The sequence below is a fragment of the Rhagoletis zephyria genome, unplaced genomic scaffold (assembly GCF_001687245.7).
Source record: "Rhagoletis zephyria isolate East Lansing unplaced genomic scaffold, Rhagoletis_zephyria_1.1 Rzeph_scaffold_00001, whole genome shotgun sequence".
Taxonomy (NCBI): Eukaryota; Metazoa; Arthropoda; class Insecta; order Diptera; family Tephritidae; genus Rhagoletis; species Rhagoletis zephyria.
Genome location: NW_016157085.1, coordinates 1,914,836 through 1,986,924, shown reverse-complemented (window position 1 = coordinate 1,986,924; position 72,089 = coordinate 1,914,836). Strand labels below are relative to the sequence as shown.

General features: G+C 35.9%; 5 protein-coding genes and 3 non-coding genes across 8 annotated transcripts; 4 read left to right on the top strand and 4 right to left on the bottom strand.

Moving 5' to 3' along the window:
• Positions 1–31,272: 31,272 nt before the first annotated feature.
• On the bottom strand, positions 31,273–33,726 carry LOC108362411 (probable trafficking protein particle complex subunit 13 homolog). The gene is made up of 6 exons (XM_017615405.1): positions 33,583–33,726; positions 33,348–33,533; positions 33,071–33,272; positions 32,695–33,007; positions 32,009–32,137; positions 31,273–31,942 (listed from the first exon to the last, which is right to left on the bottom strand). The coding sequence occupies exons 1-6, from the start codon at positions 33,620–33,622 to the stop codon at positions 31,496–31,498; spliced, it is 1,317 nt and encodes a 438-aa protein (XP_017470894.1). The 5' UTR covers positions 33,623–33,726; the 3' UTR covers positions 31,273–31,495.
• Positions 33,727–34,224: 498 nt separating this feature from the next.
• On the top strand, positions 34,225–35,209 carry LOC108362483 (anaphase-promoting complex subunit 10-like). Its single transcript, XM_017615514.1, has 3 exons — positions 34,225–34,501; positions 34,567–34,803; positions 34,870–35,209. The coding sequence occupies exons 1-3, from the start codon at positions 34,384–34,386 to the stop codon at positions 35,061–35,063; spliced, it is 549 nt and encodes a 182-aa protein (XP_017471003.1). The 5' UTR covers positions 34,225–34,383; the 3' UTR covers positions 35,064–35,209.
• Positions 35,210–35,525: 316 nt separating this feature from the next.
• LOC108363253 (small integral membrane protein 12-A) lies at positions 35,526–36,040 on the top strand. Its single transcript, XM_017616590.1, has 2 exons — positions 35,526–35,803; positions 35,854–36,040. The coding sequence occupies exons 1-2, from the start codon at positions 35,674–35,676 to the stop codon at positions 35,985–35,987; spliced, it is 264 nt and encodes an 87-aa protein (XP_017472079.1). The 5' UTR covers positions 35,526–35,673; the 3' UTR covers positions 35,988–36,040.
• Positions 36,041–36,371: 331 nt separating this feature from the next.
• On the bottom strand, positions 36,372–36,444 carry TRNAR-UCU (transfer RNA arginine (anticodon UCU)). Its single transcript has one exon. It is a non-coding gene; the product is annotated as a tRNA-Arg (tRNA).
• Positions 36,445–36,623: 179 nt separating this feature from the next.
• Positions 36,624–36,696, bottom strand: TRNAR-UCU (transfer RNA arginine (anticodon UCU)). The gene has a single exon. It is a non-coding gene; the product is annotated as a tRNA-Arg (tRNA).
• A 1,444-nt stretch (positions 36,697–38,140) lies between these two features.
• TRNAM-CAU (transfer RNA methionine (anticodon CAU)) lies at positions 38,141–38,213 on the top strand. Its single transcript has one exon. It is a non-coding gene; the product is annotated as a tRNA-Met (tRNA).
• Positions 38,214–40,356: 2,143 nt separating this feature from the next.
• Positions 40,357–65,762, bottom strand: LOC108373556 (Regulator of cullins 2). The gene is made up of 3 exons (XM_017632881.1): positions 65,756–65,762; positions 65,497–65,547; positions 40,357–40,777 (listed from the first exon to the last, which is right to left on the bottom strand). Exons 1-3 carry the CDS (start codon positions 65,760–65,762, stop codon positions 40,596–40,598), a joined length of 240 nt encoding a protein of 79 aa, XP_017488370.1. The 3' UTR covers positions 40,357–40,595.
• Positions 65,615–67,359, top strand: LOC108361414 (zinc finger BED domain-containing protein 1-like). Its single transcript, XM_017614062.1, has 2 exons — positions 65,615–66,009; positions 66,077–67,359. The coding sequence occupies exons 1-2, from the start codon at positions 65,825–65,827 to the stop codon at positions 67,257–67,259; spliced, it is 1,368 nt and encodes a 455-aa protein (XP_017469551.1). The 5' UTR covers positions 65,615–65,824; the 3' UTR covers positions 67,260–67,359.
• The last annotated feature ends 4,730 nt before the right edge of the window (positions 67,360–72,089 follow it).

The window sequence follows — 72,089 nt, the reverse complement described above, 5'->3', positions numbered from 1 at the left end:
TAAAATGCCACATCAAAAAAATGCATGCAAACAAAAATGTTTGCGTTCATTTATTTTTAAGAAATACAAAAACGAGAGTCTGGCAAGCCTTATTCTCTCACCGCTCTCAATTTTCGTAAGGCCGTAACTTAAGAACCTAAAATTTACAGGTTCTTAAGTTTCTTACAGTAAGTTAAGTTTTAACTAACCGCCAACACAGTTTCTCATATAACAGGTTGACCAAAATATTAAGTTGAATTAAGTTACGGAAATTAAGGCTAAAATAACTGAGCTTTTACTCTCATGAAAACTGAAAGCAGACTGAAGTGAAATTCGCTGCGTCGTTTCTGTATACGTATAAGCGCTGCGACGCAGACGCTACTCGCGAGTAGCGTTTTGCCCATCATTGGTATATAGGTAATGGGCGAGTCCGCGCGTTCCCCCTCCTCCCCTGCGTCCACCTCAACAGACATGCAAAACTTATGCGCCCTGTAAACACACCTCTGACAACGTGACGAGCATGTCTTCGGAAATGGAGGGAGGCATTAGTACCCCTAATGTGGTGCTAATATACCTGACGCGGTTTCGGTGTGCCATACCTCGCTAAACAGAGTGAAACTCGGGAGGTTTGGGTCGGGTTCGCACCCGACGCTGTCATTGTGTACATGGATGTGTCTCTAATTCACTCTGTCACTGGAGCTGTAATCGTTGTCGAGACAAAATGTAAACAGCTGTCTTTCCCGCATGGCAAAACTATTGCAAAAGTATGTATGCGCTATATCTAAATTTGAAAATTATGCGCAAATTAATAATGCAGACTGAGTGATCTTGGTGGGCACAAGAGTTGTGGCCTCTAGGACATACTGGCTGGTTCGGTGGAGAAATTCATCGGTCCATAGCCAGCTTTTGGGTGCAGCTTAGACATATGCAAGGTTGTAATCGGTCGTAACACTATAATAAGGACTAGACTTCCCCTGGCATTTTTTGTAAGCTAGTTTTGACCTAATCGTGGAATTCGGTTGCTTAAACGAGTACCTAAACATAATTGGTATAAAAGACTCGCTTTTAAGTGAAATGTGCCTAAATGTAAGACGACGAGACTGCGTACTCATGGCGCTCAACCTGACGGGCCATTTTCGGACTTCCTGCGATTGATCACGAACATTTTACGTCGGTAGCCCTACAAAGTGGACACTCCACCGTTTAGTGTCTAAATTCGAGACGGCAGGTTCGGTAAATAATGAGGTATTATAGGGTATTAGTGTATCTACAAAAAGTTACTGTTTGGCGCGGGTATTTGGCCGACGGCGTTATTGGTTGGCTCTTTTTCGAAAACGACGTTAGTGAAGCCATTTCCTCTTGTACGATTTAAATGATATGAGGACTGCGCTAAATTATTTTAAGTTTTCCGGGCTTTTCTGTGGGGTTTTCTGAAGTCAATTTGATTCAGGCTTTCGCTGGAATTCAACTAAGCGGCAGAGCCATGGAGATTTGGACTACTCGGCTCCTTGCCAACGATAAAAGCCGTGGCGGAAGAACATACGACTCGGCAATGCTGGTAAGCTGAGTTAATAAGTGGGATAAAAAAAAATCAGAGCTATTCTGAAATATCAAGCGATTGCGAGAATTTTATAATTGAGTACCTAACAAATGTGAGTACGTCAAATATGTCCGCAGCTAGTCGTGTGCAATGGCCCTGAAGCCATTTTAAACAATTTATGTATGAAATATGTTCACGACCCACCCTAAAGCTGGCCACACCTATTCGACCACTTGTTAAGTCAAATATATCAACTTATTAATAAGTACCTGCACGATTCATATTTCTTCTTAATACTATTTTATTTTATCACCTGCAAACCTCAGTCACATACATCCATATGTATGTACATTAGGGTGATCCAACAATGCATGGGAAAAAGTAAAGTCGGAATTTTTATCCCCTAGGATTGTTCTATACCGAAAAAATATACCCCAATTTTTTCATTTTGAAATCGAAAAATTTTTTGAGATCGCTCAAATCGCCCAAAGTTTTCCATGTATTTTATATGGGGAAAAAGCAACTTTTCGTAGAAATGGTATAGAATTCTTAAAAATCAATATTTTTCTATCGGAAAACTCTATTTATCTGCAGGAGGTTCCCAATAATAATACCCAACTATTTATTGGACCATTTTTTCATCGCAACTTTAATTTATAGGTCCGCCAAAAATCCACAAAAACCGCGAAAAATGCAATGGGGAGACCAATAAAAAATCGTTAGTTAGAGTTTTCTGATCGAAAAATATTGATTTTCAAGAATTCTATACCATTTCTACGAAAAATTGTTTTTTATCCATACTTATAAAAACGTATGGAAAACTTTGAGCGCTTTGAGCGACCCCCAACTATTTTTTTATTTCAAAATAACAAATAGGGGTATACTTTTTTTCTATATAGAACAATCCTAGCGGATGAGAGCATTACAATTCCGACTTTACTGTTTTTGGACCACCCTAATGTACATAGATGCCATTGCAACATGGTGACGGCATTGCATCTAATGGCGGGAATTTAATGTCACATTAGCACCGGTGACGGGCGCCACCCAAAGCCAAGCAGCCAAACACACGACTAGCCACACAAATTTTCCAAAAAAAAAGCATTGCTGGGTATGGATACGATTAACGGATTGTATGGTACGGCAAACTGAAGGCCCGTTTACATACAACTTTGGCGTTGCGTTGGCGTTGGCGTTGGTTTGACAGAACGCACGTTAAAAGTATGCTTGCTACAATGAACGCTTGGCGGCGAATCCTTGGGCCACTAAATTAACATATTAACGACAGATAAATTAATATTTCATATCAATAATTGCATTAAAAACGATATTTCTTGCCCGCACTTGATTAAAAAGGAAAAATATTTCACATAATTTTATTTATTCGCAACAGCTGACGAGCGACGCACGCGAAAAGTTGAGAGTTGGCCATCTTTTTGCTTTGTGTTGGCGTGAGCGTTGTCGAATTTTGGCTATGTGGACGGCTGCATTTGAATTCATGTATTCATAGTCAGCTGTTGAAGCGACGCCAACGCCAACGCAACGCCAAAGTTCTATGTAAACGGGCCTTGACTGTTTCGTTGGTTCATTTGGTTGGGCCAATGCGTTGTTTGTCGTCGCGCTGCCGCAAGCGATTAGTCAGTGCGTTCGTGGTTAAAGTGTGTAGCGGGTAGAGGGTGACAGTCCAGCCGCGCCACACATTGGATGACAGCTGCTTCGGCATTTAATTGCTCGTGGAAAAAATGTAAAAAACAAAAAACGCGGCAAATTGATATGGCTATTTTTTCCAAGTGAGCTGTTTGTTGTTTTATTTATTGATACTTTTTGCTTACTCTACAATCGTATATTTATTTAACAAATGTGAGCGCAATATATTTTCATTTGCTCGCACTTTTTCATTTAAAATAATACATACTGTAATCGGGTAGGACTAACAACCACCAATCGCAGTGGAGCAATGGAGTAATGAAGGTGTACATTGTTGTATGCGTGTGTTAAGCTCTTTTTTTGCGTGCAATGACATTGAGCTGCTCAAAAGCTTTTGTTTGTTTTTATTTATATGCAGTTTATTTTTATATACATATATATGTAGATATGTACATATCGACGTACTTGTGTACATAATTATTAGTATGCGTTGATATTGAAATTTGACTTTAATTTTATGTATGTTTCATTAATTCTTGGGACTTTCTTCAAAATTTGTATATGCCAAACTGCGTCTGAAAATTTTATAAATACGTATAGGCATACTAGGTTTTGCTGCTCCGCCCGCGTTATCTACGGTTGTGCGAATGCTAACGCGTTGTGCTGATAATTTTAGTTTTAAAATATATAAAAAAAATAAAGCTTTAAAACTATTTTAGAAATAAAGTCTACTTAATTAGAGCTATTTCGTTTGGAACGCTTATTTAAATATTTCATTTCAGGTGGCAACCATCGCCAAAAACATTTTTTAAATAAAGCCTTATAAAACCTCTCTCGTTTGACACCTATATTAAAATATTTCATTTACCTTGTTAATTAAATTGATTTTGAATTTCTAGCCATGTGTGGCAAATTAGGTCAAAAGTAGTTCCAAAATAGACTTTTCTTAAACCTCTCTCGTTTGACACCCATCTTAAAATATATCTTTTAACTAATTAATTAAACTAATTTGAGTTTCCTAACGGATGGCAACCCTCTTCAAACATGTTTCCAAAATGAAGTTTTCTTAATCGTCTCGTTGATTTGATGCCCATATAAAACGTTTTATTTAGGTTTTGATTTCCAAAACAGATGGCAACCCTCGATAAAGACCGAAATAAATCTTTCTTAATCTTTATTAATCTTTCTTTGTTTGATACCCAGATAAAAATGTTTCATTTAACTTGTTAATTAAATTGATTTCAGGTGGCAACCCTCTTTAAAGTTATTTCGCAATAAAAGCTTCTAGAATCCCTTTTTAACATCCTTAATGTTGGAATATTTTATTTAGCCTATTTATTACTTGATTTTTACTGTTGAAAAAGGTGGCAACTCTCTTAAAAAAAAAAAATCTTTATATTAATCCAGGGCACAACCTATCTGTGTACCACATTTCATTGAAATGCGTCGGGCAGTTTAAGCGTGAAAGAGCAACAAATAAATATACTAACACATTCACTCACTCACAAACTTTCACTTTTATAATATTTGTAGGATACTAGACACATTTAACATGCTTGAAATATGCTGAGCGACTTTCAGAATTTCGATAGAGTGAGAAACAATATTAAAACATATTATATTTAATATAAGTAAAGGTAGCTGGATCTGGCTAGCTATGAGCTACACATAGGCCATTTTGTCCCTAGCGAAACTAGACGTAAATTGAACCTTATAATAATAACGGGTGATTTTTTAAGAGCTTGATAACTTTTTTTTTAAAAAAAACGCATAAACGCACATTTACTTTTTGAAGATAATTTCATTTAAATGTTGACCGCGGCTGCGTCTTAGGTGGTCCATTCGGAAAGTCCAATTTTGGGCAACTTTTTCGAGCATTTCGGCCGGAATAGCCCGAATTTCTTCGGAAATGTTGTCTTCCAAAGCTGGAATAGTTGCTGGCTTATTTCTGTAGACTTTAGACTTGACGTAGCCCCACAAAAAATAGTCTAAAGGCGTCAAATCGCATGATCTTGGTGGCCAACTTACCGGTCCATTTCTTGAGATGAATTGTTCTCCGAAGTTTTCCCTCAANATAATAGATTGGCGCTTACACATATGTTAGCATTTGGGCGAGCTTCTCCTCCGATTTGTGGCGTGCGCCTTGATGTTGTCACACAAATCGAAGGGACCTACAGTTTTACGCCGACTCCGAACGGCGATTGTATTTTATGAGAAGCTGTTTTTCATGGCAGAAATACACTCGGAGGTTTGCCATTGCCTGCCGAGGGACGACCGCTGTTAAGGAAAAACATTTTTTCTATATTTTTTTTGCCCTGTTACTTTGAACAGGGTTTGAACCCATGTGCTGCGGAGTGGAAGCGCGCACTGCTTACCACTACACCACAGCGGCCGACCTTACCCAGATTTAAAATATGCACACTTTGCGGGTGCCACCTTGATCAAGCAGCACGGAGTGGTCTGCGCAGGAGCTAAGCAGAAAAGTTTGCCAATCGGCACATACGCAATCTTCGCAATCGAAGCCTGTGTTCGCGAATGTCTTCGTGGAAGGACAAATCAGGCCGGAATAAATATGATGTCGGCTAATCAAGCAGCGTTAAAGGCCTTAAAGTAATCAACGCTTGTCGACAACTGCAAAACTTTTTTGGGCGACAATGATATGAAGGGTTTGGAGGTTTGGGCCTTTCTGCGGGACATCTAAGAAACGCCATACAGAGCTACTAAAAGAGAGCCACAAAGCCGTAAAGAATCTCAGATTGCTGCCAGCTGGCGGAAGCCAAAAGGAAAACGACAATCATAGAAGTGCATAGCTCGCTCCAGGAGAAACTCTAAAATACCACTGGAACTCAGCCGGGAAGTGCTTAGAACTCTTACAGGCTACCTGAAGCAAAGTGCAAGTTAAAGTACCATTCGAATAAAATTACGCTTTCTATAGACACGGACCGCAGGTGTTTTTTTTTTTTTTTTTGAACGAAACCCCATAGCATTTTCTATGATACTACCCGTGTACACTTTTGGAGAGCTATTAGCTTTTCCATCCGTAATTTGCAACATGCTACCCTCCCAAGAGATTAATTTCTTAAATAACCTAAGGTTGGAGTGATTACCATTAGGGTTTAGAGCAGTAAATGTTTTAAGGCCGGTCCACCTAGAGCTTTCGCGTTGGCTCTGGCGTTGGTTTGACAGAACGCACGTGAAAAGTATGCTTGCTACAATGAACGCTTGGCAGCGAATGCTTTGACTATTAAATTAACAAACTAACTACAGATAAATTAATATTTCATATTAATAATTGCATGATAATCGATATTTCCTGCCCACATTGCAACCCATATTAAACAATTGAATTTCACTTTTTAAACAGGTGGCAACCCTCTTCCAACACCTCAAAAATATTCTTAGTGTTGAAACTAATGAGTTCTTAAGACTCTCTCGTTTGACTTCCATATTTTTATATTTCATATAACTTGTGTATAAGTTAACTAAATTCGACATTTCAAGCAGGTGGCAACCTCTTCAAAATAACGTTCAGACTGCTCCCTACTGTAGCCCCTTTCGTTTGGCATCCATATGGTGGATACATATTTCTCTTACCTAATTCCCTTAATTCAAATTGAATTTGATTTTTTAAACAGATGGCAACCGTCCTTTAGTTAAGGTTAGAAACAAAGATTTTCGAAACCATTTCGATTAATACCCACTTTGTAATAGTTGATTTATTTTTTTTTAATAATTTGAATATAATTTTTTAAAAGGTGGCAACTTTTTTCAAAAAAGTTAAACCTTATTGCACATTTGAAGTCCAAGCCTTTTATTTTGACACTTCGTTTTGGGTCGATACGCCTTAACCGACTCCAATCGGGACCAAAATTTATATGTCAAATCTGTGACCGTGTATACATTTGATTTTTAAGGACCGCCCTAACGTATATAGATAGATATTTTTACCCAAATCTAGAAGACTTGTCTTAAATCTATACTATATAGATGACGTTTTTTTAAGGAGAAAGTGCTTGAGAAGCTAGTAGGCATGACAATTCTACAGGAAAATAAGACAGCAATCAATCAAGACGAATATTGAAATGTGGTTACAGAGATCCAGAGTATATGTACTTGAGTTATGTATGTCTGGAACACTATGCAACGCTTTTGAAAAGCAGTAATGCGGCTTAAAACCATCAACGACACAGGAAAGCTTATTCTATCAGCCGCGGTTGCGCTGTTTATTTTTTTCTCATTTCATTATTCAAAATTTATTAAATTATTTTTATTTTACTTTACATATTTGATTGTTTAGCTTTTTGTAACTATTTACTTCTTTAGTTATTTTATTTTTTGTGTTATTTTATTGTGTAATTTATTTTACTTTATGTTTTACATAAACATTTTTCAATTTTTGTTTTTTTCTTGGTTATTATTTTATTTTATTCTTTAATAATTAAATTTTTACTTGTTTAATCTTTATAATATTTCATTTTATTTTAGTTATTTATTTTTGATTTTTGCAATTAAAATTTTAATTTAATTAATTTAATTTAATTAATTTCATTTAATTTTTTCATTTGATTAAAATACCTTACTATATTTTATTTTGCTTGGCTTTTTCTTATTTGTTCCTGTTAATTTAATTATTCACTACTCCCAAATTGCGTGCCTGAATTAAACTTAGCATGGATTTCAACTGCCCACATCCACTGCGCTCATTTAACCATTTCGAAAGCTATCCGCCCAATATTTACAGGCACAACGGCGGCGGCGACCAGTAGCTTTCCCTGGCGCATTTCGATCCAATTTCCGCACCTCAGACAGTCATTCGGTGCATTTGATTGCAGCAGCAGTTTGGCATATCGAAATTGTAGCAATTTGTTCGACCGCGCAGCAGGGGGCATGTGTTGTACTATGTATGTATGTACATATGTATGTAGCAAGCATCCACTCGCAGCAAATCTCCGATTGCAAGTAGCAATGCACCACCGACCAATCGTTCGTACGTCCTTCCGCTATCGACCATGTCAATCTGGTTATGGGTACATGGCCACGCAGCGGGCCACCCCAGCCGGAGCCCAATTGATCGTCGGTGTCGCGCAAGTGGCAGTCAAGCGGTCAGCTACCGTTGCAGCGCGCATGGATATTGCCGCCGATAATTCGGGCACGAAATGGAAATACCAAAACCCAGAGCGAGCAATTGCATAATACGCGCAAATGCGTTGCGATGCGGTGAGTGGAGTGCGTTAAGGATGCGCTATGCCATAAAAAGCAGAGTAAACAAAAGCAAAGTTGTGGCGCGGTGCGGCGCATGCAGTAGCCACTTACAAGCGCCGTTTTTCATACACAGTTCATTTTATTGTTGTTCAATTTTTTTTGATTATCTGCTCCTTGTCGTTTTTATTGTGGTCATTTTTTGCGCAATCATTGGCAGCGGCCAACACAACACTGTTGCAGCAACATGAGCAACAACAGCAACAATATATTTCCATGTAAGTACAACCAACGCAACATCACTAGTGCTGTTGCAACGCTGCGTGCTGCAAGCAAAGTCCCTGTCGCATGGCCGCATACAATACGTTTCATATGTATGTATGGATGTGTGTGAATGTCTTTACTATTAAAAAAAAAAATCATTTTTAAACCGAAATGGTCGCACAGAGGCGCAAGCAGTTGTACGCAATAATTTTCGTGTATTATTTCGTTGCGCGGCAATTAATCAAAATGGACACTTGCGAATTGCGTGCCACCGTTCAATTAATATCATTTTTTGACTGCGCACCTCAATGTGTCTTGTAGCTACGCGAAGTTTTCGTTTGTCTATGAGCGTGTCATAGGTATGTTTCTTTTTTAGTTTACAGAAGAAAAAGAAGAAGAATATTTGTACAATTGCTTTGCATATCCTGTGCGGCAGAAAATCACGCAGCTACGCTGGATGCTAGTACTACTGCGCTAATGCAACATATTCTCAAAAAAAAAAATTTTAGCTTTTGAGTTTAGTTGTTGAAATATAAATCTTCTTTCTGCTCAACAAATGAGACCAAAATCAATTCGGCGTAAGTAGGAAAAACTATCGAACGACAAACAACAACCATTCGCTCATCGGTATCACCCTGGCAACAAAGTAGTTATAACATATCTCGAAACTGCCACTATTAACAAATTAGTGCCAAGATATGTAAACACTATGCCCTTACACACTCGCCACAGACCCTTCAAAGCGGACGCCTATCTATCTGAAGAGATATATGTACATACTTAGCAAACAGGGTGGCCGCAATCGGTACTATCAGCGTACGTAAGCTGTGGCACATCGCCGAAAATCTTCACTATGCCACTTGGATTGACCCGCGCTATTTTCTAGACAACGCACAATAGATAAAATTTGGTCGCGGTGCAATGGGCCTGAAGATCTACCCTTACATCACCATAACCATAGATATCGTATGCTTTGGACGTTGAATCAGGGACAGTCATAAACGCAATAGGAGTATTCTCTAAGTCTTGCAAAACTCTTGCGCGGTGCGCGGACTATTCGGTTAGCAAAGTTTTCTCATAGGTAAACCGGTTCTACCATGCGAGCCGTGCACCGTAGAGGCTTTGAAAGACTTAGAGAATACTTCTGATGTTTATTGTCACGAGGGATATCGCCACACCATGTCTTTTATCAATTTTCAAAAATGCACCTACGTAAAGGCTAGTGCCAATAGTTTTCTTGCGAAAATCGTGAAAACAAGGGCACCTTATCAGCTTAACATCCTTTGTTTAAAACTTTCGAGAATGTTCTCGACGCAAACATCTGCAGATTATTGCACTTGTCTGAGAGCCAGCGTGCATACTTGAGTCGACGATATCTGAGTTGGCGCGTATGACTGGGTCGCTTTTCTTGTGGATTGAGCAGAGCACACTTACATTCCAGTCAAGTGTTCCCACCATAATTTAAGGACGTTCTGGACATCAGTAGCTATGTCGACACGGTTGTTCTCACAGGAGTTCGCCCTGATCTTTAAACCTTATGTAAGTCGCTTTACTCTCTGATAAAATATTCAGTAGTTTTTCATGTCGGCCAGCATTACAAGCTCTTTTCACTCACGTATTTCGGCCTCTCTATTCTTATTGCGGAAAGTGCGTCTCGTCTCCTTCTTCAGTTCCATATAACTGCTCCAAATTGCTCGCGTTGCGGTCGATTGAAGTGTGGTCCTCATCGTACCAGCTGCTCTTTCGGGCTGGCTGAAATGCGTTTACTTCTTGGGGGGTGGTACTTAGTGAGCGGGAAATGTGGTTTGAAAGGCGAGTGGCGAATAAATTGGGTGTCTGTTTTTCGGGTGTCGTTTATCGATTTGGAGACAGCCATGTAGCTTGGTGGACCTTTTTATGCTGTAATACATACTACCATGTTGCAGACCCCGTCGAAGTCGATCAGCTTAAGTCCGTTACCGGACGACTCATCGCCAAGCACAATTTTGATATCGAGTTGGGGGCAGCGCTTATATATACTCTTTAAGCGCTCATAGACGAGTTCATTTGACGCCTCGTCCTCCTGTTCCCGTCGGGGCATTGGCGCAGGTGAATGAGATTGGAAGAATCTCGTTTTGATGCGGGTTGCGGCTAGACGTTCGTCCACCGAGGAGTACTCTGCAACGAAGTCTCTCTCCCACCACAAGTCCAACACCTAATTTGCGCTCATTAATGAGGCAACTGTAGTAGATGTCGCAAGGTTTCAAGTTTACTTTGCCTTGCCCCGTCCTTCGCAATTCTTGGATGGTGGTGATGCCAGCCATTTTCTTCCCGTTCAAACCTCCAATACCAGCAAACATATTTCCTACTTTTACAAATTGGCAAATAAAAAAATGTACATATCAAATTATTCCTATTCAAACCCAACAGTAGAATCAGTAGACCTAACGCCACAAGCTCATTTGTGCAACAAGCTTTCAAAGAAAATTTGTCAATCGCAAGCAAGAATCGAGCGCCCGAGGCTAAAATCTCCAACCAAACGAACAACGATGCCGTCACATTGATTTGCTATAGTCAAATCGCGGCAATTGTTGGGGTTAATGTGTGCAACAAAAGCAAAAGCGCAAAAGGCAAACAATCAACAAATAGTTTTAGCCGATACGACACAAAACGGACAAGAAAAAGGTAGTAGTGACAAAAGCTTTAACAACAACAAGGACTACGCCTCTTTTACCAAACCTATGTATGCAAGTTTTGTGTGCATGCTTCCGCATTGTGAATGTCCAAAGCGGCACTAAGCGACCAAAACGAATGAGGAATACAACGGTGCAAACACCACTGCGCACTCGCGCAGGCGCAAATGATTGGATGCGCTCGAAGCAGCGCACTTACATCTGTGGCCAAATACGGCGCGCTGCGACGCAATGCGCAATTCGCAATCTTGATGTATTTCACTGTGATGACCAGCGTCATTTATCACTGCCTTAATTGTGCGCGCCAGCGAGCGGCCTAGCGGGCAAGCGAAGCGAAGGGTAGCACCAGGCTGTGCTAGTCAGTTGAGGGGTCAGGCTGCTTGATGGAGGCGCTGAGGATGAGTGAACGCGTCATACTTACATAAATGACAGCACTTCAGCAAGGTAATTGAAAATGCAATTAGCCAACAACGCGCATCGCGCCAATATATGCCCGCGGAGGGTTAGACGACGGCTCTGTGAACACTGGCAGACTAAGATTGGGTTTTTATGGGGTTTTTTTATGTGCGCAAATGGGCAAATGAGCAAATGTGATGGCGCAATCGCGTTGACCAAACCAAACTATGTAGCTGTGATGAGGGGTCCGTAGCAATGGGGAATACTCAATATAGCCGAAGATAGATCAGCACGAAGGCAAGCAGATTTGAGGGGAGAAATTCTTGATTTGCGGTTTGTTGATTAACGTCTGCAAAATAAATAAACGCCTCAAAGTGATGGTTAGCGGCATTGTGAGTGGGTAACAAATGCGCATGTGGAAAAGTGCAAAGCAATTGTAATGGCTTTAGGATATTAGAAGCCTAATTTTCAGTCATTCACAAGTTTTTAGAAAAACGTCGAGGTAACAGAATATCTACATATTTATATACCGCTGATGGCAATCGAAATTTGCATGAAAATTACATATTTGGTAACGTCGATAATGATGCGCATTAGAGAAGGGGCATTAAATATGGAAAGTCATTGTTCCATTCGGCTGATTTAGATGGGTGCCGGGCCACAATCGTATATCAGACAACTTAATGGCGGATAAACTGGGGAAAAGCAAACATCCTCGTCTTCGATTAGTGTCATTCATATTGCGGGTATTCTGTTCTGATTTAGCAAACTCTGGCTGGAGAATAGCTTTATCGAGTGAGTAGAATATGATCTGCAGAAAACACGTGTAAGATAGTACGGCACATCTTGCCGAGATTAGATTCGAGAAGATCTGGCACGCTATTTCGACTGGAGTGACCAATGTTTCGATATGTTATCGTTGTTATAAAAGACATCTGCTTGATGGACGACGCCTCCCCATGGATCTACAGTCGAATGACTTCTGTCGTAGACAATAAAAGCGAATGGGTCTGACATTGGATAAGGTAAAGTATGTACATATGATTGTATTTCCTAACACTAACAATAGCGACAGACTTGAAGTCACTTTTGCGAACAAATCTACTTTGGACTGGGTAGACTACGGAAGATTTGGAGGCTTTACTTGTTACGCCGAATACCGCAGACAACGCAATAAAGAGCTGTATGAGCTTTATAAAGCTATTTGGCATTGTATTAAAATACAACGGCTCCGCTAGATTGGTGATGTCGTCGTTCCATACTTTCACTCGTACATTGTGGGTGCCCTCTTAAAGCGAGTGCCAGGAGAGTAGATAAGCCAAGAGAGTAGCTAAGTAATTTCAAGTCATTATTCTACTGAACCAATTACTATCCTTTAATAAGCCGAGGAAATTCCACAGTTCCACATCCGTTACTGCGCCCAGACTGTGGAAGAAGCGTGAACCCACGTGCTTGAGATGCATCTTCTGTAGATCTGGCTCTCTCCATTGTCTCTTCCTTTATCCTCATCACGCCAGCTTCTGCAGAGAGTACTTGTTGGTGTTCGCCACCTTTGATGACGCCGGTAAGGACTCTTACTGCAGACCTATTCAGTTTCAGTACGTCGCTCGTCTTTTTTCTACTAAGCCGCGGCCATAATAATCTTGTGATCTCACAGTATTTCCGTTTGATACACAAGTCATTAGTCGCGGCCACGATGTATTCATCAATTTTCCTAACGTGATCACTAAATGGTGGTGGTACGGAGCTATGCGCTTCTTTTATTAGCATCTCTGACCCGCATATAATCAGCCGACTTATTCCCTTTAATATTGCTTTGTCTGGGAAACCAGCATAGAGTCACACAGCATACGGATCAGGAACGCTACCATATAACTCTCGATTTCACTATTTTAGATCCTACTGCCTTCTGTGCAGCTTGACTGTGGACAAAAATAGTAGCTTTGTCTTCTGGAACTGAGCTACTAAGTACAATACTAGCCGCACTCTCTATGTCGTAGATCTCCGCTTGGAAGACACTGCAGTCGTTCGGTTGATCTGCAGATCCTTCGAGTAGACACCGGCTCCGGTCCATCATCCCTCTGCTACTGGCAGTCCTTCGTCGCATTATTCTCTGGTCGGGAACCTAATAGGTACCTTAGTATTGAACAAGCGTAATGTAATCAGTGCTGGCTTCTATATCAGCGTTAATTCAGTTGAGCCGGCCCCTTTTTATTTCATTCAGTATTGCTGGATGCCCGAAATTTGTTGCCTTCCGCGCACTGGCCTCTCTGAGGCTGTAGGCGCTTGTTGCGACCGTACGTACAATGGGTGAAAATATGCTCCCGATATGCCCAGGCATGCGAGTCTTTGCACTCTGCCTATTATTTTCCTGTTATTCCCTTTTTCTAAAGCCCTCCACGATACTAAGGACCGTGGATTGAAATCGGTCTGATGACTTTGGAGTACATCCCATAGGTGACGTTTGGTGATAGTCTCCATTGCTTTCCAAAGGTTCTTTTGCATGTGTAGTATGCTGCTAGAAATTTCTTGGCTCTCTCCCCTAAATTTATTTTTTCTTTTCAATTTGGAGTCCATAATAATTCCGAGGTATTTCGTCTCGGAGGAGAGATTCAGAGTAGTTTCCTTTAATTTCGGCTGAGAAGAAGTGGCTACTTTTGTTTTTTTTAGCAAACAATGCCAGTTCCGTCCTGGAGGTTAAACCCCAATTCATTCTTGTTGGCATACTTAGAGATATCACATTATTTTAAAAAATCTCCAGAACTTCGTTGGCCACCAGGAGCCAGTGGATAAGGTATAATACAACCCCTTGAGGCGTGCTCCAGGTGGTTTCCTTCTCACAGATCCTGTGCCTATGGTCACGTTGATTATTCTGCTATTGAATATGGAGTCAATCCATCCCACCATAGGGCGCTGAATTCCGTGCTCAGAATTCAAAAATGCTTATCAAATGAGACACCAGACTCTCACATGAGTATTGTCACATAGCGGGCATCACGCCGTCGTCCTATCCCGCTGCTTTGGACGGATCCAAAGACTTTATAGCCCTAGCTAAAACCTCTTCTATAGGAAGACAAGGCCGATTTGTCACTTAATTACTGTCCGTGCTACCTAGAAAGTGGGTGTCTATTAGACATTCAAGGGTTTCCTGGCCTCAAGACACTTCCCAGAGTCGCGTCCGACCTGGTTAGTACCTTGCGGAGCTTCGACGCCTCATTTGTGGTCCCAGCGTTCCGCAAAACTATTTCCAGGCTTATTTCTTTGCATCCTTAATTCTACTCTAGTATTACTTAAATCTGGTTCGCTATTTGTTCCAGTCTTCCTTACATCGGCTACATTTGGTCCTGTTGAAGAGCGTCCGTGCAGTAAATAAAATTTTTCCCAGTTGTCCGTTCCGTTCCAGAGGTAGGTATACTCTAAGATAAGAATACTAAGTGGAGAAGAATTTGTGACCCCTTGCAGAGCAACGACTGGCGTGTTTTATTGGACTCGGCCAAAATCGCTTAGGCGGTTACATCACCAATCAAGAAGACGATGGAAGGATAGAAGAATAGGCAGCAAGTCTAACTACTTTTGTTATATTAAATAAGCTAAACATCAGTGTATAGCTTTAACAATAAAATTGCATTTTAAAATATAAAGATAAAGTTTTATGTCCACAACTTTCAGTCGAATGTCGCTACAACCACAACTTTTCTGATTTACAACACCGAAGAGCCTAAGCTATCTCCGTCCATTTCGGTTTCACCATCTTACCTTTTACGGCTTTTCATTCTTTAGTCTCTGTGCCTGCTTTTTCTGCATCGTTACACCAGGATCGCAAATGCCACTTTGCATTTCTTGAACGCAACGTGAGCATCTCGCCGTCGCCGATGCAAGAGTTTCCTCCGTCGCTACAGATCACTGCAGTCGCCAAGCGCTAATTACAATGATTAATTGGCCGTCATTATAATTCTATTTAAGGGAAGCGAATATTTCGCAGGCGCTTCAGGTATGCTTCTGGTGAGTTGCTTTCGCTTCACTGACGAATGATACTGAGAGTGCCTGCAGCCTTCGAATGCGCAACAAATATTTTGCTGCTGCTTTTGTTGAATAATTATGGGTTCAATGGCGTTGCACAAATGGACTGTTGTCAACATTTGTTAGCAGTGAATGGACGATTAGGAACAACTTGAGAAAGTTTGGCTTGAATGCTAGGAGGGAATTATTTACAAAAAAAAATAAAAAATTTTAAATAGTTAAGTGCAAACTTCAATAACCTAAGAAACTACATATACATATGTATGTACATTAGACTGCATCACCAAAAAAGTTTGCGGTTTTTCCGCCGGGATTACAAAAGTTATTATTTTAAGACGTCCACCAAAATATTTAGGAAAAATATTAAGATTTAAGCGAGCTGGACCGATTTGAAAATACCTCCAAATATGGAGTTTTTTTATTAATAAAAATAGTTTCTTAAAGAACTTTTTGAAACAAAATCCCCTCAGATGACAAAACCGATTAGGCTTAAAAAATCTGCATAGACTACTAAGTATATTTCAGACCCCAGTGAATTCGAACAGTCTCAGTCTGTTATCAGCGGTTATTTGGGAAATACTAAATTTTTCGAGCTTTTCACCAAAGGTAATTTTTTGTTCATTAAAATCGTGGCGGGAGCAGCGCTTATAAAAGCGATCACGTTATCCTTCTCCTCCACCGGGGCGTGAAAACTTCGACATCCAACCTGTGACACTTTAGATGAGAGCTGTAGTAGACGTCTCAAGGTCCTATTGTCTTATTGCCTTGTCCCGTCCATCGCATCTCTTGAGTTGTTGTACACATCTCTATTTGCCCTCACGAAATCACAGTCCTTAAAACGTTTACTCAAGTGTGGCTCAAGATGTGGGGGAAACCCCAACAACTTCAACCAGACCAGAGGCGACACAAGTGGCGTATTCACGGTCATCTTTGGAGTGCATTTTGAATGTAGATTTGAAGATGTACCTTAACTCTTCTGATCATGAGTTATGAGTCCTAATTTCATTTTTGTAGAAACATAAGTAACAAAATTTTGGTTTTTAGGGCAGTGAAACTGTGACATACACTCAAAGTCACTGTATTTCGTGGAGTTTACTCTGCAGATCTCATCGGTCCACTATTTTTTGAGAACAACACAGGTAAAGCTTTTACTGTGAATGATGAGCGGAACAAAGCCATAATTAATGAGTGTCTCACACCACAATTGGCTGAATGCAACTGCACTCCTAAAGCCGGAGTTTCCAGGCCGTTTATAAAGCAGTGGTCTGTAGTAGCCCCGAATATATGACAAATTCAGTGACCGCACTAATCGGAAGAGTTACGAAAAACGTAATTTTCCAGGCAGATTTTGCAAGATTATACCGGAATATCCCCATTGAATGTGTCACAAATTACGGACAAAAGGGTTCCTTTCCTTTCCAGTTCATGTGCCATGCAGTTGTCTCTTATTTTTTTGGGGTCTGGCGCCCATAATTTATCCGTGATGCCCCCTCCTTGCCTCCTCATTTAAATTATACCGGCAGACACTCCTTGATGTTGGCTTACTATACTTGATGTGAATTTGTCGCAATCAAGTGATTTAATAGCGGCTTGACTACAAAGGAACACAGCTCTGCATGCTGACTAAGAAATTAATCGATCAGTTACCTTGCAGCTTCTCTGATTGCCACTGGTTCAACGTGAAAATGCTGCAGAAATCTGGCAACCAAAAACTGGGATTCGAGTTGAATTTGGGGTCATAGGTGTATACGGCCACATAATCAGGATACTTGTTCAATTCTAGGTTCATCCTCAGAGCTAATGGCGCTACTCTGCAGACTGAGCACTTAAAGTTTGCCTGGAAGATCTTTCATAATTCTGAACCTCGTTTCGCGACACTTTATCAACTCGTTTAATCTAACTACATTACAACTCGCCTGTAGTTTGCCATAGAAATCTAGGGATATATGTATCTGCTTGCAAGGTTTCTAGGACTTTAGTAGGCATTGTGACCGCCATGTATGCCACCCTTTGAACTTTGCTTAGCTTATTCCTTATTGCAGGGATGGACAGATTTTTGTCTATTAATGCAGTCAAAGACTCAGCAAGTGCTACGCAAGAGTTACATCAGTTCTCAAGGTAAAGAGGGTGTAAAATACATTCCCTCTTCATGCTGGCTCTTGATATTACCCCTCATTACTCTATTGATTTACTAGCACGTTCCTCTACACTGTGGCACCAGCTTAGCGTTCGGTCCAGAATGACGACCAGATATCGGGCTTCCTCAAAAAAAGTCAGTAATTTTTTCTAATTGTTTACTCTCTTATACTTATTTAGAAGAATATACTAACGTAAATTACTTAATCACATCTTCATTCAACAGCCGATTAAGATAATTGAAACAGCGAATCGGTAAAACGTCCCCTTGTTCCCCGTAACGGCCCGCCAACAACAAGGGCAACCAATAATCAAAGCAGAGCGATAAGCTGCCATTTAAAATTTCCTTAACGGCACAATGACGCTGCACGCACGTTCACTACCCGACTATCTGACTATCCTATTGTCTGACTATCTGACTGTCTGACAGGCGGCGATCATTAGAAAGCGCCAGATTGCAGCATTCGGCAATGACATGACGACATTTGTGCTCCATAATCCATGCAACGGGCGGGTACTCTCTCCATACGATTGGATGTGGGCGCGCTGAATGCTGGATGCACCGGAAACAAGCGGACACTTGGACATGCTGACCGCCAGAGTTGCAACCGCATTACGCTAATGAGGCCTTGTACGCGCTCCAAAGCAAAGTTACCCGCGGTGGTGATGGCGACAGCACAGATTTTCCACCAATTCCAACGTTCAACGTCAGCTAAGTGGGGGAGGCAAAAGGCTGAACGGCAGACGATGGCAGACAACGACGACAACTGAATTTACAATTCAATTGCAAACGACGAATCGCATTACAAACGAATTGTATCGAATATTTAAATTTCGAATGAAGCAAAGTAGAGCAGAGTGACGGCACTGGTGGCATTGGTTGTCTCGCCGTGTCGCTTGCGCCGCCATTGCGGTACAGATCGCCACTTTAAGCAGTGGCTAAGATGGTGGCGCTGGTTGAGGTTGTGGCAGTGGCGGCGGACAAAATTCTTATGCAATTCACTTAACGAGCAGTTGCTGCAATAAGAAAAACAACAAGCGACCGCAGCAGTAGCGGCCGTATTAGCAATCAGCTGCAGCGTCGCCAGTGGTACTGTCTTTTGGCTTCTTGTCTGCTAGGCGCAACCCCAGCGTCAGCGTTTATTAAGCATTGTTCTCATTGTTCTTTTTTATGTTTGGTGTTGTTGGTATTGTCTTTGTTTTTGTTACTGCAGCATTTGTTCTTGCTATTGGCACACACAGGTACATCTGTCATTATGTCAATTTAGGAAAAATGTTTCCAACAACAATGTTCGCTTGCCACTCTGCACTCCACCGCCACCACTACCACTACCACCCTCTAGCCCTGCCGCCGCAGTGCACCACAACCGTCGTCACACACACACAGGAGCCACTACAAAGCGCTGGGAGGCAATTATGTCATTCCATTGCGACCACTACCGCATTGACAAGCAACAACGGACAACAACAACAATACCAACAACGACAATTGTAATAATTGTACGCGCTAAGGTAAAAAGCCAAAATGCCAATAATAATAGTAGCTTGGAGTGGTGAGCTGCTAGCTAGCTGCTATAACTGCGAAAAGCATTGTCTTTTGCTGTCTCCGCGTTGTCGCTCGCATTCCGACATTGCAGCGCTTGCGCTCTGACCAAAAATGCGGGTATAATTCGCCGTTCTTTGAGTTTGCTCCAATTCCACTTGTGTGTTGAAAAGCGTTAACCCGTGCCCAGCCCAGCCCAGCTTCGCGCAGCGTACAGTCTACAATTTAACTTACATGTCCAGCAACAAAGTAGTTGACGGAAATGTCGTCTTAGGGTGCGGTTTTTCTTTTCTTTTGGTCGCAGCATTAAATATTTTTTATTTCAGAGTCTCATTTTGGTGCCCGATCAAGCGCTATTTGACATTGACGTTGTATTGAAGAGCTCTTAGGTGGCTTTTTGGTAAAATAATTTTGGGGTTAAAGCATTTATTATAAAAAGGAATTTTTTCGGAATTGGGCAGGTTAAGCCAACAACTGATAAACGGTTTAATTATAGCTTCTAGTCCTGGGAAATGGCCAATAAAGGGAAACAAGGTCGCAGACAACTTAGCCAGAAAAGCAGCAGCCGCGCCTGAGACATTGTTTGCCTATTGCAAGGAATACTTTTTAAGAATGGTTGATGAGTATGACGAGTATTCTAAAGCCAAACAACCGCCAAATTCATCTCTCAGTTGCCGTGTGACATTGTTTACCCAGCAAACATTGAGGTTAGTTATCGATTAGATAATGATTGGAGAACTAGCCACATTCTCCAATCTCAAACGTTTGAGATCGACTCGAAAAACTATCGAGAATCATAGCAATCTCAACAAAAATGGGACATAGTTCTCGACTCGAGAAAATATAAATTCTCTAATCGAATTCTAATGTTGATCTCTAATGGGACTCGAATTTGAATTTCAAACTGCTATTTTGCTTTATTAAATAAAACGCTTTGTTTGTAAAATTTTTATTAAATGTATTTGCAATAAAATAATAATGAATTATTTGAACTTAAAAAAAATTGTGATTCATTCATTTGGAATATTGCTTATTTAACTTATTTGAATTTGCGTTGTTTCTCTAATCGTTCTCGAATCGAATTCTAATGTAGTTCTCTAACTTCGTCATCGCTTCGAGAACGATTAGAGAAATACCCTAGTTATCTAATGTAGAAATCCAAATTTCTCTAACGTTAGAGACTGTGTTTGCTGGGTAGATGTTCTCTCTTGGGGCGTGTTATTTGAAGCAACTACCAGGGCAATTCTGACAACTGTTTTTCAACTCGTCACAGTCTTTCGTACGACAAATATCCGTTCTGGCAACTAACTTGAAAGCTGTTTTCATTCTTAGTCTTTGGAAAGACTAATTGAAAGATCGCTAGCGAGAGATTTCTATAAATAAAATTAAATTGAAAAAACTTATGTTTTTCTTTTTAAAACAATAAAAACTAAAAAGTAAGGGAGAATCAAATTAATTATGGGAAAAAAAGAAGAAAAAAAATTTTTATTAAATGATAAATAATAACAAAATGTGTTTCTTTTTTTAAAAATCTAAAATTAAAAAAATATATAAATTAAAAAAGAAAATATAAATAAAATAAGGTCCTTAAGATTTAATGCAATTATAATTTTTTTTTTTTTAAATAATAGAGAATTAAAATCGAATATTTAAAATAAGAGGAAAAATTTTTTCTAAAAATTAAATGAAATTATAATAAACAAATTATTTTTAAAACAATAAAAATTAAAAATAAAAGAAAACGAAATCAAAAAAGGAACAAAATTACTTTAAAAAAAATATATTTTTTTATTAAATAATAAAATCTAAGAATGTATTTACAAAGTTTAATTTAAAAAAAAAATAAGTAAATAAACTAAAAATAGAAAACATAAATAAAATAAGATCTTAAAAATGAAATTGTTAAAAAATATTTTTCTTTTTAAAGTAATACATATACGCAAAAAATTAAAAAAAACTTTATAAAAACTTATACAAAAAAAAAACATAATTGTATAAAAATTATATAAAGTTAAAAATAATATTATTTTTAAAATAATAACATCTAAAAATTAAAACAAAATCTGATTACAAAAAGTAAATTAAAAACAGACGTAGAAATATGTTTCAAAAAATTAATTGATATTAAAAAAATATATATTTTTAAAGGAATATAACCTAAAAATTTATTAAGCATAGATCAGTTCCTAAAACTTTAAAAAATTTAACAAATAAATATATAATTATCTAAATGTTTCTTTTTAAGGCAATAAAATCTAAAACTTAAAAGAAAATTAAAAAAATTAAAATATATATATATAAAAAAATCCGCTTGTCAGAGGGCCCAACCTCGAATCTCTCGAATGACACCCCAGTGCTTTGCTCGCTCGACTATTGCGGCTGTTGCAGCAGCGCAAACAAAAGGATATACAAGTGCTTTCTGTCGAAAGAGCTTTTCACCATGATAGTTGGCGAGGGAGCTTTTTTGTAAGACTTTCTAGCCAGAATAAACCAAATCTTTGAAACCAGCTAGCCTTCTGCCTTTAAATTTTTTTATAAAGGACTTTCAACTATCTTCGCCAAAATTTCCCAATAAGTCACCGATTCTCCAATTTCGATAAGGTATGATGGCAATGGCGGCCGCTTGGTGTAGTGGGTAGCAGTGCACGCTGCCATTCCACAGGGCCTGGGTTGATGCCCGGTTCAACCCAACATCAAAAAATAAAAAACTTTATTTTCTTAACAGCGATCGCCCCTCGGCAGGCAATGGCAAACCTGGGAGTGTATTTCTGTCATGCTCCTCGTAAAAATATAATCGCCGTTCGTAGTCGGTGTAAAACTGTAGGTCCCTTCCCTTTGTGTGACAACATCAAGGCGCACGCCACAAATCGGGGGAGAAGATCGGCCAAACACTAGCATACATACATATGTGTAAGCGCCAGCCTATTATTACCCGAAAGAGATCAAACGTCAGCGGTGAAGCCGCGCACCACTATGACCGGCTAGCCTGCTATATTTGAACGACAAAAACAGTTATAGTTTCTAACAACCAAGCGATATCAAATAAATGTCGAAGCTCTGAAAGCATATTCCAAATCTAACCTCCTTTCTTAGCAACTGCAATGACTCCATTAATGAGCTGTAATGTTTCAAAGTGTTTCCTTTTGTTTATCGCTCATTTGGCTGCCGGTTAAATGAGCGAGCGCATTCATTCCAGTGACAAAGCATATTTGCCGCTATAAATTCCCCTACACTTAGCCAAAGTGATTAACCAACATAGGGACAGTCGGGGACAATGCAAAGGACAGAAGGCAGGATGATAGCCCCAACTGATGGAAAACTACTTAATTATATCGACTTGATGAGGGTTTCATCAAAGGCGTAACTAAAGGCCAAGTAGGTATGTATGTATGTAGATATAGGCAATTGTGTGCAAAAGCTGCAGATGACTGCTGCTTCGAAAGGAGATCTTCCACTCGCCGCCATTGCTAAGCGTAGCGACAGAATTAAGTTGTCAAAGTGTCACTAAAGGACGTTCTATTCAACGGCGGCGGCGCTATGGCAACAACACTGAATTGGAGCAACGCCACAACGGCAGTGGCAGCATCAACATCAGCAGCAATGCAAGCGGATATGTGTAATGGCAGTCGCTTTTAATGTGTCATTAACTGTAGATGAAGAGCTAGCGATGGCTGCGGCACAACGGATTAACTACCCGCGGAAGCGATAAATGCCCAAATGGCGTTGCAACGCATTCGCAACAGAAATTCGTATGTATGTATGCCATTGCTGCCGCCGCTGCGACGCGTTGTTGTTATGGAATTTTTGCATTACGCGCAATTGACGTGCTGACTAAATTCCGCGTGCACACAAATGCGTCACTAAAGGCAATATGAAGAAGAAGAAGAAGATGTTAGTAGAATAGCGCAAGGGTCCGCGCCGCGGTGTGTGGAAAGCAATTGCACTCAAAATCAATTGACGAGCCACATACGGGCATACGGACATGCATACATACGTTTGTCGTTATTTGTGATCGGTGAATTAAAGCGCATTACACGCAGTGATAAAAATGAGCGCCGTCCGTCGCAATGTAGATGGGCGCGAGCGAGTAAGTAAAATAAATAAATAAAAACATGGGGAAAGTACAGCCAAACGATGCGAACTTTAATATATTTCCAGCGTTAATTTATTCCCAAGTGAGTGCGCGCGCATGCGTGCATGCGTTTGACTACCGCTGGGCGCCCAACCACTGCACGCGGCCATCCAACAACATACATATGGACGAGCATCGAAGCAACTGTCTAACCAATGAATTCCTTCAAGTAATCTACGCCTGCAGCCAATCAAAAGCAAAAATTGCGTAAAGTCAGCGCATCCGCATTGTGTCAAACGTTCATTGCCGTTTGAAGCGACGTCCTCCTTCGAGCGCCTGCGCATCCATACTCGAACTTTTGAAAGCGCACGCAATTGCGCACAATTGTGGACATAGTTTTAGCGTGCATTAGTTGACACCGCTGCCATAGCCAACGTTGCCACCGCCGTTGCTACCATTGCAGTTATAAAAACTGGCATAATCTTTGGCGCATTTTTATATTTCCGGCTTTATGGCCGCAATTGCTTTATCGCCAGCCGCTGCAATGCGCATTGAATGGATCATTAAAAAGCATTTGCCACAAAACAAAAACAATTTTTCCCTTATAGCTGAATTGAGGCGATCATTAAAAATTGATACTCAATCAAAATGGGAAAATGTCCAACGATACGACGTTATTAAGAGAAAATGTGCACGTGATTGCATAGACGTGCAACGACGACGAGTGATGAGTTTTTTTAGAAGCATTCGCAGTCATAAAAATATTATTAACGGTTTTGCAAAGAAAACTAAAATTTATCATTGAATACCAAAATATTTGCTCGCTCGCTTGATAAAAAAGGAAACTAACTTTCCTGATTACTTGAGATGTGGTGGTTTTATACAAACCGATGGCGAGGGAATGTCAGAAGGCAAAAGGTGCCAGATTTGTCTAGTCTTACAGGGCGATTCTGGCAACTCTTTCAACTAACCACAGTCTTTCGAAATACAAAAGTCTTTCGTAAGACATCTGCCAATTCTGGAAGTTTATAAAAATTTGATTTTATTAAAAACCGGATTTTCAACAATAACGTTTTAAATTTAAATTAAAAAAGAAAAAAAATGAAAAAGGGTTCATAAAAATTAAATCAAATTAAAACAAGTCGTTTTAAAATAATATAATCTAAAAACTAGAGGGAAACTAAATTAAAAAACGCAAAAATTTAACTAGAAGATTAAAATATAAAATAGCTGCCTAAAAATTAACTGAAATAAAATTTTTTTTTTCTTTCTAAAACTATAAAATTTAAAAATTTAAATTTAAAAAACTTTTTTTAAAAATAAATTATATAAAAAAAAAATGTTTAACAAAATCAAAAAAAAAATTATAAATAAAAAAAGAAAAAAACGAACCGTGAATACCGGTTTTCCAAATATCTCGACTCCTGCGCCACCTATAAAGGTAAAGTTTTTTGTGCAGTTATTCCTTTTCACGATGGTAATATACATTCCAAATATGTACCACAACGGTCCATAAATACGGGGTTTTAAAATATCTGTACACCCGCGCCACTTACCGGATTAATTCGTCTTTCACATTGCATTGTCATCGGGTTCTGAGCTTAGTTTAAAGTCTCAAGACTCTAGCTCATCGGAAACTTGATTGAAAATTGATTGCAAAAGTTGGTTACACACAGGTGAAACATAATAAAAGCTTGTCAAAATAAAACAAACCAAAATTATTTGAAAAAGGAAACAAAACTAATTTAAAAAAGGAAACAAATTTCGCTGCCCGAGGACTCGCTTTGCTCGTTAGGCCATTGGGACTATTGGAGCAACGCGCGGATTTAAGCTCTGTCAAATGAGCTTTTCACCATGAAACTTTACCAAGGAGTTTTTTTTGTAAGACTTTCGTGCCAGCAGAAACGAAACATATCAAGCTATCTTCCTACTGTCTTTCAATTATTTTACAAAAGATATTCAGCTAGCCAGAATTTCCCTGTCAGGTGGAACTTTTGCAGCACAAACTGCAATTAGGCTCAGGTAGGTCAACTGGCTCGAAAGCTGAACATTCTGTAGTTCTGGAGGTCTTTGATTTCGCCCCTGAACGGATAGATTACTGTGCCACCGAAATGGGACCCAATTGCTCCTTTCTCTATCACCAAGAGAGGACTTGATCGGGCGGGGCTACTGGAAAAAGGGGGGTAGTGAATTTCTTTACGAACGTATAAAAACTTGGAGGCAGGTTTGGTGGTGGCGTCTTTTGTCAGGAGCTCTCCATCAAAAGTATGTTCAGGATTCCGGACTTCTGCAGTATGTTTCAGGCGGAAATAACTGCTATCAAGGAAGCGGTAGACTCAGTGCTGAAGGGTGTTGCGTTAATCAGACAGGTAGCCAGGCCGCTATCCAGAATTTGAGCGCAATAGTGGAGCGCTCGAAATCGGTAAGGGTATGTTTGCGCTCTCAGTCAACCGCGTCGGAGTACTTTCTACTCCGGCTCACTTCGCTGTCTTTAAGTTTTTTAGTCTTCCACTTTTGATCTAGAAAAAGCACAGATGACTCTGACAGCTTATGTAGGCAACTCGCTGTCCACCTATTTAGTTCCTACTGGAGAGAGGAGGTCTCAATATCTTCTAGAAGCGTGACACCAACCACCTCTTAACTTTCCAGCTGAAACTCTTTGGCTCAATATTATTTTCCCTTTAGACTGACTCCGGCGGAACGGAACATTACCTGGGCATACTGTCATTTAAACTTAACAATAATCAGACAAGGTCTGGGAATTTCAACCCCATTCAATTTGAATTCAAAGTGACATACAAAATGTCATAAAACATCCTGAAAAAGTCTTAAGGCCCCGTTTTGATCAAATCTCCCAAAAATTTCGAAAGAAGCCAAAATATTAAGAAATATTGTTTACCTTTTACTTCATTTCACCACTATCTTTTTGGTTTAAAAATCTAAAAGTAACATTGAATTACTACATAATTACAGTCCATCTAATTTTTAAGGAAAGACTAATTTTTTGATAAAATATTCAAGAACTGTTTATTTATACGTCATGTTCTATGAACAGATCTTAAGTTGCTGGGATAAAATTTTGACCGTACCCCTTCCAAGCAAATATAAAAGCTCGCCGTACAACCCTGAAACTGAAATATTTTTGCAAGGCTATTTCGAAAAAAAAAAATTTGGCATTTTATATTTTTTGGTGACATCTATGTACATACATGTGGGAATGACACTTTTTGTTATATAGTTCTACTGGAATATAATCAAATTAACTACTTTCTTAGCAAAAGTTTAATGCTTTTTGGCGAGCTCTACTTTGCTGGCATTAGGGTGGTAAAAACTGAGATCTGGTAGGTAAGTACCACAATGGGGTGCTTGTGGTCAACGAACTTTGGAACAAAAAAATTTCTTCTAAATACAAAAATATCAATATATCATACTTTAAGATTCGACTGTAAATGCCGAAGATATTACGAAAAATGTAACCACTCTGTTGAACAACAAAAAAATATATAGTTTTTTTTCTAAATTGCCTTGCTTTATACACAGCATTTTTTTCAGTAAAAATTGCTGCCAACCGGAAGAAGCCAAGCGAATGTCGCTGATATAACAGCATGGGAATTAGATATAAGCATATTAGCGAGTTAAATATTCAATATATCTTTATAGTTAAGCCATCTACCGCTCGCACACACCCCCCACCCCAGCAGTTGAATAAAACATGTAAATGACAGTTGGGGATTTATTTTACATGCGATAAGAAACTGCATACATACATCGACTAAATGCAATCTCACACACATGACTGTGCTCACATACATACACAAATATATGTACATTAGGGTGGTACAAACCCATTAAAGTCGGAATTGTAGTGCTCTCACCCCCTAGGATTGTTCCATATCAAAAAAGTATACCCCTATTATTTATTTTAAAATCAAAAAATATTTAGAGGTCGCTCAAAGCGCTCAAAGTTTTCCATGTATTTTTATATGGGAAAAAAACAACTTTTCCTAGAAATGGCATAGAATTCTTTAAAATCAATATTTTTCGATCGGAAAACTCTGGTTCTCTTCAGGAGACTTACAGGGATAATACCCAATTATTTATTTAACCATTTTTTAATACCAATGATTTTTTATTTGTCCCCACCATTGCATTTTTCGGGGTTTTTGCGGGTTTTTGGCGGACCTATAAATTATATTTGCGATGAAAAAATGGTTAAATAAAAAATTTGGTATTATTATTAGAAATCTTCTGCAGAAACTCTTTTAGTTTTCTGAAAGAAAATTATTGTTTTTTTTAAAATTCAATACCATTTTTCCCATATAAAAATACATGGGAAACTTTGGGCGCTTTGAGCGAACTCTAAATATTTTTTGATTTCAAAATAAAAAAAAAATAGGGGTATATTTTTTTCGGTATAGAACAATCCTAGGGGGTGAGAACATAAAATTCCCACTTTACTTTTTTCGCATGCATTTTTGGACCACCCTAATGTGCATACATATATTATGTTCACAACTGCATACAGGCTTGTAAACATCTCTACGAAGGCTTATAAATAAATCTAACTTATCAGCACCACCATCCACCGCACCTACACCAACCACCAACGCCACTAACGCAGCTTCCAAGCAGCGAGCTTAAAAGCAGCCACCTGCAAGCAATCGAGGACACTTAAATAAGTGAAAAATAAAAAATAAAGCAAATTGCGAACAACATCCAGCTAGTCTGCCGCAGACAGTTACATATTTAAAAATGCGTAGACAAGCAAACATTTGCTTAATCGTAAATTTCGCTTCAAACAAATTCAAGATTTACGAGGCGAAATGGCGATACAATGATAAAAAATAAAATTAAGTCATATAACAAATATATCGGCATTTTTTACCCAAAATAGCAAATTGATTATAGGAGATTCACGTACATACATACATACATACCCTTTAAACAATTTCTGAGTGCTCAGAATTTATGAGTCTTAAAAGAGTCTTTCTTTCGTTATAAATATGATTCAGGGACCATTCAACCAGACTGACTAATTTCTGACTATTTTGGTGTCATAACTTTTGAATTGAAATAAAGTTACAAAGAAGTAAGAAGTAAGTTCCTTGTTAATTTTATTTAAATAAAGTGCAATTTATGAAAAAAGTGTATTTATTAATTACATACTGTACATAAAACCTGCATAAATGTATTTCAAAGATAATTTTATCCGAAGCGAATTTTCAGTTTTATTTCTAGTAATATATCTTTGGAAGTATACATAGTGATTAATAAAAAAAAATCGACCTATGTAGGCCCCACCTAGCGGCTAAATTTTTAGTGGTGTTATTTCTTTCTAATATACATTCCAAATATGAACCATATCGGTCTATAAATACGGATTTTTCAAATATCTCGACAACGCTCCACCTATCGGATTAATTTATCTTTCACATTGCCATTGTCACCGGGTTTGAAATTAAGTTTCAAGTTTCAAGTCTTGTAAAAAAGATTTTGGGTAGCTTTTTCCTCTGCTGTAAAATTTTCATAATTGGACTTGGCAGATTTTCACTCTAAACTAGCGATATGTATGTATTCGAGTATGTATTTGGCCTAATGTTCACATGGTGCGCGCATGCGAAACTGCTTTTAAAATTTAGATATGTAATTTCTTAATGAATGCAAATCAGCTTTTATTGAGTGCACTGCAGCGCATTATCGAAGTTGTAAATTGGCTGATAAATAAGTACTAAAGCTTTAATTTTGTTTTGACATGCAATAATTTCAATAAACGATTACATTCATTGAACTTTTGAAGGGTACAAAGAACTATTTTACTTTTTTAAGAATTTAAGAACTTAATACACAGAATTAATTCAAAATTTTGATATTTCATAATATAAGCTTGAGAAGGAGAATATGTTCAGTCTAAAAGGTAACTAAAGTCCAGAAAAATGGTGAAGATAAGCGTCGTCCATATGTTTTTTTGTAAACCAACTACTTGGTCAAACTTTGGTTAGTTTTTCCCAACAAAATAAATATTTTGAAATATATGCATATGTGTGTATAAATATACAGTGCCGGACAAAAGTATTGGCACAGAGAATTTTTCGCAATATATGCAAAGTTTTTTATTCTAATTTATTTTCAATATTTTTTAATAAAAAAATATAGTTCGTACTTCAGCAAAAAACATAAAAACAAAATCTCTAAACTTGGTGCAAAACTCAGGAAAATTCAATAAATTTGCATTCTTATTTGCAACTTTCTATTCAGATTTTTTAGAGAAATTCTAAGTATATAGTTTTATAGCCCAACTAATTTTAGTATAACAAAGTGCAAGTTTGAAGTATCTAAAAAATTGCGTTGATTTTTGGACATTTTTTTAGTAGAAGGTGTTGCTCATTTTCTCCATACAAAAAAAAATTGTCGAACATACTTTGTACGGAAGAACCTGACTGAAAAAAAATTGCCAAAAATCAATGCGATTTTTTAGCACCTTCAAGCTTCCACTTTGTTATACTAAAATTAGTTGAGCTATAAAACTGCATACTTAGAATTTTTCTAAAAAATCTGAATAGAAAGTTGCAAATAAGTATGCAAATTTATTGAATTTTCCTGAGTTTTGCACAAAATTTAGAGATTTCGTTTTTATGTTTTTTGGTGTAGGACGAACTATATATTTATAAAAAATTATCGAAAATAAATTAGAATGAAAAACTTTTCAGATATTGCGAAAAATTCTCTGTGCCAATACTTTTGTCCGGCACTGTATAATTTTCGATAGATAGCACGTTTAATAATATGGATATGTAATTCAAAAGTTACGTTTTTGGAGATTTCATCATAAAATTAATACTTTTGATAAGGAGAATATGTCTAGCATAACAGACGAACCCGAAGATCCTCGAAGCAACCTTCGACAGTCTACTCTCCTTCTCGGCGCATACAACCGCAATTGTCAACAAAGTACAAAGCCGCAACAAGGTCCACAAGTCGCTAGCCGGCAGCACCTGGGGAAAAGACAAAGAAACGGCGATTGGCCGGCCGGTTCTGAGCTATGCAGTGCCCATGTGGTCACCGGGGACTAGTAGGACGCAGTGGATGAAGCTTCACACTGCCAAAACACGGCACTCAGGACAGCGACAGAATGCCTTCTAATGTCGCCGCAACATCACCTGCACGACGAGTCCCATATACTCCCCGTTAAGGAGCATAACACAATGCTCTGCAAGCAGTTTCTAGTTGGGAACCACAGACGTGGTCACCCAAACAGACAACTGCTTACAGAAGAGCCCTCGCCCAGTCACGTCAGAAAGCATCTCTACGAACTGACGGACGAAATCCAGAGGTTCATCAAACAACCTCTGGACCCGACAGCTCATCGACAGGCTTTGAACGGCATTCACAGAGAGGCAGTCTCGAGTTATGTAGACTCGACCTGTGAATGCCGTTCTGGACATACAACCACCAGATTTGGACGAGATAGAACTTCTTCGGCCTCGGGAGACTCGGGCCACCATAGCCCAACTGCGCTCTGGTTACTGCAGCAGGTTGAACTCATACCTCACTTTGATTGGGTTTTCTCACAAAATGTAAATTTTTATATATTATTAAGCGTGCGACATGTCCATAGATGCATATATACATACATATGTAGTTAATGTGTGCATACATATGTATGTACACACTTATATAGGCAATGTGTGCTCCGATTAGGGTTAAAAGTTCGAGTGATGTTCTGAAAACTTGTCAATTTTTTGCTAACGCGTTAAGAAGAAAATTTAATTATTTTTCATAGCTATAAGGATTGAAAGAAACTAAACATTTTAATAAGTTTATTTATAGTTATTATTACATTATAATAATACAACGATTCGCTATTAATTAATATTTAGTTTTAAAAATTGCCATTAACTGTTCCATACTTTGAATAGTGACATTTCCAGCCACTCATGTACATAAGTGGTGCCTTTAGTGTATGGTATGCAATACAACTTGTGCTGACTTTGCCTGCATAGTATTTTCCTTTTTAGCCTTCCAGCTTCTCACACCACTTGCAGTTGCAGTGTGCGCTCCTCCGTTTCCGCTGACAATGCATTATCGTAACGTACAAATTTATTTACTTGGAATGCTTCATCCTCGTGATAATCCGTATCGACAACAAACACATCCACTACCTTATCGATAATATATTGTTCCTGTTGCAGTACATTTGTCAGCAAGAGTGGACTAATTTTAATAAGGCCTAAACGTGCCGGACAGACTGTGAGCGGAAATTCACGTTGTTCACCTTGTGCTAATTTACCAATCGAAAATTCAGCTGCACCGCTGTATTCGCAATCGAATTCAAGTTGTGTCTCTAATTTGACCATCAAATCCATTACGCGTTCAGCGGTATTTGTAATGCGACACACAAATGTAAAGGGTTCACCTATTTTGACAATATTTTGTGCGTCAATCACTTCAAGTCGCACATCTTTGTATTCGAAAGGCTGAAAGGGTATTATGAATATGAAAATACTTATCTATAAGTTTATTAATATGTTAAAAATAGTTACCAAACGTTGAAGCTGGCTGGTCTGCAAGCGGCCCTTTTCGCCAAGATTCGAACGCCATACAATATCCAATTTGCCAACGGTATTTGCTTGCCTTAAGGCTTTAATATCTTTTGCAATTTCGGCTTTAGGCTAAACAATAAGTAAATTACGTTGTATATAATGTTTAAATACGTCTTCGTATGGAATAGTTGCTTATGACGAAAGGCTGGCTTCAGTATAATGTGGCATTCGCAGCATACGATTGCGAATGACTCTCTGGCGCCGAGCCGTTAAAGAACTTTTGGCTAATAAACGTGCAGAAATAGTTCCGATACTGGCAAGTCGATATTCTTATTAAGGATCATCAAAGAATTCCTTGTCGTGTAAAGAATAAAGGGAATGCCACGTTATACTAAAGCCAGCTTCCCGACATAAGCTACAAACACAGAAATATATGTACACATCATCAGTGATAGTGCAAAACAACTCTCAAAAAAATCTATAAAAATACCGAGTGCTAGTTCCGAATCAAAAATTGAGTTGCTTTTAAGTTAACTAATAAATCCAAGTTGCACTTCGAAATTAAAAAAAAACAAAAAGCAAGAAGGATTTATGGCTGCATTTATCTATAATCTTTCAACTTCTTCTTCAACAAAAAGAAAACGAATTGTATTGCAGTATCAGCGCTGATATGCAACTTTTCCTACCTTAATACAGTACAGAAATTGGCAACTATTATTAGGTTGCAGCATATTTTTTGATGAGAACACCGACTCGCCATTGGATAGTGTGTTTAGTGGGGTAACGGTGTAGTGTTCAGAGCTATCCAACTCGACTTTCTCCAAGCAAAAAGGTCCAGTGGTTATATTTTGTATTTGCGCTTCCAGATAGATCTCATCCATTTCTGCATTATAGAATTTAGTCTTTACATCAAGTGGCTTAAGTACTTGAAACTTAAAGAATTTGCGAAAGGATTGTGGAAACCCAGCAGGCGTGGTATAGTTCACTTCGCATACCAAGCTGTAAAAATATAGAATAAACAAATAAGAAAGTCTCTGCAATACATGTTGCATGTTCTCCTACATGTGTGTGCCAATCTCCTTTACTTCATAGCGTATCACATCGTCCAACGTTTGGTCTGGCGTAAGTGTGGTACTCGTCTGCTTTTCATTCATTGGCAGATTAATGCGCGTAGTATTGGATTGTAAATCAGCCTTTACCGTAACACCTTCAACCGAATAAGTAGTGCAGTTGTGCACGCAAATGTAGCTGGCAAATGTTTCACCTGCAGAAGATACATATTGATTTGTACGTATGTAACTGAAGAAAGGGGCAAAATATACCCATTCAGTTCAATTACCCAAATATATGGAACCGAACGACTGTGGCAACAGCATAAACTGTCCCGCTGCTAAAGTTTCCGCCCCCGCAACAGTTGTACTGTCATGCTCCAGCATGCGGCGACGAAAGGTTTGTTGTGGCAAATCACGATTTTCGCAGGAAATCACTTGTGGGCCGATGAGTGTAGGCCTAGTGAGGCGCATCACTACAAGAACAGTGGTTACTTTGTATTATACAGATATCTGGCTACTTACCTTTCAACGCCAACAAATGTTCACCCTGCTCCAGACTCATTGTAATCTCAATGTTTGCTTTTACACATTACAGATGGAAATTAAAATAAATTCTGCTATTTATTAACAACTTAAAAATGCAAACGTCAAAGACCAAACGCAAAATAAAGTTGGCAGTTGCCATATCATGAAAATGAAAATATTGCACAATCAAGACGATTTGGAGGATTTTTTCGCTTACACCAAAGATTGTGAATGTATGAGACAACACGTTATAATTGTAGCGAGTGTGAACATCAGGAGCATGCCTTCTCTTTCCATCCAATCAAGAAACGTATTTGGGTAAAACGTAGAGGGCGCGCTCCTGATGTTAACACTCGCTACAATTATAACGTGTTGTCTCTTTTTATAGATTTACGTTCTTTGCTTACACTAAAAATGGATTTCTGAAAAATATTTAAGCTAATAGTAAATTACGAAAGCTCAATTCAAACCATAGTTTAATATTTTAGCCACTTATATTTAGTTATAGGCATTTTAAATTTAATTACGTTTTGTTCTTGTTGTTGTTGTTTAGATCGGCGAACCCCTTCAATCGTTTATTGTTGTAATTTTATTTTGGCAACCCTAGCAGTAATCCGATAAGCATGGCGCATGTCCGATAAGAGGAAAACACAAAACAGCTGACTAGTGCGGTTTTCTTCTTCTGACATTTCTTTTCCATTCTGAACAGCGTAAACAAACAAAAATATTTCATTTGAACAGCCACAAATATAATTGAACCGCGACCAGGACCAACCCTTTTTATAAATTTTCGTCAAAATGGAAGGGAACGGCGATGAGGAGATCAGTAACCAAGATCCGCTTCCACTTGAACGTTCCGGAGCTGTGCGAGAAATTGGCAACCAAGCTGTTTGGAGTCTGTCGTCTTGCAAGCCAGGTATATATATACACACACATATATATTCAGTTTACATGTGTAAGACTAAAAATTCTCTCCACAAGGATTTGGCGTTGAACGTCTGCGTGATAATATAATCGACACTTATTGGCAGTCTGATGGCCAACTACCGCATTTAGTCAATGTGCAGTTTCATCGCAAGACGCGAATTAGTGCAGTGTATTTATATGCCGATTACAAACTCGATGAGAGCTATACACCCTCACGCATTTCGCTAAGAACTGGCTCGAACTTCAATGACTTGCAAGAGTTACAAAATCATGAGCTTTTTGAGCCAACAGGTGAGTAATTGAAGGTTTTCTGGGGCCAATTAAAAACTAACATATTTCACGCCAATTACATTTCAGGTTGGACTGCGATACAGGTAGAAAATGGAAAATCTAGACCCGTGCGCATATACATGTTGCAAATTGCAATTGTAGCAAATCATCAGAATGGACGCGACACACATTTGCGCCAGATACGCATACATGCTCCAGTTGAAAATTCAAAGGAGAAATTCACTTCAATTAGTTTTAAGAAATACGATACCATACGATAAGGGAGCTGGCGTAATAAAATATGTGTGAACTCGTCGGGGATGTGGGGGAAGACTCAAATGATAAAAAATTACAATATTTTATATATTAGCATACAATAAAAACTTACCGCTAAATAGTACTCAAGCAAACATAAAAATTCTTTTGATTTGCGCGTGTTGCAAGCACCTTGCATTTGGCTTATATCGCCGCGGCCACTTTCACTAGCTGCTGCTTGTATTCTTTAAACTCCATAACTCAGTTTTTGTATAAGCTACAAAACACAGAACTAAAACTTAAAACAATCTGAATTTGTTTATATTTCACTATAGTAAATACAATTAATTGGTCCAATTATGTTAACACTCGCAATTTGTACATACGCGAAAAACATTTTCAAGCGCGTTATTCAAATTAGACACAGGGTGGTGCTAAAACCACGAATAAGCGGGAATATAAAACGTCAAAAATGGCTCGAAGCAGAATCAGCTGATTATCTTAAGTACGCCGGCAAGCAAATGCAAGGTTTTATATAGATATATTTTGAGCGTGATAAAACATAATAAATATTGTGTAATCATAACAAGAATCCGGCCCTTTTAATAGTAAGTACAAAATTTTAAATAGTAAAAAATGTGGCCCATTATCATGGCGGTACTGCGCCGCAATGCTGTCTACATAACGCTACCTATTGCTGCAGTTGTGGGTTTCATTGGTTACAATCTCGAGCGAAAGCTCTCGGACAGATACACGCCATATAGCAGTAAGTACATATAAAAAAAAAGTAGTTTTATAAAATTATATTTATTTTAGAATCTATACAAGAGTGTCGCGCTGAACGCTTGGCCGAGGAAGAGTTGACCGACCCAACAGGCGTGGAAAAGTTGCGGTTAAATACGAATGTTCTGGAAAGGAATCTATCCCCTTCTTTGCAGCCAAAGACGTGAACTACCAGCAAGATATTAAATATCTTCTGAAATTAGACAGGCTAATAAAAAAGTTGAAGCCAACTGATGTTTTGTGTCTGTTGAAAGCATGATTTTAATTTACATGTTAGGATCTTAATAGGATGAATGTTATTATTTTTATGTAAAAACCGCAATTTAAAGAAAATATAAACACTTGTTTGTGAAAAGCTTTTAAATGCATTAAATGTTCATTGCTCTATGGGAATAACTGGATTTGATATGTACTTACCGCTAATAGCACATCAAAAAATTTCTTAGAAATTAAATTCGAACTTGAAATATATATTCCGTAACAGAAAAAGTTGACTTTAGACGTGCATACATATATACATATGTATGTAAAGTCCTGTCTATTAATAAGGACATCCCTTGCGGGGATCGAACCCGCGACCTTTGGATTAGAAGTCCAACGCGCTATCCACTGCGCCAAAGGGACGAATGGTGGCGCGTAGCTATTTAACCCGCACAGCTGTGTTTTATGCAGAGATTATCCTGCAAAATAACATGATCGGAAACAAAATTCACATTTAAAAAATGTGTACATGTAATTGGTGTTTGCAATGTCTTTTGAATAAAGATTAAATAAAGTTAAAAAAAATACATCCATGAAGATGACATCCCTTGCGGGGATCGAACCCGCGACCTTTGGATTAGAAGTCCAACGCGCTATCCTCTGCGCCAAAGGGACAAGTGGTCGGTGGTTGCAAAATGACTTATTCGAAACTGCTGACGTGCCATCGCAGGGTGTTTCATAGCACGATTTTTAAAGACAGGGTGTGTTCGCGAAGCATAAAAAATAATAAAAATAAAAGTTGAAGTATTGGAGATTTTCTTGTAAAAGTAAATTTATTTGGATTTTAGGATTGATTAATAGGAAGGATAATTTTAATCCGAAAATTGTATAAGAAAACATATTTCTTTTTCTTGAAAATTGTGGGAACTAGATTGTTGTAAATTGGAACAAATAAATATTAAATTAAATATATCGTCTGCATACAAAAAAAAAAATTTAAAAATCTATATTTGGAAAAAATATTCGTAGTGATATTACCACGAAATTATAACAAGAAAACCATCATACGTCTCACAGACATTGATATATTCTCAGCAACGTTCAGTAACGTTATCAAAAGAAGGTTAGAAAAACTAGTTAGCTCGTTGATACAATGAAGTATAACTTTCCAGGTTATAAAAAAAAATCAATTTGTAATCTAATATCAAAAGAAAATAAATTTGTAGACGTTAGTACTAAATATTGTATAACTTTACAAAATGACACTTTCAATAAAATTATCTAATTATAAAACATCCCAGAAGATAATTTAGGTAGGCCTTCATTCTAAAAGCCTACCCTCGAAGGGCTGAAAAAAGTGCTTCCTTGCATGCCTTCTAGAAGAGCTTATCCATTTGCAATTTACGCGAATGCATAAATTTATATTATTTAGCATTAAAAATGAGTTTGAATAAACATTTTAAGTTGCAATAACACATATTTCGCTATAAACCTTAAGCAAATGCTTCAAGATGTATGGTTTTTATAAATTAAAGAAGCAATTTTAAAAGAACTCCTTCAAAAGGCCGTCTGAAGTACGTCCTATAAAAGCACAAACAATGCAATGGAAGGCCTTCCATGGGTAGCGCACGATGAAGCCCTTCAATTTGTGTCAGTCCATTCAAAAAAGAAAGGAGAAACGAATAACTCTTAGGAACGCCTTTCGGAAGGACTTTTTAACTACTGAAATTAACCCCTGGGATTTCTGGCTGCGGACCCTGGAACCAGTTAGCGGCAAATTACGAATCGCTATCGCACTTTTTGACGCAAAAACATTCATATCATGCGTCAAAAATTGCGATAGCGATACGAAATTGTCGCTAACTGGTTACAGAATCTCTCTCCTGATCAGTTTTATATTTTATGAATTGTGGCATTAACGAAATTTTTTATTCCAGTTAGAAATAGAATAATCAGGTAAATAAGCCTTCACTTTTGTGGCTCACCATGTAATATACGTCCTTGATTTCGGCATTGTTTATCATATTCTAACTCAAGCATCATAAACGCGCGCGCGCACACACACACACACTTTTTGGCAGCTCTGTTCTTATACAGCTATAGGCGCCCAGTTAGCATAGCCTCGGTGGCGCAGTAGGCAGCGCGTAAGTCTCATAATCTTAAGGTCGTGAGTTCGAGCCTCACCCGGGGCATAATTTTTTTACAAGTTTTTTTTATACAGAAAAATAAATGTTATACACAAATAAACTTCAATTACATTTGCATTGTCTTTTAAAAGTTTTGCAACTTTACATTTCATTGCTTCACTTTAGTTAAATTAGTTACACCTAGCGAAACAAAAAATCCACACTCGATCTAATTTGCAAACTCTATTATTTAAGCAAATCATATTTTTTTAACCAGGAAGATTAATAGCAATTTTTATGTAGATTTATATGCTCGTTTATGTGCAAGATATATTTACAAAAATATATCCGTACATACGAAAATTGCTTGAACAAATATTTTGTAAAAGACGAGATAAGAAATAAGAATCTGAAAGTATTCAATGCGGGTCGCGATGCAAAGGCCGCCGCTGCGATGGTTACACTAGGTGGAGAAGAAAATTTGGCTTCATTTGGAATTTCCAATTGGCTCCAGTTGGCACAGACTACCTTAAAGAAGCTGAAGGAAAATATTAAGTGCTCGAAAATATTTTCTTTTGTATCCAATTTTTACATTCAATTTATCAAGGTCAAATTATAAGCATTCTCGCTTTATTTTATTGACACTTGGCTATCTTATAACAATTTTTAAGAGTAAACTTTCAAATAAGATGGTGTCAAATCTTTCTTTTCGATCTTGTTACTTCACCTGTCATAATTTCAATCAATATTGCCTTTTTGCGCATTTTTATTCATTGAGTTTTTTTTTAATAAGTTAATTAATATTTTTATTTCCACCTTTGTTTTAATGTAATTATAGTAACCCTTTGAGAGGTTGGAAGCACGCTTACTGTACTAAATCTACAACACGGCCGACAAAATAAAGTGAACATATTTTACCAGAAACCAGAGTAGGCGAAGTCGGGGCATTCTTGGACACACTTTTATTTTGGTCGATAACTCGCAAAAAAACTTACTTTTTCTAAACATTTTATAGCTTGGTTTTGTAGTACGAGAAATAACCTTCCTTTTGCTATCAGCAGTTTGATCAAATTGTATTGTATTACATGTTATTTCAGTTAGCACAAAAATTGTGTTTTTGCACTTTTGAAAAATTACGAGAAATTATTAAAAATTCAAATCATTGGCGGAAAACATTTATTTGTGAACGAAAACGAAAGAAGACATCATAGTTAATAGAATAAAGTGAAATATGACGATTAAAATTATTCCGATTCGCAGTGAGCACCCGGGTTTGCTCCGGCGCAACTTCCGGATATTGCCGAAAGAGGCATTCTGGCTACACCAAAATTTATCGATCCAAAAACCTATTAAAAACTGCCGAAAAACTAATGCTGTGTGGAAATTATGCAAGAAAAAGCCCTCAAATGTCAAGAAATAAGTGTCCAATAATTTTTTCAAAACGGCGGCGTATAAGTAGGTAAAGCAATACAATCTTCATACAAAATTTTTTCTGCGTCGGAGGCCTAAGCTTCCACGAGCATTATAAATATATTATATATATATAGTTGGTTCGGCGGTAAACCTTGTCAAAATAAACAAAATACTAAGTAAAAAAACTCGATATATCAAATTTATATTTGCTATGGCAGCGAAATAACGGTGCGTATACAAACGTCGAGTGCTCAATGGAAAATGAGCTCAGCATGAAACGAGTTGATGACAAATGGTTGAAACTGTTAAGAGCGAAATACACCACACAAGCGGTTTGACAAACCAAGCGAAATTTCCCTTTGCTTCAAGCCATTTGTGCTGTGTATGGGGGTGTTTGAAGGTTTGACAAACCGCCGTCAAACCTTCAAACACCCCCATACACAGCACAAATGGCTTGAAGCAAAGGGAAATTTCGCTTGGTTTGTCAAACCGCTTGTGTGGTGTATTTCGCTCTTTAAGCATTATAAAGGGGAAAATATCTTGCTCTCAAACAATACCCCGTGTCCAAGAATTCCCCGAATTTCCCTACACTTTTTTCAATGGTTGATGTTGAGGATATTTTAAGCGAAAAGTGCAAATACGAGTTCAATATCTCGACGCTAAATCCAAAATTTCTGCAGTCCAGTCCGTTACAACAATCCTAGCGAATTTTCAAATCTCGGTGAACAACAAATTATATGCGAAATACATATGCGGAATTTTTTTGTTTCGCTAATTGTAGTTACATTTCCCTTCATTCTTGCTCGCAAATACAGTTTAGTTTATTCTAACATTTCTCTCCACGTACATTCTCAATTTTCGGCTTATATTATATACTCGACAAATATTGAAACTTAAATCTATTGAGAAATATTCAGCTCACATGTGTATGTAATACCAATACCGATTGTATTCTTAAAATTTATGTAAAAATTCCATTTTTTCCCTTTTTCCAGTGCAATTGCATTCATTATTTTAACGGGCGCACATGCATTCTCACTTGCCCATGCGTTGTATGGACCACTCCTGCTGGCAAAGTGGACAGCGATTATTTTGTTTCACCCAAAGCGACATGCAGCAATGATGGAATGAATGATTGCATTCGCCCCAAACGACCACACAATCCTGACGGCCGAGTACTTCGCGTTTATTTTCCGCCTGACAACGTAGACAAGCGTCTGAAAAGAGTAGCGAATGATGAATGAAAATTAGATAAATAGTGCATAAGTTGTTAGAAAAAAAAATTTTTTATTAAATTTAGTAAGACGGAAATTGCATAAATGCATCACTCAAATATCCACACATACATACAGATATATGTATGTGTCTATAAATTTCAAAAGCATATTTGTTGTCAACACTCTAATAGAGATGATAATAACAATGATAATGTATTCACATGCAAATAAATATATTTTCACTGCACCACTAATTGTCACACAATGCAACGGCCACAACATGAGCAAACACTTGAGCAGCGGCTGGAACACCACAGTGTCCAGTGTGCCAGTGGCAACCAATCGGCGCTGCTCACCTTACCGTCAGCTGCACCAACCAGCAAGAAGCCGTTTGTTGTAAGTGGCAAGTGCGCCACTGACGACATTGAACTTCAATTAGAAATGTTTTGCATGCGCCGCACAATTCCCACCAAATCGCATACACACAGATATACACACACTAGGGTGGGTGGGTCATTTTTGTATTTACTAAATCGTATTGTACTTTCTGGTTCTGCAGATAATTATAAGAGAAATTGTAGGAGAAACCATGGGTCGGAAATAAGTTTCGAGCCTGCGCCTTTTTAAATGAAAAAAATCACATCTGCACGATATTAAATTGATTCCCCTTTTTTGTACGAAAGTTTGTTGATTTTTTTTTAGTATTGCACAAAGATTGAAACTTGGATTTATACGATTTTTGTTAAAGAGGATAGTTTACTGCTTTCAAAAAAAAAATCAAAATTATATAAAAAAATATATATATTCATAATTTTGACACGGGGTTTATTTTTGCATGGTAAATATGGTTAATCAATTAGAAATATTATAAAGTAAAATATGTATAGTTATTTTGTATCCATTAGTTGTTGCAACAAAGGGTGAACACTTTGCAAAATGGGCATAGAACAAAAAAATAAAAATAAAAATTTAGAAAAAGTATATTTTTTAAATGCCCAGGCTAGAAACTCATTTTCGACTTATAGTTTCTGCTACATTTTTTGTTAGAATTCTCTATGGAAACCGAAGATACTATGCAATTTGCCGAAAACAGAGACCCAGAATAGTAATTATTTCATGGTGCAGTTTTAAAAAAGTCATATAAATTTTCGTGAGAATTATAAAAGTATTTTGATAATAATTATGTGTGAGAATCTTTTTTTAATAAAAGTATTTTCATAATAATTATCAGCGAGCTATATATTTTCAAGTCTTCAAGAACTTTTATTTTGAGACTTATAGCCTAATTTGTATCGGTGACAAAAATTATTTTACTGACAAATTTAAACTTTTACATATATTTCGCCGTAATAAAAACTGTGAAAAGACTTTGCTAGTGATACAAAAAAGAGCCGTTACATTATAAAAAAATTGTCACAATAATTATTATTGAGATAAATATTTTTAACTCTTCAAAGACTTTTATTTTGAGACTTATATTAAACATTGCTATTCATAATAATTATAAGTGCGAAAATTTTTTTTTAAGTCTTATAATTATTGTGAAAGGACTTTTATAATATAAGGGTTTGAATAATAGTTACAGATGACTCGTAAAATGTTTATCTTAATATAATAATTTTGTTTTCTCTGGCCGAAAAACTGTCGTCCGAACAATTTGACCCACCCTACCATACACATACATACATACATACATATGTAAGCGCTCGGCCGCCCACTTTTCTTCCATTGTTGCTTTTGTATGCCGTTGATTTCACAATTTCTTCGTTTTGTTAGAAATTGAAGAGTGCGAATAATGAAAGCATTCATATCTTCTTTAGCGCATGTTTGTCTGTTGACACAAGTACAACAAAACGCTATGAGTTGATAATTAGAATGAAAGAATTCCTGTGATGTCGTTTCCCTGCTGCGCACATTTGAGTTCACATGTGACGCAAATGTGGAAATGTTTTTGCAATATAATAATAATAATAGTTTGGCGCTTACACATATGTTAGTGTTTGGCCGAGCTTCTCCTCCGACTTGTGGCGTGCGCCTTGATGTTGTCACACAAAGCGGAGGGACCTACAGTTTTACGCCGACTCCGAACGGCGATTGTATTTTTATGAGAAGCTGTTTTTCATGGCAGAAATACACTCGGAGGTTTGCCATTGCCTGCCGAGGGACGACCGCTGTTAAGAAAAGCGTTTTCTATTTTTTTGGGATGTTGCTTTGACCAGGGCTTGAACCCAGGTGCTGATGTGTGAAAGCGCGCACTGCTTACCACTACACCACAGCGGTCGAGCGGTTTTTGCAATATACAAATGATTAATGGAAAAAATCCTTCTTTTTTGCAAAACAAAAAAATATACACACAAACATAGGTGCATACATACATATAAGTATACCACGATCGAAAAAGGTTAATTTACATTTTATTTTTGGGACAATAACTTTAACCCAAACTTTGGTCCGATCAATCACACGACTCAACACGATTTTGGATGTCCTTGCCACAGATTGATACCGTTAAATAGATCATAGAATTTACGTTCATTCCAAAGACTGTGATATCTGTGGGGACGTATGCATATGTAGAGATTATACTCATTTTCGAGGTTAACTCCCTAATACGTAAAGTCTCAGTTATATTTTAACCTCGTTTTTCTCAAAATCTGGTGCTGATGGCAGCTTTATACTTACGGATTCGTAATGAGCACAACAGTCTATCAAAGACAGCTTTAATATTTGTCGCACAAAACAAAAATCTATGATGATGTTGTTTTAAGCTAAACGAGAAAAATGTATGTACCATGCGCCGAAATCTCGAGAGGAGCTAGGATTTTAAATTTTACAGATTTTTGATAGTGAAATAAAAAAGAATCATTCCTAACAGTCCGATTTTGGATCCATTTTTGTCGAACTTTTTCTCGGTTCAGGCACAGCGTGCAATGGAACCATTTTTTTTTCATGCACTGTGTGACAAGTGGCAGCGTCCTGTTGAAACCACATTTTGTCCATTTCCATGCCATCTGATTCAGGCCATAAACCATGTCACGATGATGTCCTTTCACCATAACAGCGTTACTGGCATCATTTTTTTTTTTTTAAGCGGCATCAACGTTTGGATCACTTTTACGCGTTGTTCAACTGAGTGTCGCTCCATGACTACGTTTTCCAAAGCCTTTAGTACCAAGTGTCTGAAAAAAATAAACAAACATATCACAAATAATTGTTGTCAAAGATCTGCATCACCTTTGTATCAAACCTATACATGTGTATGTACATACATACATACATATGTAAAACATTTAAAAAGGTTGGACGGTTCAGGATCTTGGTCTTGCATCATTGCGTTTGCAAACTTCTGTAGAATTTTTTGCAAAACAACAACAAAGTATGCAACTATACATTGCAACTATGTATTGCAAATATGCAATTCCAAGAAATATGTTTGCAACCCTAATTCAAATCAACAGCTGAAATTATCAGAACAAATAAACACAAACAGGATGAATCGTTATGCAGGCGGTCAAATAATCCCTGTTCACGCCACTTTTACTCTTTCCTTTATCTTTACTTTCATTGACCGAAGGCTGTTACGCATCAAGCGAAGGTTTGCGCCATACATATATGTATGTATCTGTGTGCGCAGCTAATGATAAATAGAGGGTACCGAAACGAGAGGATCCTAATTCTAAATGGTAACCAGACAGCGTTGGCGGCTCTCATATATCACAGGGAGACGGCAACGTTGTGCCGGATTAACGGCGCGGTTGATCCGATCAAAAATGTACCCTGACAGACGGCAGTATTATTTTTTACATAATACTATAGAATATTGTTCAACAATTCGGAAATTCGATTTTTATCAAAATATATGGAATATTCGTTAAATAACATTTCTTTTCGTGGTGCAACGGAAATGTTGGGGCTGAAACAAGTGCTTCTTGAGTGTGTGCACATTAGACCTGGCGTTAATTTTTTTTTTTGGAATTTCAAATCCGGCTAGCGATCAAAATATGCGATTTGATGCCAAAAATGATGTAGCAAATTTTCAGGCTGATTGGATGTTGACAACCCGTGCCACAATGAGGTCAAAGGTCAACATTTTTGAAAAACATCCAAATACATTTTTTCAATTAATTTTTTTATTTAATTAGATATACTATACGTAGTGCTGCTACTTTCTTTTCTATAGTTTTTCTCAACATTAGCTGTGATCCTTTACTTTTCCGACCATTTCTAGTTAAACTGTCAAAATATAAAAATTCGCTCTCAGTGAGAGAGGAACACCAAAAGCTACGGGATTGCCTTCCAGTAAAAAATGTGAAATCTGTCAATTTCCCCACATACACATTCACACATATACATCCCGACAAGAAATTAGCGAGCGCTTGCATCATTTTTTTCACCCTGCTCTAAGCGTGCTGATACAAATGTTGCCTGAAGTGAGTGTAACTATTCCTGCAGGGAAGTAAATTGCCAAACAGCTGATCGTTTGACAGTTTTACCAGAAGTAGTCAGCAAAAAATCTTCTAAAACTTGCAACTCTCTGACTGGAAAGATTAATTTCCAAACTTGAATAATGGCTCAGAAGACAAATAGTTGGTGCAAAATTACCATCAAGACAGCAAGTACTTCAGTGTTTTTTTATAATTTACGCTGTGAAAACAAAACAGTAAATGAAAGCTCAAGATTGGTGTTGAAGGAAGTATTGCCTTTTTGGGAAAAAGCAGAATCCCAACGCCAGATCCAAGAAGATGTGTTGCAAAAGTGATTAAACTTTATCAGGAGTGGAAAACAGTGCAAAAAGTATCTCAATCTCGGCTTCCGAGTCGTCGCAAAAAGGAAAAGGAGTTTAAGGAAAATTTAAACAACTTATTTGACATTGCCCACGTTGATGCTCTGAAGCTTATAAGTATACAGGAAGATAGAGACTTTTTAATAAAGCAGCGAGAAAATAGGCGTATTGGTAGCATGACTTGCGTTGATCGAAATGTCACAAATAAAGAAAAGAGGAGGGAAAAAAGATTGNGTAATAATAATAATAATAATAATACGTATAATATATCCAATTAAATAAAAAAAATTAATTGAAAAAATGTTTTTGGGTGTTTTTTTTCAAAAATGTTGACCTTTGACCTCATTGTGGCACGTGTTGTCAATATCCAATCAGCCTGAAAATTTGCTACATCGTTTTTGGCATCAAATCGCATATTTTGATCGCTAGCCGAATTTGAAATTCCAAAAAAAAATTTACGCCATATGACCAACGCCAGGTCTAGTGCACATGGTATGAATTAAAAAAAAACTTGCGAATAAAAGGTTAAAGAATAATAATAATAATAGATTGGCGCTTACACATATGTTAGTGTTTGGCCGACTTGAGGCGTGCGCCTTGATGTTGTCACGCAGTTTTACGCCGACTCCGAACGGCGATTGTATTTTTATGAGAAGCTGTTTTTCATGGCAGAAATACACTCGGAGGTTTGCCATTGCCTGCCGAGGGACGGCCGCTGTTAAAAAAAAACCTTTTTTCTATATTTTTTTGCGATGTTGCTTTGACCACGGTTAGAACCCAGGTGCTGCGGAGTGGAAGCGCGCAGTGCTTACCACTACACCGCAGCGGCCGACGAAGGTTAAAGTACAACACTTAGAAAAAGGTCAATACAAGTATGAAAGTAAAGGGGAGTACGCAGATAGATAAAGAAAGGGGTAAAGGCAAAGGCAAAAATAAAAACAAAAAAAAAGATGCGTAAAGATAAAGGCAAAAATTAAGATCAATGTTAATTTAAACACTTTACTTAAGTGAAGGGAGAATATGTAGATGAAGAAAAGTATAAACACAAAAGTAAAAACAAAGATAAATATAAAGAAAAAGATGAGAATGAGGATTCCGATAAAAGTAAAGATGAAGATAGAGGAAGAAAGATTAAAATAAAGGTAATTATAGAGAAAAGGATATAGATGGAGACACAGAGACTCAATCTGTGAACTATTTTGGGATTCTAGAGATTTTCGAGATTCTCGGGACTTATCGATATAATAATCGATATTTGTATCGCTTTTGTTATCGAAATGTTTATCGATTTGCTATCGATATCTTCGGAACCTATCGATATAATAATCGATATTTGTATCGCTTTTGTTATCGAAATGTTTATCGATTTGCTATCGATATCTTCGGAACCTATCGATATAATAATCGATATTTTTATCGATTTTGTTATCGATATTTTTTATCGACATTGTTATTGGTTTTGTTATCGACATTGTTGTAGATTTTGTTATCGATATTTTCATCGAATTTCTAAACGATTTCTGTTGTCGATTTTCTAAACGATTTTTGTTATCGATATTTTTATCGAATTTGTTATCGATTTTGCCACCTTATCGATTTAAATAGAAAAAATACAAAAAATATAACCTTAAGCAAAAGCAGATGTACATATGTATGTATGTATGTACATTGGTTATGAGACAAAATAGATATGTAACGTAAGTTTTATTTCTCCAGTGTGGTCCAGGCGCACTTACTTTTTTTATTTTGTTTTTTGCTCCTTCAATAATTACTGAACTTTTTTTATGTAATTATAGTCGGTGTTGTCCTTTTTAATTAAAATTAAAGTCTAAAAAATCAGATGGACGTGAAATAATTATGCGAAATAACAACAATAAAGACAAAGATAGTTAGAATTTATAATAAAAAAAAAAATATATATATATATATTTTTTTTTAAGGCTTGAACCTGGGTGCTACTGAGTTTTAGTATACAGTTCTGACCACTCGGCTATCACGGATGTCGAACTCGCCTGCATCGAGAAACTTAAATCCCTTCGTAAGCACAACAACATCCATTTAGCAGGGGTACCCGGAGAACTGTCTCGCAAGCGAGGCGAGAACCATCACTCAATCAATTAGCCCTGAGCCGTTCTTGGGAGTGGATCCCAATATGTACTTTTAAGGAAGAGCTCAGGAAATAGAAGAACGCGAAGGGGTCTAAATGGCGTGGCTTAGTAGGACTGCGCCAGGCGAAGAGTCTATTGGGAGGGTATCTAAGGGCGTCAAGTTCTCTTCCAAAATTACTTGGTGACCAGTTCGGGTTTTTGTACAAGCGTAGATAAGAACATTATATGCATTTTACTTTGGTAGGCGCCAACAGCTCAAATATTTTACGAACTATCAAATATTTTGCTACGCTAATCAGCTGTGAATTGATGGGTTTGCAACAAGTGTTGCAAATTCAACTAAAGTAGTCGCAAGTTTGCTCTTGCATAAATTTGTAATACCAAATGCACAAGATGGCGAACAGCCCCAATAAAATGATATTGACGCTAGAGCGGGTTTGTAGGAGCAAATAAAATTATTTGTTTTTGGGAAAACAAGCGTTCGCTGCAAATGGTAATGCCATTATTGCGAAATTTTTAGGCATAACATCTAAGTTAGGTACAAATATGAATAAACCACTCAAAAATAACAGCAAACCTATTATGTATTGGCAATGGAAGGTGAACTACATTTTTAGATGATCTCGAAAATATTTTGGTAAACAAGAAATACAGTAAGTATTGTTTTTTTTTTTAAATAAGTATAGATTTTTATACTAAATATTGTATTTTATTTTTCGGCCATAATGTTCAAGATTTTTGGTCTAACGATCTTGAGCGAGTACATTTTTTGTGCAACGGCTTTTTTTTTTAAATTGCGTTTCGCTTGGTTCATTCGCCACAAAATACCGTACAATATATGTACATATGTTGTATGCATCCTTTTTTTTGCTACTAATTTCGCTAATTGTTTTTCATGCTTTTTTCGACAAATAAAGACAGTACTGCACACAGCAATGGCATTTTTTTTCTTGTTTTTTTTTTTTCTTATCCATCTAAGTATGACGCCAGCCAAAAGGCACTGCCCACACTCTTGCTGTTTTTGTAATTGGCAAATGTCCAAATCACATGATCTTCAGAAGATGATGATATTGTTTTACTACATACTTGGGTACACACCTCCTTCTGACGTTATGTATTTTTAGCTAGTTTGCAAATTTGCCAGCCATAAAACAACACCATTCTGCAAAAATTTCAAAAATGGGGGCCAACGTTAGACAACATTTGGCGTTCAAGGCAACAAAACAAATTTATATTTATGTATTTGCAAAACAAAGATTTTATTAAATCAACGAAATAAAAAAAAAATTATTTTCAACAGTGGTCTCGTCATTCGAGCGATGGCAAGTGGCACGTTTTCGCCAATTTAGTATGTATGTACATACGTATTTAGGTATGTACAAATCAAATTTTTATATATCTACATACATATATATGTACATATGTATGTGGTAAATATGTAATTAAACGATTTTGTATTTCAATTAGCGCTAAGACGGCAAGGCGCACGGATATGGACGATAGATAGCATGCGATTGTGCTTACATACATACATATGTATGCAAACGAACACGTAACGTCGAGGCGGGACATGTGATATTATTGTTCGCATTGACAGGGCTCGAATGCCATCTCTTACGATCAGTAAAAAGGTAAGGGATTTCAATGGTATTTTCCATTCTTATTCAACATATACTAGAGCTTTTATCTGGGTGAGTTTAGATAAAAATTTCAATTAATTTCCTAAGGCCGAAAGCCTCGATCTGCCATCCAAAAGGGAAGGGAATTGATTCAAACATTCTACATAATTTTAATTCGAATGATCTAATGGTAATAGCGATAGAAGAAGACGGCAAGTCTCTTGCTTCATGGCTCAAACCGTTGAGGCGCCACCTAAGTATGTAGGTATGTGAAGAACTGCAAGCAGATGATTGGAAAAGTAGTAGATAAATAGAGATTAATATGAGGTGTGCCCCAGGGTTGCCAAATTGGTATAAAAAAATTGGGTTGGTAAAAGGGTATTTTTTTTTCATTTGGAAGATTTTTGTTAAAATATTTTGTTAAAAAAAAAAAAAATAATTAAAAAGGTGTAACCTAAATTAATTGGTTGACAGTATGTATGTAGTATTTTAAATGATTCTTTAAATAAAAAGAAAAAAATGGACAGGTATATAATTAGACACTATGATTGTTGGCAAAAAAATTTTAAAAATCAACGCCAGTTTTCATTAATGGTAATTGTTAAATGAAAACAAAAAAAAACACAAAAGACCGGCGGCAACAAATTTAAAAATCAACGGGAATTTTTAGCTGCACATTGTTGGTTATACTAAAATTCCATGGGCTATAGAACTGCATACCCATTGTTCTAAAAATTCAGAGCAAGTACTTCGAAAATTAGAAGAAAATAAAAAAATTTAGACTTCTTGTTGTAAAAAATTTAGAGCTCTTTAAAAGTAAAATTTGTAATTGTGCCCCGGTTAAAACGAGTGGAGTACGAAGTATGTTCGATATTTTTTTTTTGGAAGAAACTACCTGCAAAGAAATTCCCAAAGATCAACACGGTTTTTTACTAACTTTAAACTGGCACTTTATTATACTAAAATGCCAACTTGTATGCAAATTTATTGAGTTTTCCTGAGTTTTGCACGAAGTTAAGACATTTTTAATGTATTTTGTTGTAGTAAATAACAATATTTTTATCGCGGAACATTTTAAGCAAAAATTGTTAAATACACTGTGAAAAACTCCCTGTGCCAATAATTTTGTGTGAAATTTATAATTTGGTGTGATTTTTATTTAAATTTTGCAAATGTTTTAAGTAATTTAGAAACATTACACTGTGCGACACCAAAAAATACCTGGGAAGTTATGTATATTTTCTGGTAGGTCTTTTCGAGTAAAACATGAATAGAAATATGAAATTTGCCAAACACCCCCAAAATCTTGATTTACCGTACTTTTGCGCACTGCCTGCAACTTAGTTGATCATGAATCGAGTTTCCGCTTATTGCTGGGTTCAAAAAGAAGAAGCTTGGGCCTTTCGAACGATATACATATGTATGTATGTATATGCGAATAAAGAAGTCTTAGGAGATCTGTGTACATTTACCCAGAAATTACATTTTATTTTACTTTTTGCGCATTTTTTTAATTTTTTACGCACTATTTTATAAGAAAAGCATACTTGTCCTAAATTGGTTATAAATCTAAATTTAATAACAAAATACGAGTGTTTATTTACAAAAATGAGCCGAAAGTTTACTGAGTTATTTAACTTTTTATGAAAACAAAATTTAAAAAAAATACATATATTTTTTTGGCTATACAACCAAAAATTATTGCTTTACCAGACTGACCAGAAAATATACATTAGTGTGGGCCGAAAATCCGCTTTTTTTAGAATTTTAATTGGTAATAGCAAAAATATGCTTCATTATGCTTTAAAAAAAATCTGTGTGAAATTTGGAATTTTTTGGTCAATATCTTAGGCTCGCCCAAGTCGACCAAAGTTCAAAAAGCTCCAAAAATAAAAATTAATATATAATAAATAAATAAGTTAAATTAATTAAAACATTTTTTTTTTTACTGAATACATAGGATGGTAGATGGACCTTTTTTGTAGAGACTCGAATTATTTAAAAAAAAAATTAACTTGCACTTTGCTGCACTTGGGTGAGCCTAGGATATTGACCAAAAATTCTCACATTTCACACAGATAGTTTTTAGAGCTAATATCAATCAAAATTCTAGAAAAGCGGATTTCGGGCCACGCTAATATATGTACATAATTTCCCAGTTATTTCTGCTTTATGCTTTTTTGTAGCACTACGTTATCAATGAAGCTTCGTTTTATGAAAATTTGTATAGATAAATGATTTTTTTTTGTTATTTATTATAAAACTTATATTCAACAATTTGATTGAGCTTGAGGCCGCTATTAATGAAATCTACATTTTGGTAGAAGTTATAGCTGCTATTTCGGAAATCACCACATCTCCTCCTCCTGGATCATTTGGTTGTTGTTTTTGTTTTTTTGTTAATACATATTCTATTTTTACAATGTTTATGTTTGAGTGTGCTCGTCCTTAAGTTATTTGTTTTTTTTTTTTTTAATTGTTTACATACACAATTAGGGTATTCACAAGACGTGTTAGGCGTCGTAAAATCGCAAGCTTAACATTTTTTATGTAAAATAATGCTTAAAACGGTTTTAGGGGATCTTTAACTAAAACAAAATGTTTTTAAACTGATAAAAAATATATATCATTAAGATTTGAGCAGCAGGAAACACAGTACGTTAAACTAATGGTCTAACTTATAAATCAAAGAAAAACAGCTAATATGCACATATTTCTTAACTAAAATTTGAATGTTTAAATTTTTCCTCTTCTTCTGGCAGTTTGATAGTTTTCACAAACTCGCCCGGAAAAAAATGAGGCCGGCTTCGGGCTAGTGAGAAGCAACTAAGTATTACTCGCTCAAAGTGGCGCTCTTCTTCAGCCTCGGAAAATAACAGACTTATTGCGCGTCCCGGTTTCAAGAATGCAAAAGTTGGAAACCCTGCCTAATGTTCATACATTTTTCATTGCTTGACCGAATTTATGCCACGCTTATGACAAATCGAACCAACAAAAAAGGTATTTAATGCTCGATTAAAAAAAAAAAATAAGTGTTGATGAATGAAAAACATGAAAGACGAGTAAGTAACATCCGTTCAATTCATTCACAGAATGGTGAAATATCGCAACATACGAGTATGTACCTATTTACTAAGTTCACTGACTTCGAAAGGATCGAATGCTTGAGAACTGATTTTTAATGTTGTTTTACTTTAGTTACAGGTACATTTAGTATTTTGTTTACGTTTTAATTAAACATAAATTCCAGGAATGCGGAATTGCAATTATAACATTTCTTTCAAGTTAATAAATATGAGTATTTTGACTCAACCTCAACCTCAACCAAAAACGAAAATACTAACAACAAACAAAAAGAAAACACACGGCTTAGCTGTATTGCTTTCGCTTTCATTTGGCTCGAGTAACGATTGTGGCAGTGAAATTTGAGACGATCGACTCGCATAACGGACATGCCAGATAACACGATGCAATACAGGCTTTTTAGCTGTTTAACGTCTACGTTCTTGGGAGCACGTATATTTTGGAAAAAATTTCTGCAAACCTAAACACAAAACGGCCACAAATGCAAAACCAATGCAAAACTTGTGGGAACCCAAGACAGAGAACACCCCTTGGGCCCGCCATTGGCAAGGTGCCAATGTTTTACAACAGTTGGTGTAAATAACTGACATCGAGTCATCGAGTCAGGTGACTTGATGCGTATTCAGCAAATTCGTACATTGACCTGGGATGCGTCATCACGTAACTTTGAATAAATAAAAATAAATTAATATCGCTGACTTGATACGAAAGCGTCAGAAAATTTGGGTTGGGAAACTACGACTTAAAATTTGTAAGCCGTTTTGAGAAATGTATGTATTTATGTTAGTGTCGAATTGGAACCCATTTCTTACTGTGGTGGCTACCGACGCTCAATGTTCAAAATGGGCTCCATCTGTGTAGCACCCCATCCAAGCATTTACGAAAAATAAATGTACTTGTGCAATCGATTGGTCAGAAATGGTCACTTATTTGCATCGTTTTGTCATTAGCCGTTTTTCCAATTGAATTTTCAAATCCTAGGTCCTCCGATTAGTCCCGGGAGTTAGATGAAAATAAGGGACCAATCCTGACCAATAGACGAAGTTTGCATATATATTTTTCTCGTAAATGCTTGGATCGATAAATAATATCGATAAAAATATCGATGACAAAATCGATAAATATAATCGTTAAATAATATCGACAACAAAATCGGCACTAGAATCGATAAAAATATCGATAACAAAATCGACAAAAATTCGGTAACAAAATTGATAAAATTATCTATAACAATCGATAGTAAAATCGATAAATAATATTGACAACAAAATCGATTATAAAATCAATAAAAATATCAATAAAAAAATCGATAAATATAACGATGAAATTAAGTGACTTATCCTGACTAATAGACGACGTTTGCATATATTTTTTCCCCGTAAATACTTGGATCGATAAATAATATCGAAAACAAAATCGGTACTAAAATCGATAAAAATATCGATAACAAAATCGACAAAAATTCGATAACAAAATCGATAAATAATCGATAACAAAATTTATAAAAGTTTCGATAACAAAACTGATAAAAATATCGATAACACAATCGATACTAAAATCGATAAAAATATCAACGAAATTGAAAAAATATCGATAACAAAATTCATAAAAATATCGGTAACAAAATCGATAAATAAACGATAAAAAAACCGATAAATAATATCGATAACAAAATCGATAAATAATATCGATAACAAAATCAATAAGAAAATCGATACAAATATCGATGAAAATAAGTGACCAATCGTAACAAATCGACAACCAATCGATTGCAAATATAACAAAATCGATACTAAAATCGACAAAAATATCGATACCAAAATCGATAAAAATTCGGTAACAAAATCGATATTGCATCAATAAAAATATCCATAGCAAGATCGATAAATAATATCGATAACAAAATCGATAAATAATATCGATAACAAAATCCATAAATAATATCGATAACAAAGTCGATAAACAATATAGATAACAAAATCAATAAAAATATCAATAACAAAATCGATAAAAATATCGATAACAAAATCGATAAATATATATAAGTGACCAATCCTAACAAATCGACGACCAATCGATTATATATATTTTTCTCGTAAATGGTTGGATAGGGTGATAGCACATACAATTTTCAACCCCTATTTTTAAAATTCGATTAAAAAAACGGCTAATAACCAAACGATGAAAGTAAGTGACCAATCCTGACCAATCGATTGCATTCATTTTTTTTCCTAAATGCTTGGATGGGGTGCTACCCAGATGGAGCCTTCAAAATGTATTTGTCATAAAGACTCGCCTTCAAACTAAATTTTACTGGTTGCTTGCATATTTTGCGTGCGCATAGAAATTATAAGACAGCACACATATTTGCTATATTAAAGTACATATGCATGTACTTTATAGAAATAAAAGCTCAAAGATTCGCATTACGAATTGCCATTTAAAAACAATCAAGTCAATCAATTTCTTGCAAAGTCTATCGCACAAAAAATGCACGTATCGAGACTTTGAAAGTCAATGGTATTGCGTCAGTCGAAAATATTTGTTATGTAAGCTTCATTAAATCAGCCAGTAACCAACCACAATGGCACGAATAGAGTAGTTAATTAAACAAATAATACAAAAACCATCACAGTAAACAAAATAAAAAAATAAAATAAAATAAATAAATCATAAAATAACTTGATTTCAAGGAAGAAATAGTCACAATAGGCAGTTAAGGGGTGTGGCCTCCAGTCAATGGAAATTTTCTGGAACATAAAGCAGAAAGAAGAGGAAATGTTTAGAACCAAATAAAAAATTGTTTGGCTTTTATTGAACAGTGCAAAGTAAACAAAATAAAACATTTTTAAATATTATTTTGTCAATTAATATGTATTGGCATGTGTTGCGATCTGTTGACTTTTTAATTGACGACTCTTTAATGATTTCACGAAAAAATGGGCGTGAGTGTCGGAGGTATTCGCTCAGGCTGCCCACAAATAATTACTGACCATTTAAGATTGTTGTAAATCCAATAGTTTTATCCATGCTTACTTGCCAATTCTAACGGAGCTAGTGGTGTTGCATAGCGTCAGTTTTCACAGCCATATTAGTTTTGCGGGGATACCAAATTCAGTCTTGTCGAATTACAGACAACTATTTTTCGTGCTGTCGAAAGCGGCTTTGAAATCGACAAATATATAGTGTGTGTCGATCTTATTCTCGCGGGTTTTTTCCAAGATTTGGCATATGGGGGATACCTGAGTTTGGGTTTTTCTTTTCCACTGCTTTCCGTGCTGTTACCATTCTACAGGGTGGAGGTGTTCTGTACATAATTTCATCACAATCATCGGTGACAAAACCGTCGTATTTGTTCTTCGTGAAATCCGTCTTGATCTTGTCCCCTAAGTAAGTTGCCAAACTTTCTGATTAAGGTTTCGAGCATTTTTCTTGCAGGGCAGCATTTTAAGGTCTTCGCACCCAATATGTATATGCAGAAAAATATTTTAAAAAAATTAAAAAAAATTTTGAACGGAATCGTAATGATGAGATTTTTGATGCTGTTTTCTAACTTTTTTTAAGATTGGTATAACAAAAACTTGAATAACTGAACCTAAACTCTTCCGATTTAGACTTAGGAGGTGTCATTAGAAAGGTATTTTCTCTACCTTTTTATTTCTTTGCTAATAAACTCATTCAAAGGATGAAAGAGAAAGGTAGGATGAAGGAACGTCATTCAAAGTTGAATTAAGATGTGTTGGTATTTGAAAAAAAAAATATTGGGACACGAATGACTTTTTTTGGACAGAAATAAAAACAGTGTGAACATACGTTTCAACTGAAATCCCATAAGTCTAAATCAGAATAGTTTTGGCCCAGTTATTTAAGTTTTTCGTAAATCAATGTTTGAAAATAGTAAAAAACAGCATCAAAAATCTCATTCTTACGATTCCGTTTAAATGGTTTTTAAGTATTTTTATGCAGATTTTTTAAGCTTAATCTGTTTTGGCATCTGAGGGGACTTTTTTCAAAAAATTCATTAAGAAACTATTATTATTCATAAAAAAACTATATTTTTGTAGGTATTTTCAAATCGGTCCAGCTCACTTAAATCTTAATATTTTTCCGAAATATTTTGGTGGACGTCTTAAAATATAATAAATTTTGTAATCCCGGCCGAAAAACCGCAACTTTTTTTGGCGATGCAGTCTAATGTATCTACATATATCGGCACTCCTCTTTACGAAAAATATATGTATATAGCTTTTTGCGCCCGACCGCTTGATGACCTTGTAAGCGGCCGTCCTTGCAGCGATGGGTTTTTTCATTTGAAAAAAATATGCACATTTACGTATATATTCGCTTGCTCCAATACAAATGCCCGCTTGCAGCCTCATCTAGTGGTGACCAGACGCCACAAACTTCAGTGAACTCTTAAAACGAATTGGTCGGAGTGGCCGCTCCAAGGCTCCATCTCTTTCTGTCGCGACCCTAGGCTCCACAGGGGTTGGTTACCTCATCACGCACGGGAGTTGCACATTTTGTCAAGAGTCAGGGTCGTGCAACTGTAACTGCTTACTCAGCAGCCATATCCCCTTGCATTCCACAGTTAGGTGGATTCAAAGCAACGCTTGAAATCAGGAACCGTTCAAATTGGATTCATATTTTGCTGACCGAACTAAACCCTTATTTTATGAATCAAGAATAATCGTTATTTTTGGATTTTTATTTTTTCGATAATTTTTTGATCGTAATTTAAAATTTTTATTTTTATAGTAGATATATAATGGTAATTTTCGGATTTGGTTTTTTGCATAACGATCGAAAATGGAAATGATCGATAAAACAAAAATAAAAAATAACGATTAAATTTGACAGAAACAATAAAAATCTAAATACGAATAACGGTTATTCTTGACCGTAAAAATAAAAAATAACAAAAATAACGATTTTGTAATGATCTAAAAATAAAAATCTTGATATTTAACGGCTATTTTCGGTCTATGGGCAACTTTTATGACATTTTTTAGTAACAAACTTACCAACTAGGAGGCAGTTATAAAAAAAGTCTTTCGAATGTAGACAGGCCGAATTTTATTCCAGTTTTCATTTGTCAGTAATATGGCAGCACAGTGGGCAAAAAAACTCAACAGGCTACGTAAAATGGATCACACGATTTGTACATTTGGCAGTCACAGAGTGGTGTTGTCTAGAAATTTTTATCGAGAATGAGTTGAGCTCAATAACAACTTTCCAAACAACACTCCTCCGTAACGGTGAAAATGTACAAATCGTATGGTCTCTGCCTTAGAACGACTAGCTTTATACATATCGTCGTTTCAGAAAACGGATGTCGAATGTTACAAAACACGGTTTTGAGAAAATTGACTTTGAAGTTTAAGGTCGAATTAATCCGAAACTGTACGGTAGATTTTTGTAACTTTTGAAGGAGACGTAGTTGGTGTTATTAGTTTTGATTTCCCATATTTTTACATTTAATATCTCTTAACGTTAATGAGAAAATTTACTTTTCATTCCGTATACATTTGTCGTAAGTAGCGTTTACTCACCACTTTGTTTTGTCCACAGAACATACGACAATAGTAAAGTATCTATTTCAACGACGATGGTATAATTTGATGAAAAAAACAGACATATTTATTAAATAATGATTACTTATTAGAAAAAACATAACAAAAACATAATCATGTATTTAATAAAAAAAATCTGTACATCTCTTATGCTGTAAATATGTTACGAACATACGTTTTCTTTATATAAAAACAAAAAACAATACTTAAATTCAGTCTTTTGTACATTTTTATCTCTTTCATTTCATTGGAGACTCAGTGCAAGCTAAAATTTAAAAATTTAAAATTTTAAAATTAGTTACTTAGTTTAATTTTCAATTTTAATTGTATCGTTATAGTAGAGGACCATCCAATTGTCGTAAGTTCAAAGTTTTGCGATACATACGACAAATGTTTTATGATTAAAAAAAGATTACATTTGTATGGGAATTTGTCGTATGTGCCACATACGACAAACGTTTTATGATTAAAAAAAAGGTACGTTTGTATGGGAATTTGTCGTATGTGACGCATTTTCAGCACATACAACAAAAGGCATACCCAATCATTAATATTATGTAACATACGACAAAATGCGCACGAAATATCTCAAAAACTAATGGAGATATAAAAAAATGGATTGCAGAAATCGAAAGAGCATGTCCAACTTAGTAAATCTGCATCAAAATCCCAAAATCGTGATTTTGCACATTCGTCATCCGTTTTCTGAGGCGACGATATGTATGTACTTAAAATTTTCTGCATATTCAAAGTTCTTCGATGGCACTGCACTTGAAACACTGCCAAATAAATTTCGTCGTCAATATTGTGCGGCATTGTTAATTTTTTATCAGCAAGTTATTTTCCATCATTTATAATAGCTTCTCAATATACATAACGAAGAAATTTTGGCACTCTCTAACAAGAGAAAGAGAAAATTATACTCTTTGTTAAAACTTAATAAGACTTCCGGCACAGTGAGCAAATTTCTCTGGCTTTCTCTGCCGTATTGGTTTCTCGATTACGGAAACACAGTTCGTTGAAACGCAGTTGTGAATACACACCACTCATACAAACAAGCCGAACAAACCATTTTATAGTTCCTAGATAACTTTTATCAATTCGCGTTTTGGTAAGCTTGTGTGTGTGTGTGTGCGTGTTATCAAAATCACCCTTTAATGCATGAATATAATATATACATATGTGGGTTAACTAAAAATAACCAGAAATTTTTGCGAAAGTAAAACCTTAAGTGTATGCCGAAGTGCTTCTAAATTAAGAATGACCTTGAATTTTATATTTAAAACTTCCAATTTCACATTCTCTCCTCCATACAACGGTATCCCAGAATCTGACTTATTTTGAGCCAAGCACTTGGTTGACTGCACGCTTGCGCGCACAGTGAGACGTACTTTTACATACATATATACAGTATTGACCATATCTATAGCACCCCCTTTTGCCACTTATGTTTAATTATTAATTCTTAAGAGTTTTCAATTAAAATACAATTCATTCTCAAACAAAACCCATTTAAAGCCAAGTTTTAAACTTTGTAAAAAAACTACGAAAAATTCATCAAAATTTCACCTATATTACAAACTTTTTTCTCTGAAGTGCTAGAATTTTTTTGAGTACGCAGTTTTATAGCCCATTAAATTTTAGTCTAATATTGTGCAAGTTTCAAGTGGCTAGAAATAACCGTTGATTTTTTAGAATTTTTGCTTCCATATAACGAATAAACACAATTCATTTTTATATGGAAGAAACCCGCAACATCTTCCACGAAAAAAATTCTGAAACATCAACGGTGACTTTTAGCCACTTCAAACTTGCACCTTATTAGACTAAGATTGAATGGGCTACAAAACTGTGTACCTACTACTCTTCTGAGAAAATTGAAATTTTATTGAAAAATTGTTGAATTTTTTTGTTGTTTTCTACAAAGTTTTAAACTTGGGTTTATATGGGTTTTGTTAGAGAATGAACTGTATTTTAATTGAAAATTCCCAAAAATAAATAAATAAATAAACATGAGTGGGAAACAAAATCACTTTGAAATGGGGGTTCTATTGTATTGGCCAATACTGTACCTAGCATTTGTATATGGTTCATTTGATGGTGGTTTTACTACTTACCTTTTTTGTCGAAGCAAAATTTTTGAAAGGCCAAATATTCCGCTCATTAATAAATAAAACTTGTTAAGAGAAGAAATATATGTCTGTGTTATTTTACATATTTATGTATACATATATGTACATAGGCATGTAAGTTTATGATGAGAGAAAATTTTCCATTAACCCATCGGAATTGCAACAGCAGTTGTTTGAAGCTTTACGCCAGTGATGGAAGTCAACATAATTTACCACACGAATAACGCGCAAATTTCATCATTCATTTTTGCACGGAGTGCTTTTGTAGGTCACAAAAAAAAGAGTTAGTTGGTACAGCGTCTTTTGACAAACGAAAGAGTATATAAAATATACCGGCGTTAAACGCGCAATTTTTATGGATTCTTTTTGTTTTTTTTTTGGCAAGTCAACAAACGAGTCTACATATGTACATATATGTAGTACATATGTATCTCTCATTTACTGTCGTAAAAGAAACAAAAAATGGATCAATTGTATCACAAATTTTTTATTTATGTAAGTATCAAAGTATCAAGTTAGAAAAGACTTAAGAAAATGCTATATGGTTTCATACCTTTGCTTTTTAATATTGTCAATAACCGAAAAATCATGTAATTCGCTTTCATACACATGCATATGCATGTTTGTACATGAAGAAAGATATTTTACATATTGTGACAATCTATCGAAAAAGAGATTATTGTTTTTAATCTTATATAGAGACGAACAAAAATATTATGTATAGATTTTATAGAAACTTGAATTCAAATATATTTATGTACATACTTAAAACTATTAGCTGTCGATCATTTACGTTAATTATCAAATTATGTGATACATTTAACGTTAAACTCGTTGGAAAATATGTCAAAAAGCTGAGACTGCCTTCAGTGTCGACTTTATCTTTTCTCAAGTAAAGTAAAGTAAAGTAAATTAAAAATGAATTAAGTCAGCTCTTTATTCATAGTTCATTTAAAGCACATTTCTCTAAGCTTATTTGACCCCAATACGTTTCAATATTTTCGATCAAACTTTAAAAGCTGCCACTGCATACATACATACATAAATATTTTCTCTTTAACATGTTTCAAATTTGTACTAAAAAACAAAGTATCTTCCGAAAATTTCGTATCACTTCTGAAGTATATGGAGCAAAACGGCAACACTGATCACAACTCAAAAACGAGTTTTTTTAGGAGACACGTTTAAGATATTCAATTCGCTCCCAAAATGTAGAAAAAAGAGATGCATAGATATTGTATTCTTAGGCGGAAACTACTAAAGATTTCAGCACACAATATGAAGCATTATATAAAAAGTAATCCTGCATCATTTGCCCAAAAATTTAGTTTTTTTGAGTTATGACAGTCTTTTAGTAAATGTGCAAATGAACATTCAGACATACAGTGACTGAAACAAGTGACCACGTGTTGACTTTTTTCTAATTATTGACAATGTTTTTCAACTAATTTTTTTTGATAGTTTTTTATAAAAATATTACCCAAGCGTTAACAAACCCCATATAAATAAAAGTTCCGAAAAGTTATAAAAACCACAAAAACAATCGCAAAAAAAATCTGAAAAGTCAACGGGATTTTTTAGCCAGTTGAAACTGCATACACAGAAATGTTCTTAAGATCAAGATTGAAGTTTTAAATTTTTATGAAGAGTTTTTGAATTTTCATCTGAATTTTGCATAAAGATTGAAAGTTTCATTTATATGATTTTTTTAAAACTTCGACAATATTTTCGTAGAAAAATAACCAACACCCAATTTAACTTGAAAAAAAAAATATTGTGAATATTGAAAAAACACGTGGTCACTTGTTGGGGTCACTGTACATAAATTTCTGCATATCGCATTACGTACAATTATATGTACGAACAAGTGAATAAACACACGCTTACTGGTGCAAACAAAAAAAAAATCCATATCAGTGGTGTGAGTGTTGGAGCAGGCTTTATTGCTTACGTGACGTCATGCACGAGGGGCCTGTCTAATTCAACCAGTTTACAAAGCAGCCTCCAATCAGCCGCCGCTGTGTACATTACATTTCAAGAAATGATCAATTTTTAAATGCACTCATTGATCTGGGTATGTAGATATTGGTATGTTGTTGGTGAGCCATCAAAGACTGATAAAAAAGGCTAAACTTTATGCATATGTATGTATGAAAATGAAAGGCTCTGCGCACATGATCAATAAAGTAGGTATGCAACGTTATGGTAATTATACAATTTTATAACTTTTTATCTTTAGATCAAGAGGTTGATACACCCACACATGCATATACACAAAAAATACGAGTACATCATATACAGTGCCGAACAGAAGTATTGGCACAGTGAATTTTTCGCAATATATGCAACGTTTTTTATTCTAATTTATTTTCGATAATTTTTTATAAAAATATAGTTCATTTTACACCAGAAAACGTAATAATAAAATCTCTAAACTTTGTGCAAAACTCAGGAAAATGCATTAAATTTGTACACTAATTTGCAACTTTTTATTCAGATTTTTTAGAAAAATTCTAAGTACGCAGTTTTATAGTCCATTCAATTCTAGTATGATAAAATGCAATTGATTTTCGCTAGAAAATCGCGTTGATTTTTGGCAATTATTTTAGTGGAAGGTGATGCTCATTTTCCCCATACAAAAAATAATTGTCGAATTACTTTGTAGAGAAGAACTTGCGTGAAAAAAAATACCAAAAATCAATGCGATTTTCTAGCGACATCAAATTTGCACTCTGTCTGAATAAAAAGTTGCAAATTTGTGTGCACATTTTATGAATTTTCCTGAGTTTTACACAATGTTTAGAGATTTTAATATTATGTTTTCTGGTGTAGAGTGAACAATATTTTTATAAAAAATTATCGAAAATAAATTAGAATAAAGAACTATGCATATATTGCGAAAAATTTGCTGTGCCAATACTTCTGTTCGGCAGTGTAGATAGAATTCTTCCAACAATTTTCTGAAGTTTTGAAGGAAACCATTGACTGCTGATACGTTAAAGGAACTTTAACAACAACAACATATGGGATACAGTATAAGGTTTAGTTATAAAACTAGTGTACCTATAAGGCCGAAAACCGAACAGAGTGATCAATATGGGAAAAACATTATTTTTCTATTAATATCTAATATAAAAAATTATATTCAGAATAATACTTTTTCATTGGAATACAAACAAAAAAATGTAGTTATCTGGTTTATGTCTTCATAAGCAATATTAAAATTAAAAAATAAAAAACAGAGCACCAATAAACGCACCTATAAACGACTTCCATGTTCATTATGAAACGAGGCAAGGATTGTTTTCTTATCGCTAGGAGGACAAAATTAAGTATCTGATGTTATCCAACAAACAGACAGCACATTCTCGCCTTGGCACCCAGATCACCGTTGGCAGTTATAATTTCGAAAGATAAACTAGCACCAATAATAATGCCAGCCTTGAAATCCGACGAAGAATCACTCTTGCCAACAAGTGCTATTTTGGGCTGAGTAGACGATTGAGAAGTAAAGTTGACAACTTAGAAACGCTATAAGTCAGTAATCATCTGGTGTTTGGTGGAGAATCATGGACAATGAAAAAATCTGATAGGCCGCCTCATAAACTGCGGCCTTAATCCAGATCAACGTTGCATTCATAGCCATAAGGGTGTGCCAAAAATGCACGTGAAAAAGTTAAGACTACTACATCGGGTTTCTTCTTTTCAAATATTTAGAGGTCGCTCAAAGCTCTCAAAGTTTTCCATGTATTTTATATGGGGGAAAAACAACTTTTGGTAGAAATAGTATAGAATTCTTGAAAATTAATATTTGTCTTTCTTCAGAAATTGGGAGTTTATAAAAAAATAGTTAATATTAAGAAATGCTCAAATAAACAATTAAGTATTATTACTGGAAGAGTTTTCCGATCGAAAAATATTGATTTTTAAAAATTCTACACTATTTCTACGAAAAACTGTTTTTCCCCACTTAAAGTACATTGAAAATTTGGAGCGCTTTGAGCGACCTCTAAACATTTTTGATTTCAAAATAAAAAAAACAGAGGCGGCCGCTGTGGTGTAGTGGTGGCCTGGATTCAAGCCCTGGTCAAAGCAACATCGCAAAAAATATAGAAAAAAGGTTTTTTCTTAGCAACGGTCGCCCCTCGGTAGGCAATGGCAAACCTCATGAAAAACATAAAAATACAATCTGCGTTCGGAGTCAGCGTAAAATTGTAGGTCCTTCCACCCCTTCCACAAATCGGAGGAGAAGCTCGGCCAAACACTAACATACATATGTATGTGTAAGCGTAAATCTTTTATTGCCTTTTTTATAGAACCATCCTAGGGCGTGAGAGCATTCAAATTCCGACATAACTTTTTATTTTTGGACCACCCTAATAGAGTTCTATAAAACCTTTTTTTCAAATTTATTTCAGTAGCTAATTTTGGCTTAATAAAGCTATAGAGGTTAAACATTTTTGCCACGTTTTTTTCTAGAATAAATGTAATAGACACCACCAGAAATTTGGTCCATCTAACTTGTGGTCGAGAGAAAGATGTTTTGGAAGATTTAGGCATTGATCGACTTAAAAAAAAAACATTGTGGAAATTGTTCATGGTGTACTGTATCCATTCTACTACTTAGGCAAACCCGCCATTATGCGGCGGCGGTGATCTTGAATTTACAATGATGTTTTCTGAATTATTTATTTTTATTTATACAGTGAACGAAAAAAGTATAGCCACACCACACCACATACTGACAAGTCTTAACATGTTATTATATTTTTTTGTTATTTAATTTTAATTATTTTTTATAAAAACAGTGCTATTCCAAGTTTCCAACTTTTGAGCAACATTTCAAAAAAAAATCAAAAAACTTTCGTAAAAATTTCGAGCTTTTTAATTCGGTTTCTTAGAAAGATTTTATATATGCAGTTTTGTAGCCCATTGAGTCCTAGTAGTGCAAGTGCAAGCTTCAAATGGCTAAAAATTACCGTTAATTTTAAGTTAGGTTTTTATTTTAATAGGATTTTAATTCATTTTCGGTTTTGTTTGAATTTTATATATTTTTTGGTTTCATTTACTTTTTATTTAATTTAAACTAACATTTAACTTTTCATTGTATGTATTTAGGTTTTTTTTAATTTTTTTTATTTTAAGTTTTTAATTTTTTTTTTTGTTATTTCTATAATTTTTGTATATTTTTTTTTATATTTTTTTTTGTTATTTATTTTATTGTAAGTTTTTATTTTATTTTTATTTTTTTATTTTATATTTTTCTTTTACTTTTGTTGATATGTAAATTAATATTTAAGCATGTAATTTTATTAAATTTATTCGACTGTCACATTTAATTTACTTTCCCTAATTCGCTTAAGTTCAAAATTTTATTTAACGTCAACTCTGTGAACACCCCTTATATAAAAATAGCTTACTATAATCTATGCCGACAAGCAGAGTGCTATGCGGATCAGTAACTTGAAAACCTGTTTAAAAATAAACTTATACATATTGTCAAAGATAAATCGAAGTGATTCGATGCATTCCATATGTACTAGGGCTGTGCGTTTATTTGATTATTCGAGCAAGTTGAATAATCAATTGCTCAATTACTCAATTATTCGATTAATCAAAATTTTGATTACTCAAAACGAGTATTATATGAGTAATTTAAAAAATGATTATTCAATAAACTGTTCATTTTGTTCATTTGTCTACATAAAGTTTGCTGCTAAATAATTGTAAAAAAAATATAAAAAAAACATGCTTCAAAAGCCAAGCATCAAAAATTATAAAATAAAAAACTATTTTGATGTGATAGCCGACCGGGAGTGGGCAAAGTGTCGAAGATGCAACAAATGGCTTAAGTATCAAGGAACTTCTAGTTCCTTGATTTACCATATCACTCGTGTGCATAACATCGCTTTGAAGAAAGAAAGGCCAGAAATGTAATATACTTACATAACATGTTTAAATGAATTATATTATGCATGTATCTTAAATATTTCCAAGCAGAGAATGTAACAGCAGTGAGGAGCTTCTCGAAGCAGATTGGAATATTACCGATGTAGATTCTACAAGTTTTGAAGCAGAAACAAGTTTGTCCTGCCATAATACAAAGCATGTGGGTACTAAATCACAAATCCCGCAAACGGTAAAGGTGATTAACGAGGCTCTTTACAAAATGATCGCACAGGACATGCTTCCTCTGAATTTTACAGAAAAATCCGGATTTAAACATTTTTTAAACATAGCACTACCAGGCTACAATGCACCAGGGAGAAAGGCCATTACAGGTCACATTGAAAAGTTGTATATTGTCGCAGCCGCATCTCTTGCAAATATATTAAAAACCGCAGATATGTTCGCCTTAACGACAGACGCATGGACATCAACAGCAGTCATATCGTATATAACAATAACTACCCACTTTATTGATGACAACTGGGAGTTACGCTCGTATGTTTTAGAAACATTTGATCACCCCCAAAGACACACTTCAGAAAATCTAAGAAAATCTGTTGAGGACTGCGTCAGTCGGTGGAACATGGACGGAAAAGTCATAGCGACTGTACATGACAATGCTCGAAATGTAACGGCTTCAGTGAAGGATTCTCATCGCCTTGGAGAAAGTGTGCCATGTTTCGCTCATACTCTTCAACTCGCAGTAAACTCTGCTTTAGAATATGCCAAGTGTATTATACAGAGAGCAACTAAAATTGTAAGTCATTTCCGTCATTCCGCATTGGAGACTTCTGCTTTGCTGAAAAAACAAAAAGAATTCGAACTTCCAGAACATAAGCTAGAGCAGTGTTGCATTACACGGTGGAATTCTACATTTAAAATGTTAAAACGGCTAGCAGAACAACGAAGAGCTGTTTGTGCCGTTCTTTCAGATTCTACATCCTCAGGAAGTAGCAGTTTGCACTTAACAGCAGTAGAATGGGACACGATAACCGACCTTTTAGTAGTTTTAGAAGCATTCGATGTCACAACAACACTAATGTCTTCAGCATCAAGAGTGACACTTTCAATGGTGCGGCCAATTATATACCGTCTTAAAGAAAATTTCTTAAAAAGAAAGCCTACAGATTCGGTATTAATTAAAAATTTTAAAGAGACGGCGGTTCGAGAGCTTCAAGATCGGTTTTTAAATAAAACTTCTACGGCCAATTCGAACCCACATGCGCGCTACTAGCTGAAATTCTTGATCCTCGATACAAAAATTTAGCTTTCGAAAGTGACGAGCTCCGAAGCAGTGTGTTAGAGAAGCTAACCCGTATCTTGGAATGTGAAAATATCAGAGAAAAGAACAATCAACACCAACGACCGAGGAGTCCGCACTAAATTTTCTGTTTTTTGGAACAAAAAACCCAAGACAACAAACAGGATATAACCGGTTCGAAGAATTGCAGAATTACATGCATGAAGCAGAATCACCAATACATATAAATCCCCTCATTTGGTGGCGCGATAATAGCAATCGTTATCCAAATATAAGTAGAATTGCACGCCAGTTTTTGGCTATTCCTGCTACAAGTGTTCCTTCCGAGCGTGTGTTTTCCACAGCAGGTGATATTATAACCGCCGAACGGAGTTGTTTATCGGCTGAAAATGCGAGCTTTTTGATTTTTTTGTCGGAAAATAAAGGATTATATTAATGTTCTTCTCTTGAAAACAACTTGTTATATGAAATTAAAATTTTAATAATTTTTATATTAAATGCTGTGGTTTAAACATAAAAAGGTATTTTACTATTTCTTTGGATTGCTATAGAAAATCATCTGAAACGAAATGGCACTGTCTTTATATACTATACGTATATGGTGCATTCAAATGTTCTTTTTAATATGTGATTAACCGTTTTATTCAAAGATATGATTAATCAAAAGCTCGATTATTCAAGTAAAATGATTTTTGATTAATCTAAAGCTTAATTACTCGAGTAAATTTACTTCTTGATTAATTAAAAATTTAAATTAATCGATTAATTGAGTAACTGGAATTATGATTAACCAAAATTTTGAGTAATCAATTAATCGCACAGCCCTAATATGTACATATCTGTGGACTTTTGCCAAAACAACATCTGTGCTTTCTGTAGTTTGAAATTTAGAGTAAATTATAAGGAACTTCCATTTAAAAATTTTACATTTTTATTTAATTTTAATTAAGATATCACCTTTAACTATTCTAATTAATGATTAAACACAAAAGTATCATTCGATAACTCAATGAATTATTGCTTTGAAGAGAAAATGGCCACACTCGAGAGAAGTTCTTTTATCAAAAGTCCACAGATATACAAACCAAAGCACAAATGTGTGTTGCTCACTACCCAGTTAGCAAAAAAATCTGCAAATCGATTCGAAAATGGGGAAAAGTGGACGAAGTGCGGATTTTTGTATGTTTACCGATTCCATTTTCGGATACTTTGACGATCCGTTTTGAAACTAAAGTTTGTGGCAGAAACGTATGCACAGACAAATACCGAAAATTGTTTGTCAAACGGATACTTTTTTGCCTTTTTTTACTGAAATTTGTCTGATTGAGTTTTTCGTTCAATACGCTCTCCTTCTGCACTTCACAGATACTTTTTCATTCTATTCGTTTCCGGATACGAAAACCACCGTTGTTTTGTGGACGTTCTTGGATACGAAAATAAATGAAAACTTTAGTCGTTTTTTATTCGTTTCCGGATACGGAAAATTGTACTATACTGCACTGTCGGCAAAATTTACGTTTCTCTGCTGGCTGGGTAAAAATTCAAAATTGTCCCACAGTCAGATTGCCAATCAACATGCCAGTCGGTCGGTCATTCAGTAAGTCAGTCAGTCCTGTCAGCATGTATTACCTATTGATAAATGCAATTCAATCCACCGTACAGTCGGCCGTCTCGTTTTCTAGACAAGCAAACAATAAACTCCTACGTATGTATGTTCTCTTACTTATACGAATACAGTATGTTCGGGAATGATTTGCAGTCAAACACACTTGTGTGAGCGTGTGGGCAGTTGAGTACGTATGTACATAAATTCAGACGTACATATGAACATTGTATGGAAAATTTCCAAAAGATTTTTCTATTTTTATACCACGGTAAGTTTCCATTAATGTCTTTTGTCTTTCTTTTTTACCATATATCACATGGTATAGATATGAATGTAAGTGCATAACTCCATATGTAGTATGTAGACTGGTGGCCCAATAATTAGAAACGATTTGTCTTTACAAGTTTTTATCATTTAGTTTTTCTTTACTAGTTTTGAATTACTAAATTGGTCATCAAAAATTTCAAACTTTTTGATCGGAATTTCGAGAAAAAATTAGGGCATACACTTGTTATACTAAACTTTAGCGGGCTATAAAACTAAGAAATATAATTAAAAGCTCCCAAATTTGATGAAACTTTGTCGAATTTTCCTAATGTTGGTACAAGTTAGAAATTTGGTCGTACAGGGTGTTTTTTTTGATAACGGGCTATACTTTCATATAAAAAAATAAGAACACATTAAATAAACAATAGAAAAATAGCCAACACTTGTTAAAATTTCACGTTCCTATTTATGTTTTCGCCACTGTATGTATGAAGATTTATGTTCTTTTTTTTACATTGTACAGTGTGCTGATTTTTTAAAATCCAAGTGTGGGATGGACACGATACTCGTTTTTGTGTAGATTCACTACATGCCTAATGAAGAGGCGCTTCTGGAATATTCCGCAACCAAATATTTCAGCAACTTAACACTTGGTGAGGAGACGTTTCCTTGGCACCGTCAGCATGTCAAAAACCATAAAAAAAAACCAATGCGCGGTTGCAAAGTGTACCACTGATGATGTTGCGAGAGCGGAGAGCCAAACGCGCATAAATAAGTATGAACGCTCAAACCTACAAGATATACAAGAAGTACCTATACATAGGCATATACTACATATGTAAATTCGACGGATCAGACTGTTTCTGTTTTTGTTGTTGTAAGAGTGTGAAACCGTCATAAGATCACGTTTAGCACGTAGCCATGGGCATAGGTTGTAAAAAAAAGAATGGTAAAAAATGTGTGACAAAATCAGTGAATTCCTTTTTTGATAAAATGATAAGTTATTGTATAATAAACTCTCGATTTCTGAAAAAGCTCACAATGATTTGCAATTACATATGTATGCACATTTGTATGTAAATATAAAACCTACATATTTAATTGCAAATTTGTGACGCATGGCTATGTATGTACATATGTAACAAACCTTTGAGCGTAAATAATTTAAATATTTTTTGCTGAGTTGTAGCGCGAACGTTTAAAGGTCAAAGCCACGCGGCGTTTTCCAAGCTAAAATGCCGACTTATATTTGCAAATATATACTATATCCATATCTAAATGCATATGTACACACATATAAATCTACGAATATATACTTACATACATACATATGTACATAGATACTAGTAACTGAATCATTTTCTGCTTAAACTAATACCACAAAATTTACTTATACTTTCAATGAAATATTAGCAGAAAGCAGAAGTATTTAAACACGTACCTGCAAACATACATACATATGTACATAATATACATATATAACTCGTGCCACCTGAAAGATATCCCATTGATTGGCTTTTGTTAGGCGTTCTCTGGCGGGACCTGCCTCCAAACACACCCGTTTTTTCTAACCACTAATTGTACGACTTTTTATATTCCCCGTAGGAAAAATTTTAAATAACTGATGCTACATTATTTTAAAAATTACAAAATAAAAAAGAAGTTAAATAGTATTTGGTTAAATGTGACTCAACCAAAGGTTGACTCGGTTTTTCCAAACCGGTTTCCACCAGGTTTTTTGGATATCTTTATATAGGCGTTTTTTTTTTAATCTTGATTTTTCGAATATCGAATAAACCGGATTTTTATCGAACAAACCGGGTTTTTTCATTCCATACAAATCTTGACCTCTCAATAAAAGTTTTGAGTTTTCGAAGTTTTCAATGTTTTTTTCAGTATTAGGGAAACCCCTAAATAGGTTTAAAATTATATCCTAGATTATTTAGGGATGTACAGTATATCCTATTTGATTCCAAATGGAGAGATCTACACTTTTACTCCACCTCTGACAAAGCTTTTTTATAGCAGAAGTACACTCGGAGGTTTGCCACTGTCTGCCGAGAGGCGCCTCGGCTACGACGGCAAGAGCGCTACCCAAATCCGGAAAAAATCGGAAAAATGCATTGAAGTGACGGAAATTTTTCACTGATTTTTATTTGTTTTACTTTTGAACAAAAAAAAAATAACTCGAAAACCGGGTTTGGAAAAAAGGTGAATAATCGAACACCCTAATGAATACTGAGGAAACTATTTATGTATAAACTAATAGTGATAGTTGAGAAGGACTGAGACGGAAGAGTTAAAAGCGGGCTGAAAACACGCACTATTCAGAACGAAAAATTACCCTGAGGATGGAACAACGACGAAGCCGGTTTGTCTCCAAAACACACTTGACGAGGGATGACCTAAATTCCAAAACAACAGTTCCGAATCGAGCTTTTTCGGTCCACAGCTATTCGCCCTTTTCATTAAAAATCCGTTGGGAAATAATTCCCTGCAGGGCTTCTACCTAACTTAAATATGTATATTGTACAATTTGTACCAACGATATTTACAGTTTATATCGAGATCAATTTCTGTCACAATTACGAACTAAATATTCAAAGATCAATTACGACGACCACTAAACCAACGTCAATCATTTGCACGCAAGTAACCGTACGCCAGGAATTTTTTAAAATTAGCAATTAAATGACTAAATATTTACGACGCCGTGTGGATAATTTTAGAGAGAAAAAATCTACATGACTACTTATGGATACATGCCAATATACTTACATACATACATTTCTACATACAGAATATCAGATCGGATACAATGCTTATACCATAATGCATTCATACTAATTCTATTGAGAAAGCTATAAATTTAAGATGCCAACCTTTGGCTCACGATCACTTTCCTTATGATCATTTTCATAGTAATATTA

What these genes read in the sequence shown, in the direction of transcription:
- LOC108362483 (XM_017615514.1), top strand. Translation starts at nt 34,384, where the DNA reads ATGGAAGGGAACGGCGATGAGGAGATCAGTAACCAAGATCCGCTTCCA. An exon ending in TCTGTCGTCTTGCAAGCCAG is followed by an intron (nt 34,502 to 34,566) that starts GTATATATATAC and finishes TCTCTCCACAAG; the next exon opens with GATTTGGCGTTGAACGTCTG. An exon ending in TGAGCTTTTTGAGCCAACAG is followed by an intron (nt 34,804 to 34,869) that starts GTGAGTAATTGA and finishes ATTACATTTCAG; the next exon opens with GTTGGACTGCGATACAGGTA.
- LOC108373556 (XM_017632881.1), bottom strand. An exon ending in GCTTGTCGGCATAGATTATA is followed by an intron (nt 40,778 to 65,496) that starts GTAAGCTATTTT and finishes TACTCTTTTCAG; the next exon opens with ACGCTTGTCTACGTTGTCAG.
- LOC108363253 (XM_017616590.1), top strand. Translation starts at nt 35,674, where the DNA reads ATGTGGCCCATTATCATGGCGGTACTGCGCCGCAATGCTGTCTACATA. An exon ending in CAGATACACGCCATATAGCA is followed by an intron (nt 35,804 to 35,853) that starts GTAAGTACATAT and finishes TATTTATTTTAG; the next exon opens with AATCTATACAAGAGTGTCGC.
- LOC108362411 (XM_017615405.1), bottom strand. Translation starts at nt 33,622, where the DNA reads ATGAGTCTGGAGCAGGGTGAACATTTGTTGGCGTTGAAAG. An exon ending in AATTTCTGTACTGTATTAAG is followed by an intron (nt 32,138 to 32,694) that starts GTAGGAAAAGTT and finishes CTTATTGTTTAG; the next exon opens with CCTAAAGCCGAAATTGCAAA. An exon ending in CCAGCCAGCTTCAACGTTTG is followed by an intron (nt 31,943 to 32,008) that starts GTAACTATTTTT and finishes ATACCCTTTCAG; the next exon opens with CCTTTCGAATACAAAGATGT.
- LOC108361414 (XM_017614062.1), top strand. Translation starts at nt 65,825, where the DNA reads ATGCTTCAAAAGCCAAGCATCAAAAATTATAAAATAAAAAACTATTTT. An exon ending in AAGAAAGAAAGGCCAGAAAT is followed by an intron (nt 66,010 to 66,076) that starts GTAATATACTTA and finishes ATTTCCAAGCAG; the next exon opens with AGAATGTAACAGCAGTGAGG.